General features: G+C 30.7%; 6 protein-coding genes and 1 long non-coding RNA gene across 8 annotated transcripts in view; 5 read left to right on the top strand and 2 right to left on the bottom strand.

Annotated features, from left to right (window-relative positions):
* The window catches only part of LOC108326406 (protein N-terminal glutamine amidohydrolase), an 11,806-nt gene extending 4,771 nt beyond the window's left edge, over positions 1-7,035 (top strand). The window contains exons 1-3 of one of the 2 annotated variants that reach the window (XR_001831953.2): positions 1-1,688; positions 6,185-6,309; positions 6,673-6,811. The exon at positions 1-1,688 is cut by the window's left edge and continues 3,167 nt beyond it. Coding sequence is in view for 1 of the 2 variants with exons in the window: in XM_017559899.2 (XP_017415388.1) it covers positions 6,185-6,309; positions 6,673-6,839 (292 nt within the window). In the remaining variant the exon portion in view is untranslated. Of the gene's footprint in view, positions 1,689-6,184; positions 6,310-6,672 lie in introns of both variants that reach the window. The other variant, XM_017559899.2, reaches the window with a different exon arrangement.
* A 7,245-nt stretch (positions 7,036-14,280) lies between these two features.
* LOC108326293 (probable glycosyltransferase STELLO1) lies at positions 14,281-18,218 on the bottom strand. Its single transcript, XM_052874245.1, has 3 exons — positions 16,230-18,218; positions 15,661-15,787; positions 14,281-15,014 (listed from the first exon to the last, which is right to left on the bottom strand). Exons 1-3 carry the CDS (start codon positions 17,912-17,914, stop codon positions 14,544-14,546), a joined length of 2,283 nt encoding a protein of 760 aa, XP_052730205.1. The 5' UTR covers positions 17,915-18,218; the 3' UTR covers positions 14,281-14,543.
* Positions 18,219-22,497: 4,279 nt separating this feature from the next.
* LOC128195877 (uncharacterized) lies at positions 22,498-23,985 on the top strand. Its single transcript, XM_052874580.1, has 4 exons — positions 22,498-23,109; positions 23,194-23,319; positions 23,402-23,884; positions 23,974-23,985. The coding sequence occupies exons 1-4, from the start codon at positions 22,498-22,500 to the stop codon at positions 23,983-23,985; spliced, it is 1,233 nt and encodes a 410-aa protein (XP_052730540.1).
* Positions 23,986-23,990: 5 nt separating this feature from the next.
* On the top strand, positions 23,991-24,410 carry LOC128196030 (uncharacterized). Its single transcript, XR_008248112.1, has 3 exons — positions 23,991-24,054; positions 24,128-24,209; positions 24,284-24,410. It is a non-coding gene; the product is annotated as an uncharacterized LOC128196030 (long non-coding RNA).
* Positions 24,411-25,180: 770 nt separating this feature from the next.
* On the bottom strand, positions 25,181-25,785 carry LOC108324430 (uncharacterized). Its single transcript, XM_017557377.2, has 2 exons — positions 25,662-25,785; positions 25,181-25,576 (listed from the first exon to the last, which is right to left on the bottom strand). The coding sequence occupies exons 1-2, from the start codon at positions 25,713-25,715 to the stop codon at positions 25,181-25,183; spliced, it is 450 nt and encodes a 149-aa protein (XP_017412866.2). The 5' UTR covers positions 25,716-25,785.
* Positions 25,786-27,494: 1,709 nt separating this feature from the next.
* LOC108324431 (uncharacterized) lies at positions 27,495-29,311 on the top strand. The gene is made up of 4 exons (XM_017557378.1): positions 27,495-27,589; positions 27,666-27,870; positions 28,195-28,574; positions 29,221-29,311. Exons 1-4 carry the CDS (start codon positions 27,495-27,497, stop codon positions 29,309-29,311), a joined length of 771 nt encoding a protein of 256 aa, XP_017412867.1.
* A 19,680-nt stretch (positions 29,312-48,991) lies between these two features.
* LOC108324232 (leucine-rich repeat receptor-like tyrosine-protein kinase PXC3) overlaps positions 48,992-52,047 on the top strand; it is a 3,616-nt gene continuing 560 nt past the window's right edge. Inside the window, exons 1-2 of the mRNA XM_017557108.2 lie at positions 48,992-51,848; positions 51,959-52,047. The exon at positions 51,959-52,047 is cut by the window's right edge and continues 560 nt beyond it. Of these exons, the coding sequence (XP_017412597.1) occupies positions 49,499-51,848; positions 51,959-52,047 (2,439 nt within the window). The 5' untranslated portion in view covers positions 48,992-49,498. The remainder of the gene's footprint in view (positions 51,849-51,958) is intronic.

Here is a 52,047-nt window from a genome sequence, read left to right on the forward strand (position 1 = left end):
AGGACGTCTCAGGTGTAACCATTGTGGCAAGGTAGGCCACACGATTGACAGGTGTTATGCATTACATGGTCGCCCACCTAGATTTCCTGCAATTGTTCAGACTGCTTCTTCGTCACAATCACCTACTGGGGATCCTCCTTCATCTGATATTACTGATGACTCTGTTATTTTCAATAAATTTCTCAAATGGTATAAGGATCAACAACCTTCTAGTTCCACTGCATTTGTAGCACACACAGGTACATCTTTTATTGGTCTGAGTCCATCTTCTTCTCTTAACTCTTGGGTTCTTGACTCGGGAGCCACGTATCACATTATTGGTAACAAATCTTTGTTTTCCTCTTTGTCCTCTCCAAATCCTTTGCCTTCTGTTACAATGGCTGATGGATCTAGAGTTTTAGCTCTTGGGACTGTTAACATTTTTCCTTTTTTATTCATTGATAATGTTCTTTATGTACCTGGGTCTCCTTTTAACTTATTATCTGTCAGTCGTCTTACTCGTTCTCTTGATTGTGATATTTCTTTTAACAAAGATTTTGTTTGTTTACATGATCGGAGTTTGAGACAGGTGATTGGCACTGGATGTGAGTCTCATGGTCTTTATCATCTTCGTCCCTATACACATATTGGTGCAGTTATGGAATCTCCATCTCTTCTTCATGCTCAGTTAGGTCATCCCAGTCTTGCCAAATTGCAACAACTTGTTCCTAACTTATCCAAGTTGTCCACTTTGGTCTGTGAGTCGTGTCAATTAGGAAAACATATTCGTAGTTCCTTTCCTCGTAGTGTCTCACAACGTTCTTCGTCCCCTTTTGCCTTAGTTCATTCTGACATTTGGGGACCTAGTCGTGTTCAGTCTAATTTAGATTTTCAATATTTCGTTACTTTTATTGATGATTATTCTAGATGCACTTGGCTGTTTTTAATGAAAAATCGTTATGAGTTATTGTATCTTTTTCAAACCTTTTATAATGAAATTAAAATTCAGTTTGATGTTTCTATTCAAACTTTGCGCAGTGATAATGGTTGTGAATATCTTTCCCATTCTTTTAAACAATTTATGGCTTCTCATGGTATTCTCCACCAAACTTCATGTGCTTATACACCTCAACAAAATGGGGTGGATGAGCGCAAAAATAGACATCTTATTGAAACAACTCGTACTTTTTTAATTCATGATAACATTCCTCGGGGTAATGCTGTTCTTACTGCATGTTATCTCATTAATCACATGTCTTCTTCTATTTTAGAAAATAAAATACCTCATTTTATCTTATTTTCTCATGAACCCCTTCACCCCTTACCTCTAAAAGTTTTTGGGTCTACATGTTTTGTTCATAATTTTGGTCTTGGTCTTGATAAGTTAGCTCCTCGATCACACAAATGTGTGTTTTTAGGCTTTACTAAATCAAAGAAAGGATACAAGTGTTTTTCCCCTTCTCTTGATCGTTGTTTTATATCTGCAGATGTCACATTCAATGAGTCTTCCTTTTATTTTAATGATCATTCTTCTTCTGATATGTCTCCTTCTAATACTATCAATATTCATGTTGTTTGTACTCCTCCAATTGTGCCTAGTTCACCAGGTGTTTCTCAACAACCACCAAGTGACTCAATTGAAGTACCAACTACCTTGTCTCCTTTGGCTCCAACAACTGAGTCTACCCTTCCAATTTCCCTTCGAAAAGGTATACGTTCTACCCGTAATCCCTCTCCACATTATCTTGCTTTAAGTTATCATAGACTGTCTTCATCCTTTTATACCTGCCTTTCGTCTATTTCTTTTGTGACCATCCCAAAATCTGTTACTGATGCCTTAGCCCATCCTGGTTGGCGTTAGGTCATGCTAGATGAACTAAGTGCTCTTCAGAGTAGTGGAACTTGGGAGCTTGTCCCATTACCGTTTGGGAAATCTATTGTTGGTTGCAGGTGGGTTTTTGCTATCAAAGGTGGTCCTGATGGAACTATTGATCGCCTCAAAGCTCGTCTTGTGGCCAAAGGTTACACTCAAATTTTTGGGTTGGATTATGGTGATACTTTTTCTCTAGTGGCAAAGATGACATCTGTTCGTTTATTTATAGCCATGGCGGCTCTTCAGTAATGGCCTCTTTATCAATTGAATGTCAAAAATGCATTCCTTAACGAAGATTTGTAAGAAGAGATTTATATGGAGCAACCTCCAGGATTTGTTGCTCAGGAGGAGTCTTCTGAGTTGGTATGTCGTCTTTGCAAATCCTTATATGGCCTAAAACAATCTCCTAGGGCCTGATTTGGAAAATTTAGTAATGTATTTCAACAATTTGGTATGACTCGGTGTGAGGCAGATCATTCAGTCTTTTACCGTCACTCGAGTGTTGGATCTGTCTACTTGATAGTATATGTTGATAACATTGTTCTTACAGGCAGTGATAGTCATGACATCTCTCATATGAAACAACATCGTTGCAACCATTTTCAGACCAAAGATCTTGGCAAACTTAGATATTTCTTGGGTATTGAGGTGGCACAATCCAACGATGTTATTGTTATATCTCAAAGGAAATATGCACGGGATATTTTGGAGGAAACTGGGTTAATGAATTCAAAACCTATGGACACACCCATGGATCCTAATACTAAACTTCTACCAAAACAGGGGGAGCCTATCTCAGATCCCGAGAAATATAGAAGACTAGTTGGAAAATTGAATTATCTTACAGTTACTCGTCTTGATATTTCCTTTGCAGTTAGTGTGGTAAGCCAATTCCTTAATTCCCCATGTGAAGATCATTGGAATGCAGTTATTCGTATATTAAAGTACATTAAAGGATCTCCTGGAAAAGGGTTGCTATATGATTCTAGTAACCATACAAGAGTGGTTTGTTATTCTGATGCTGATTGGGCAGGAGTTCCTTCTGATAGAAGATCTACATCCGGATATTGTGTCTCCATTGGTGGTAACTTGATCTCTTGGAAAAACAAGAAACAAGAGTGTTGTGGCAAGATCTAGTGCAGAAGTAGAATATAGAGCTATGACCTCAGTCACTTGTGAGCTTGTTTGGCTTAAGCAATTGCTTAAAGAGTTACAATTTGGAGATGTCACTCAAATGACGCTTATATGTGACAATCATGCTGCCCTTCATATTAGTTCTAATCTTGTCTTTCATGAGAGGACCAAACACATTGAAATTGTCTGTCATTTCATTCGAGAGAAGATTGTATTTGGAGATATCAAGACTGAGTTCGTCAATTCAAGTGATCAATTAGCAGATATTTTTACTAAGTCTTTATGGGGACCGAGAATTGATTATATTTGTAACAAGCTTAGTACATACGATTTGTATGCAGCAGCTTGAGGAGGAGTGTTAGATATATTATCTTTATTTTATATTTATCTTTTATCTTTAGTTAGTTTGTTATTATTTGTATTTTGGGTTTAGTCCATATTTCTTTTATTATAAATAAAGAACCCTATGTATATATTCAACACAAGGGAGATTAATCTCATATATAGTTTTTCATTATATTCAACAAGATCAATAACAATAGATGTTAACCTAGTTGCCATTACTTCTGAGTGTTAGCAGATACCCCATCTTCTGTATAGTCATTCCCAAAATACTTCAATCATCTCTACTCAATTGCCCCAAACACTATATTGTTCGAAATCTTTGGTTCAACCATTTTAGATTTGGAGATATTTGTTATCTTATCAGGAAAGTCATGCAAAGATTAAGAATTTTATTGATTGTGATCCATTCTCTTGCAATAAAAGCATCAAGGATGACTTCGACCAGCACATCCTCCTCTATTGCTATGACCTATCCTTCCACAAGCAGATACCATGGCAAAAGCTTTAGTAGATTCTTGAAGATTTCTGCCTTTAAGGGTTGGAACAGAGTTGTGTTGTTAGGCTTTCCATTTATGGTGCTTCTTGACTAGTTAAGATTTGATCCCAAATATGATCAAAATTTGCATTCATGGCACAAAGAATCATGACCATATATAACTTGTCTAACTTTTCCTTAATTTCTTCCCGTGAGTTAGTTTTTAAGAACATCTTTAACTCTTCAATAACAGATTGACCTTGATAGAAACCCAGAATTGAAAAGAGACAAAAAAGTAATATTCTTTATTGTATACACTGTATCACAAAGAATAGGAGACCACTCTCTCCTCCAAGGGTTTCCCCTTCACAAAGAGTCAAAGCTCAATCTATAAGATTATCCAAAAGTCCCCTGACACAAGACCTCCCTGCCTTCTTATAAAGGTCGCCCCAACCAAGTAACTAACTCACAACTAATTCCTAATCTATTTCCTTTTATTCTGCACACATTACCCATTATATCCTATCACCTTATATCCTATCATTACACCCCGCTGTAGAACAACCTTGTCCTCAAGGTTGGAACCGTAAAACTTTATCTCATGGCTCCTCTTCATCATCCTATTATCATATGAAGGGAACCCACTGCTTACTGCCCTCATATTCAGGTCTGGAGGCTTGGGTGGTGGCAAATCCTCCTCCAATGACTTCCACTCTTCTTGGGTTCTTTTAGCCTAATTTTGTGAAATCCTCAAAATCTTAACTTTGACTTCATCAGCTCTTGTAGCAACAACACTTTCGGCAGATGCTCCATCTACTTGCAAACTCTCATGTAAAATTTCCACACTTCCAACTCTCACATAGCATGCTTATCCTGTTCTCTTTAACTCTCTTTAGTAGATTTGTTGCCAGATTTTTCCAAGAAAGGTTCTTGGATTTTTGGTGCTAGGTCTTGAACCCTTGGACTACATTTTCTTTGCTGTTTGGGTGTACTTTTGTTGATCCTTTGGTGTTCTAAACTTCAGGAGCATTTGTTGCCCCTGTTGTTTGACCTTGGGTGTCAGTCCCTTTATTAGAGGTCAACTCTTCTCTTTTCACCCGCGGAAAGACTGGTTTTTCCTCACCCTTTCTATCTCCAATATTGTCAATGGCATCCTCTTTTCCTTTTTGCTCCCAATTGATTGAATTGTCTCCTTCACCTGAGTGTTTCTTTGCTTTCTTGATGTTTTGCAACATTTCTCTCATTTCTTGCATATTTCTTCTCCATTCTGCTAGCTCCCTTCTTTGTTTGCTGGTCCACCTCTTCACAAAATCCATCCTTCCCTCCAGGGCATTTATTCTTCCATCCATCCTTCTCTCCAAAGATCCGACACTCATCTCCTAAGGGTATCCAACAGTCCTCTCCCAAGTGGATCCGACAGGTCGGACCAATTGATAGAAACCCAGAATTGAAAAGAGAGAAAAGAGTAATATTTTTTATTATATAGACTGTATAGAACACAAAGAATAGGAGAGAACTCTCTCCTCCAAGGGATTCCCCTTCACAAAGAGCCAAAGCTCAAACTACAAGATTATCCAAAAGTCCCTGACACAAGACCTCCCTGCCTTCTTATAAAGGCCCCCAACCAACTAACCAACTCACAACTAATTCCTAATCTATTTTCTTTTATTCTGCACACATGACCCATTATATCCTATCAGACCTTCAAAAATGAAAGATTTCATATCATGATCTATGTGTTTAAGAGATGCCAATTTATGGGTAGAAGCATTAAGTCTCTGATTGTCATTTGCAAAGATGATCTAAGCCTTCTTCCCAAAGAATTTACATGTTTTGAATATTCGGAGGGTCTCCAATGTATAAGGTTCCTCCACTTCCATTGATGATATTTCACTACCATCTTTTTCCAAGTAATAATGAAAACCTAGGCAAAACAACCAAAGTTCGGCAGAAGTATATCAAGATAAATCATTTTTAACATTTAGTTTTTCCAAAGTAACTGTTGAGACCCATAAAGCGAGTAGGCAGGTCCAACATATATGTTAGAGTGAGACCCCAGAGAGATCAAAATTTCCCTAGGATTCTAGGTTACAGATCGATACAACAATTTTTTTTTCTCAGAATATATTATAGACTATTCTAACACAAATCTTGTTTAAAAAGATTTTCTAAGGATGTCAAAAACATTTCACATCATGTCAAAATTTGTTTGTTCATGATATCGCAACATATCACCTGTAAGTAACTTTATGTATAAACTTTGCTTCTTTAGGTGTGCTCTTCAATTTTATCGATAAAATAATGTATTGATCATCGATATTGATGTATAGTTGCTAATCAAAGTGAAGTATATGAAATTGTTTCTTATGATATCTCAGATTATTCCGAGTTGTGCATGCTCCACTATTTCTTCGTAGTTTTGCATCTGATAGAAGACATATGAAAGATTCTGGTGGAAAGTGGATTGAAGAACCTCCTTCACATGAGCCTATAGTTGCAGAAGGTAATGACTGGGAAGTTTGTATAGTAAATTGGACTAGTTTGACTTTGACATTAATAAGTGAAAAAAAAAAGTTGGAAATATTTTATCAAACCAAACATATCTTAGCTGGGTCATGTTAATGTGAATTTCACCAAGTCACGTCAGTTGTTCAATGAAGTGATTAACATACAAGATTTTTCTATTAACAGAAAAGTCTAGCAGTGCAAACTGGGGAAGAACTTTCAATATTGGATCACACAGCTATTCATTAGTTATTTTTGCTAAAGAATACTCTGTTATTAATAGTTCGAGCCACAGTTATACACTTAATATAAAGAATCTATTTCTCAGTTGCTTATTTTTAAAGTATGATCATCCATGCAGATGGAACATTGCACAACCTGAATGAATACATTAACATATCTGTCGCTGATGCTATCACTGATGTTACTATCAGTTCAGTCAAAGATGTAATTTTTACCCAGAAAAATGGTGTGGTGATAAAGGCTAATCAGCTTGTGGAATTCATCTGTCAGTTATCTTTAGAATAGCCCCATTCATATGGCTCCCCTGGTTTGTATATGTTCAGCTGCTATACAAGATACTGTCAAATATTGTCTCCCTTTTAATGGTTGTTGTAAAAATTCTTCTTTTGAAGGTATCTTTTTGAGAGTGGTGTGCAAGGAATGCAAGTTTAAGCTACATTTTTTACTGTAATTCTTCAATACTATCCGTGGTTTATTACTATATGGTATGAAGAATGTTTCGTAATCTGAACTTTCTCTTGTCGAAAGACCAATTTTACTAAGAAAATAATCTTAATTTTTTATATGAACTTTTTAACATGAACAAATAGTTTGGCCAGTGGTGATGTAAGTAATAAGCTATTATGTTCTATGAAGTCTCCATGTAAATATAAAATATTTATTGGTTTTAAATCTGTCTAAATTTGAATATTTTTAATTAATTTTTGTATTGAGTGTGCAAAAATGTTTTTTATTTTATTTTTCTAAATGTATTGTATAATTTTATTATTAATGACACGATGTGGTTGCTTTTTTTATATTTTATTTTTCTTGTCTTTAATTTATTGATAACTCGGTAAAAAAATTGATAAATTGAAGAAAAAAAAAGCAGAAATAATAATTATGTTATTTGTTGGTGGCAAAATTCAAACTACAACATTAAAGTAACATAATCTTGATTATGTTAGCTTTGATTAAATTTCCTTTATATTTTTAATCTCACTTGTACTCTCTCTCCTTCTCAATGTAAGGTGAACTATAAATTTTTTAAAATTCATTTTTTTAAAGTATTTATCATGTATGTAGTCCTTTGACATAAAATAATGTTATCGTCTCTTCTCTAACTTTTCTGCGTAGGGTTTTTAAAAGTTTTCCATATAAATTCTTTTCATTTGTCACTTTTTTTTTAAAAAAAAAATATAAGATGTAATCATCAATCACAACTAAAGTTAGCTAACCATCTATTTAGTACAAGTAGGTTATTTAGTAAAATAGGTCACTAATCAGGTTTGAAAGAAATTAAGTGACTGATCTAATAAAAAAATCATAAAAAGAAATTTATAAATACAAATTACAGATATAACACATTAATTACCCTTTTATTTATATTAAATGGGTTGGCTCACTAACTCACTTAATTATAAATTTTTTTAAAATAAAAAAAAAATTATAATTTTTTTAATTCAAATCTAAATAAATTTCACTCTAATTCCAAAGACAATTCAAAATAAAAAATATATATCATACAATACAAGCGTAATCCAAAAACAAGCACAAAAGACGGACAAATAAGTTTTTAATATTGATAATTTTTGTATAACTTTTTCATCTATAATATTAGAGTCTTGAATAGATAAATCTATAATATTTTTCCCCTTGAAATATCTTTTTGTTATCTCATCTACAATATAATAAAAAAATGATAACTAATAATATTGAAATACAAAATAATAAATAATTAAATTAAATTAAGTGGGTTGGTGAGCCAATCCGGCCCACCACGGGTTCAACTTGGATGCGCCGGATTCTAAGTGAGCTGGTTTGAAAACTAACCCGTATAAAAAAGTTACTTTTTTTTTTCAAATTCAACTCGGTTCAATATAATAAAAAAATTATAACTAATAATATTGAAACACAAAATAATAAATAATTAAATTAAATTAAGTGGGTTGATGAGCCGGGTTCTAAGTGAGCCGGGTTGAAAACTAACCCGTATAGAAAAGTTATTTTTTTTTCTCAAATCCAACTCGGTTCAAACCCATGATGGGTCGGGTTGGTTCGCGGTTACAACTCATTTTGACAACAACACTACTTTTATTATAATTGATTATTTTAATCAATTGAACCTCAACTAACTCATATTTTAATGATAACATTAATTACATAATTTTTAATTCGTAATAACAGTTATTATGAATTTGAATGAATATATGAAAAGGCAATGTCATTGGATATAAAGCCTCCATTATTTGTCAAGCGATTTAATTAACTTGATTGTTGTAAGTACGAGTTGTAGAACTTATTCACTTAATAATAAAAATACTCAACCATTATTCACCTTTGGTATGGATCTCACTCCCATTTTGTTATCTACTTGTTAAAAATAAGTCATGATAATTATATTATAAAGTTCTTAGGATGAATTTATGTTTATTTTTAAAGTTGCTATATTAAGAGTATTTGTTGTTCTTATCCATGTGTTTATGTTATTCATGCTTTTGTGTAAACAAAGTCAATCGAGATCTTATTTAATATTTGAACGATGGTAACGCAGATAGTAAGATATTGCAAAATTTATATAATTACACACAAAATTATTATAATTCACCGAAACTTATATAGTTGAGCTTCAATTTAGCATAACAAACAAAAACTACATAATTAAATATAAAAAGTTGTTTACGTTCAAATTAATGTTTCGTTATGCTTATATCGATGATCTTTTATAATCTACTCATTAATCGAGATTAAGAGTCATCAATTTGAACTAATTTTCATATTTTAGCTAATTTTTAACTAGTAAGAAAAAAATATCATTTACCATATATTTTGTATTAAACTTAAAAAAAAGGGGGGACTTTCTATCATGTGATATTCGAAAGAAACCAACCACATTGAAATTATCGAAGCAATCATATTTTTGTTTTTTTCTTGAACGGAAATATAAAAAACGAAATTTCCCTGTGATTTCAGACATTGTGTTTTGTGCTGAATCAAAGTGACAGAGGTAGGTTATACTGAAATTTGAAAATTCCAAAGTAGAAAAAACCTTGTAGCCTCGGTAACAGCAAAAATATACCTTAATCTATGTTCCCATATTATACAAAACAAAATGGTTCAGTGTTGTCTGCAATGGTTCAACAAGAAAGATGCTACACGGCTTTGCTCATTTCTTAAACCTCTTTCTTCCATTTTTCACTTTCTGGTTTTCGGTCCACTCTTATTGGCTTCAGTCTGTTCTTCTGTTTTTTCTTTTAACTTTTTGTTTTTAAATTCATTTTATCTTTTTTTTTTAGAAATTATCTGATTATCACACATGACATATTGTTATATATATTGATTGATTTTATTCCTTCCTCTGTTCTCATATGAAATGTTTATGTAAAACTTTTTAGACTCAAAACAAAATAATAAATAATACCCCGTGTTATATTTTAAAATATAAATATGTATTGCATTATAAATAATCAGATAATTCTATACATAAAAAGTGACATATTTTTATACACTAAACGAATAACATAAGTCTAGCCATCTTAAAAGTATACATTAAATATTTTATTCTATTATTATTTTATAGAATTTTTAGAAAATAATGTTTTATTCCTAATTCCTCATATGATATGATTATGGTCAATCATTCTTCGTATGAAGTATTGTCTTTTTTTTGAACGTAAAACTCTTTAAAAAATGAAAAAAATAAATATAACTATTTTAAATCTCAACTATGAAACATGTGAGATTATTAGATTCGATAAGAATAACACAATGTGAGAAAAATTTAAGTTTAAAAAAAGAAATTTATATTTTTCAAACCCATTGTTTTATCATATTTTGATAAACCATAGCAGAATCTATATACAGTATTTTATAATTTTATTTTATTTAAATATTTTAAATTTCAATTTAATATTTATAATTTAATTTTTATGTTTTGATCTAAAGAATTATAATTATCATTTTTATTAAATATCATTTTATTCTAAGGCTTATATATTTATTTTTTATTAATATGTTTACTTTAATTTTTATTTCTCTTATAATATTTACGTTTTTCTTTTAATTTCTTATCTTATTAAAATATAAATGCTTTAAATTCATTACCGTATACCCATTAGATATTAATATTTCATGTTATTGTAAATTGAAATTAAAAATTATTTAATATATCTTTATATTTGTAAATATAATAAACAAGTAAAATCTACTAGTCAATATAATAATACTTTTGTAATTATATATTTCATTTTTAATCATAAAAACATAAAATAAAATAATAATTTCAACTTTTTATAGCCATAGTTATGTAACAAATTATTGCTATTATTTTGAATTGAGAGTTAAGAAGTTATATAGTAGCATATAAATAAAAAAGCTGTATGTAAAAATATATATTATTTCATTATTTTAAAATGCATAAATGAATATTTTCAATTTATTCCTCGCATAAGAAAAATATCAACTTTGGAGAATATTCACTATCTTTTTTATTTAAATTAGTTTTTAATAAATCTTTCACTTTTAAAATATACTTTTTTAAATTAGTTTTTAATAAATTTTTCACTTTTAAAATATATTGCATGTCTCTCATATTTTCATAAATTCTAAAAATTCTCAAGAGTGGTATTAAGAGTCAATATTCTTACAAGACCTTTAGAATGAAAGGAAATTTTTCACAAGTCACTATTCACTCTTTAATGATGAAAGTTTTGATCTATGAGTATAAGATACAAACTTATTTAGATATACTAGATTTATGGAAAATCGAGGAGGAAGATGGTGATTCTCTGAAAATTTTCAAAGAAGAATGTGAAGAAAATAGAAAAATTTAATCCATGAAAGTTTTAAAACTAATAAAAGAGCTTGAAAGATGAAAGAGTTTAAAACAATTAAGGAATACTCAAACAAATTATTTGATATTACTAATAAGATAAAAATTAAAGAAAAGAAGTTTTTAGATTCCAAACTCTTTGAAAAAATTTTGGTAACAGTGTTAAAGGAAATGACGTTATTTTATAATTACTTTGACAAAAGTGATATATGTCTTGCAAGTACAAGAGCAACAAAAAATAAAATGGTTGAAGGAGTTTTACTTTATATGAGAGAGGATGTTTCATAGTCAAGAACGACAAAATGAACAAAATAAAACACACATCAATCCAATAAGTGTTGGTGGAGGCCAGATGTAAAATGTTATCAATGTACTCAATTGGAACATGTGAAAAAAGCATACAAGTTTTAAATTCCTCAAGAAGATATTAAGATAATAAAGTACGATAATGAATTACTTCTTACAACATCATGTGTCACAATAAACAGTCTACAAAATGTTAGATTATAGATAATAGTTATACAAACCACATAACTCATGATGGATAACTTTTTAAGAAACTCAACAAGTAAAATATTTCCAAATAAAAATTGAGAATGAAGAACAACTTACCGTGAAAGGAACAAGAACAATTCTATTTAAAATTAATTTAGGTATTAAATTGATTTTTATATCTTATATATTTCTAAGATTATTCAAATATTAAAAAAAGATTCTAAGATTTTCTTTGGAAACAACCTTTATGGGATCAAATATGCTAACAATAAGTATTCAAAATTCATATCAAAAGACAGAAAAATTTGCTTTCGATTTGATCAACGAGGAATTGGTGAAGAAAATATAAAAAAATAATCCAAATAAAAGAGAAGATGATATATATATATATATATTTAGGTAAAACCTAACAATAGTTAGGTAAAAGAAAATATATTTACATAAATGATATATATATATATATATATATATATATATATATATATATATATATATATTTATTTATTGAAACTAGAATTAGAATTTAATAGAATATTATTAAAATTTTAAGTATGAGTTCAAAGTTTGACATCTAGTAAAAAAAATAAAAATTGAGTGATATATTAAAAAACTCAAAAATATCAAATATTTAAGTTTTGGATTGAATACGGTGTTGTTTCTATATAAAGAATCTCCTTAATATATCAAAACAATTTTATCTACTATTTTAGAGAGTGTATTTCCTTTTTTCTCTATCATTTCTACACGGTATAATTTAAACCTATGTTTTGCAGAAATAGGGAAAATGAATTTGTCCTTCATCTCAAAGTCTATAAAGTTTTTTTCTTTTTTCTAAACAGGAATTGGGTTCGATACGAGCTAGAAGTAAGATTTCATATTTAAATTTTGTAAACAAAAAAATAATCAGAGAAATAAATTATGTTAAAAATTATTTCTGTTATTTATACAACAAAGTTAATAAATATTTTACGACTATAATATGTAACTCTAAAATATGCTACTATTTTTTTAATATTTTTGTATTAACTTCAGTAGGTTTTTTAATACAAGGCCGCATTTACTGCACACTCTGTGAATATTTTATATTTATGAAATGTATTTAATATTTTAAAATATAAATTTATGCGAGCAAAATAATGATACTAATATAATTTACCTACAAATATTAAATTATTTATTATTAGCATTATTATTATTATTATTACTATTATTATATTATGTATTAAATTTAAGCACAATTATTAACTAGTTGTTCTTTTTATTATATATTCCTTAAGCTCAACTTTAGTTTACATAAATATATAGATAGATTACAAGGACAATTAATAATATATTAATAATTTTTTTCATCAAAAATTTAAAAAATATTTGAAAACACTAAAAATTATACCTCGGTTTATTTATAATTTACTAATCCACAACTTTTAAAATATTTGATAATGTTTTTCTTTTATGAAATAAAAAGAATTAAATTCTGTTAGTACAAAAAATAGTATTTATTAAATTACTACTAGTCCAATCCTGGGATTCGTCAAGTGATAAAAAGTTTAGAGTTAAACTTCAAACCTGATTACTTGTAAAATATATATATATATATATATATATATATATATATATATATATATATATATATATATATATATATATTATACGTCTCCTTTATTTTAATTTATAAATCAATATTGGTATTCTTTATCTTTCGAATTTAGTTATATTCTTTATGCTAATTTAAAATTAATGTTATTACTAATTTTAGAATAATTAGGGTTAAAAATTGTCCCAATTTTTAATGACAAAAATAATAAATTTTTCTTTTTGAAGATCCTTAAATATCACATGCTTCATTTCTTTCGAACAGTTCCATAAATATTTAAATTGATTGAAAGCTTTTGGGGATTGATGCACCAAAAATCGTCACTTCTGTAAAACTCGTTAAATTTTTATCAATTTTAAGCACGAAATGAATCTTTTAATAATAAGTTGCTTACATGAAAGAAGCAATGTTAATCTCTCAAATCAATTGTAAAATATGTGGATTCAAAGTATAGACAAACAATTTCAATTCTGCAAATTTCCTGACATTAAAGTTTTCCATTTTCAAACATGTTTCAATGATATACGTATCTTATGGGACAACAAACATTGGCAGAAGAACAGATTCACGAAATTGCAAATGGGTTGGAACAAAGCAAGCATAGGTTCATCTGGGTTCTGTTTGATGAAAGTGAAGAAAAAAAGGCATGAACTTTCAGACCTATTTGCATATGTATGCTAAGCCATCTTGCAGAGTTCTTATCTAGATGTAGGAATAATAGTTCTTTTTTGCATAGGCATGCAAATTCCCAGAAACCACTGCATATCAGACACGCTTCAAGTTGGTATAAAAAAAGAATCTCTTAATGGAGAGATTGCAATGCAATATTGAATACAAATACATTTTCATTTCATTTTTCACAAAAAAGAAGGGAAGAAAAAAATAAGGAATGATACAATTTTCTGTGGAAGAAATCTACACAATAAAGGGTAGGGGGAAAGAGAAGGTTAAAAACCCACCCAAGAAACAAAAATACTGTGTAACACTGTTTTCGATTAAAAAGAGAGCGTGTAGGAGTGCTATTTAAGTGTTACATGTTTCTTGCGTCCTCTGTGGTCACCAAGTATCAAGAAGAAAGAGTTTTCTACTTTCAAACTAACTCCATCAGAAGTGGATCTCCTTCTGCCATTATTCTGATAAGCTTTATGAAGTCTTGCTCACTCGATACGCTCCATGGATGAACAGCAGGAACTTTGGCAGTATAAAGAGTGGTGGAATTAGCAGGAGGATTTTGCTTGTAGATCATTGAATCAAGAACAGGGTCAAAATTCTGAGTAGAATCTAGGGACACAAAGAACATAGGAATTGCAACCTTCTGATGAATCTCTAGATTGCCCACAAGGCTAACAAGCTCAACAAAATCACTGATCAATCGCTGAGGAACATAAAACACCTCAGAACTGCATAATACGAGGTTCTTGTCATTGTCACTTGTTTCTTTGTAGCTCACTTGAAAGTGTGCTGGCATCGTGCTAACAACCTTCTGTACCATGCTTGCTTGTTGTGATAACCAATCTGAACTGTCACCATTGGTTATTACAGAAGACCAAGATTCCGACACCTGAATCCCAGTAACTTTGTTAATGCTCAGAGAGAAAAGGGCTTGCACCATCTTTTAAGAGTTAAAGCCATGCTTCAAAGTAAATTGACTAAGAGTGGAAGAAATAGCATAAAATATTTTCACACTAACATTATCCTGAATGAATATGAATGTAATATCACCAACAGTATGATAGGATAATAGAGTGGAACTGTGAAAAACTTCACAGCAACAACAAATTAAAGAGTAACTAGTCCTTAACTGTAGGTGTTTGTCAGTTTAGTATTTGACTACACAAAATCCTCCCTTTCTAGTACTTGACTTAACAAAATGTCATTTGTTATGGACAAATCTAACTTTCTGCGGATTAGCTAATACATTAAGTTATGGACAATTTTATTTTGGTTTTTCTTCCCCTTTTCTTATCCTACAAGTGTTTGTTCAAAAGTTCCTCGAGTCAGACCAATGCTTACTACTGTTTTACAGATTGGAATGAGGTTTGCTACTCTAGATTAAAACTGTTTTCTTGCAATATTAGTGCATGCATTTGTAACAGGGGTCAATAAGCCCTTATAATATCAATTTGGGAGGATTTAGAATGGGTGGAGTTTCAATCATGAAGAAGTAAGAATCCACACTTGGGGTGAGAGGAACAAAATAACAATACCTTATTAGTGATCCACAGTTTAGTTTTATCTGCTTGTAGTAAGTTCCAGTAATTAAGAATGGTATTATCCTGTACGAACAAAAATCCTTCTGCACTGCTAAATTGCTCAAAAATCTTGGGTAGGTACCTGAAATCAGGCGATGGATAAAATTAAAATCATATGAAGAAGAAAACAGGATAACAAACCTCTACAATAAGTGATATTTCTAACTTTCCCCTTCCAAAAGCTTCCATTGTCAACACAGGCTACAAAACACCTCTCACACTACTACTAACATGTTTAAAGTGAAGGAAAGTTCTGTTTCTGCTGTGATATAAGCAATTTAACTGCATTTTACTTCACCAAACAGCCAATGACCCAAAGCAATTACTTGAGATGATTTCATATTTTTTTTTTAACAAACTTCAGTCTTTTATTGCCTCTCAATCCTTACTCTTACTGATAAAAGAGAACCATCTCAGGTAATCATCAAAGCCTAGTATTTAGATTCAGAAACAATTGCAAAAATTTACAAGTCACCAATTATAATTTAGCAATAGAAAGAAATGTAAAACATAACCAGACATACCTGTATGCATAGTCCAAATGACCCTCCTCTACAACAAGATCTACATCCTTCTTTTCTGACAAAATAACTACAGATCTGAATATCCTTCCATAAAGCAACCTCCATTCAAGAGCGGTTCGTTCCACCGGCCCATTGCAGTGCATTATAAGCACCACATTCCCGAAAGTTTTCCTCCACCGGATCAAATTAGCAATCTCATAATTCACTGTTCCTGTTTCTTCTACGCCAAGATGCACTGATGGCAACTTCTGTGGTACAAACTCTTTTCGATCACCATGACCAATATTTGGCCTAGGCCTTCCCAACTCCAACGACATCAACCTCGGCTGCTGATAGCCAACAGCCAACAAATCCTGCAGCCAAGCAGCAGTAAGCTTCACATCCGTCTCAGTCCAAAACCCCTCCTCTGCCATTGCAAAGCTCAAATCCAGAATCTTCTCAAACAACCTATGCTTATCAGACCGCCACAAAACCAAATAATCAATCAACCTTCCAACATTCACATGAAGATCCTTCTCTTCTGAAAAGGGGTACGCCTCAATCCTGTCATACCTATGGACCGTAGGTGGATAAACCGCAACATACCCACCAACCTCCCAAAGCAGCCTCTGCCCCCAGTAACCCCTCAACACATCAGACGCCATCGTGCTCACCGACACCGGCAGCATCAAGGCCCAGAACGCCGGCGAATGGTACAGCGTGTTAAAGGAATTCAACGGCACCATCACACCCTGCGGCAGCGCCACCTTCGGCGCATGCTCGTCGAACCTCACATCAAACGCCTCCAAACTGGACTTCCGGGTGAAGTAAAACACTGAATCTACATCCGGCAGGCCATTGGAAATCCCCTGCTGAATAAACTGCTTCCCTCCAAAAACCTGAGTGTAAAATTCCTCATGCCCAATTTCCCCTGCCCTCTCCAGAGGCAACCCTCTGGGCCAAACCGAACGCTGCCCAAAATGCACATAAGGGTTCACGACGGTTCGATTCGGGTTATCGTGACTATACTGCAACAAAACCTCTTGCCTGGCACCTTCCCCTACTAACTCCACATCAAAATGCTTGCCCAAATCATCATCTATCACCTCCCCTCTATCATCAGCGTCAAAAATCTTCTTGGCACCATGCTGAATCGCAAACAAATAACCCACACTCTTTCTAACATACGAATCGTAAGGAAGGTAATCCACAACCCTAAACCCCAAATTGGCCTGTTCCTCCAGGGACAAAAAGATCGCACCTTTCAGACTCCAATCCGACGGCGTTTTCGACCCACCAACCGCCACCACCTGCCATCCCTTTATCTTCACAAGCCGCCTAAGCGTGTCGCTGGGGTACCCCAACACTGAAACCACGATCCACTTCTCTGTCCGGAAGTTCGCAAACTTCGAGGTCTTGTCCGCGATCGGGGCGATCGCGCCCCACTCCACGCGCGGGTACGCGATCCGCTCGAGCTCCTGCGCCTGCTTCTCGAAGCAGAGCAGCGCCGCGGTGTCGCCGGCGTTTCGGAGGAAAAACACGGCGGCGACGGTCACGACGAGGAGCACCACGGTCACGATCCTGACGAGATTGTCAGAGACCCAGGCGGAGAAATCGAGGCTCTTGGTAGCTGCCAGCGCCGCCGTCCGCGTTTTGGGCTTCTGATTCACTGATTTTGGAAGTGAATGCTGCTCTTGGACCATCATTGAGTTTGGGTGACGAATTCAAACGAACCTTCCCCCAAATGTATCTTCCGATTGACTTGAGCTGAACACCTTTCAACTCTTTCTTTTTCCTCCTAATCGAAACATAGAATGTTGCTGGTAAGTTTCTTTTGGGGTTTGGGAGTTGAAGTTTTGGTTAAGGTTGTGGTTGCCGACAGGTATGTGTGTGTGTGTGTGTCGGTTCCTTAAGCTTCAATGCAAGTGCAGGTAGTTTGGTAGAGTGGAATCTTCTTCTGGTTCAGTTGTAACATCTTCTTTTTATTTTATTATCTTTAATCCTTTTTTTTTTTGGTTTGGTGTTGGAAAATGGACTCATTAGGTAAAACTTCACGTTAGGGTATTAATTGGATTTGGAACTTGCTATTATAATGCTTTTGATTTATGAGCTGCCATGTCAATACCTTTTCCAGATAATATCTTTTAAAACTTTCACTGATGTTAAAACTTTTATATTATCATTCATATTTTAACATATATCATATTGAAACTCGGGTACTCTCATGAGTTTTAGCAAATTTATAGTTAATAATGAATAATATATTTAAAAAGATGTGTTAGATTAGATAATGGGTTATTCTTCTTATACCAATTTAGCACATGTTTAGATTTCTCATTAAAGTACTAGTTTTAATAGGGATGGACATTGATTATCAACCACAGTTGTAATATGATATGATTCATAGATTTTTATTGGCTTGAAAAATCAGTTTGAGTTGAACCAAAAATGAAAAATGTTATCTTGATTTATTGGGGACAGAAGGAACCAGGGGGTTTTGTTTTGTGGGTTTGCTTGGTTCTCCTTGACTTGTTTTGTTAAATCAGCACTATTTTGTTTCCAAAGTGTAGGTGTGTTGGGATGAGAGTTAAACTGGAAACTTAGTTAACAAGTCTATTTCAAACCAATCAATGCTTTGCCATGTGCACTAACAAGTTTCCAATTAAGGGGTATATGGCTGTGACAAAACCAAAAACCTTTGATCTTGGATGTTTAGTTTGGAGATGACTAGAATGCTATCAAGACATTCCATTAAACATTTGTTTTTAATATTTTTGTATGTGTGAAGCATGCTTATTCATAGAAAAAATTATTAGTGATATTCAAAAATGAATTATTATTTTTGTGAATGCTAAGAAAATTTAGATCTTACAAAATGATTTCATTTCATTGAAATAAGAGTGATTTGATGGGACTCTTGCAATAGATGGAAATATAAAGGATTCCTAGAAAACTTTACCATTGTAATGTAACTTGTAAATAAGTTATTTGAGTGAACAGTACATATATTTTTTACATATTGGATAATTATTTTTTAAGTGTGATCCATGATTTATGATAAGATGGTGACCAAATATTCAAGAAGTGTGTGAAATTATGTTTTTTTTTAATATTATATGAAAAGTAGATCATATTAATTATGTTATAGACTGGATTGATTTTGGATAAAACCCGTTACAAAGTTGGATGATTGGGCCTCGGTGCGAGCCAGTGAGGCCGACTGATTATACGATACTCGGTCTGTAAGTTTCTATTTGTTTAAAAAGAATAAAAGTTATGAAATTTAATTATTTTTATTTAAATAAACAATTTGTACATATATAGACTTTATTTTTAATTTAAAAAATTATGCTATTTGGTAGTATAGAGAATTCAACTTTTGATTATATACATTTCTTTTCCAATTTTACACTTTAATAAGTAATTGTTTTTAAATTAAAACAATTATTTTATTAATTTTATTCTTAATATTTTTTCAATTTAATCATTTTTTTAGTTTGATTATTTTTCTTAAACTAAACCATTTTTATAACTAAAATAATTATTTATAAGAAAACAAAATTATCTATAAAATAAATAAAAAATTATCTATAATATTATAATAATCTAAATTTACTTTATAATTAAACTAAAATTTATTTATTTTTATTACAGAAAACGAACATAGATGCACGTCTAACTTGTTATCATCACCTTCTGTCCATTTCTTTTATAGGATAAAACACAAAATTCACTGGTTTCACCATTAAATTCTTTATAATACATTAAAATAATAATTATAATTATTTGACCTAATTAATGATATTCAAAATCAATTTTAATATCCAAATGTCCACTCAAAATATGTCACCTAAGCTAATAGAAATGTTACCTTAATTAAAAAAAAAAGGAAAACAACTTAAATATGGTTTTTTTCTTAAAACGTTTACAAATTTTATATTTGGTTCTTAATATATTTTTTTATTTTTAGTTCCTATTTTTTTTATATGATATTTTTCATTATATTACTTATATTAATATTAATATGATATTTTCATGTTAGAAGTATTTAAATTAGTATGATAAAAAATTTAGAAGTAAAAGAGAAATCTAAAAATATTTATGGAATTATTTTAAAAAAACAAGCCAATAAATACAAATAAATGTATGATCAGATACAAACCTACAAGTATTTCAAAGATCAAAAGTCAAGAAAAAAAGTTATTGGAGACTAAATACGAAAATGATTGTTTTTCCAGATCGAAAACAGATTTTAATATATATATATATATATATATATATATATATATATATATATATATATATATATTTATTGAGTAGACATTATATTCTAATATTGTCCCTCTCTTCACCTTCATTTTACCATCTAAGATAATTGAAATATGGTATAACAAAGAAAGATCTGATAGCTTTGAGTTTGAAAGAATAATTTATTGAAAATAAATTGAATATAATAGTAATTTGGTATTTTAAAAAAATCATTACCATTAAAAATATTGTATATCAAATCATCAAACTAAATATAAATGTTAGTAACAGTTACCATGCAGTAAACATCTAACTGACAAATTAAAAAATACAATTAAAACTCAAAATGAAGTTATATTTATTATACTAATACTAAACTATCATACAATAAATTAATATGTCATTAATATTTTTCTTTAGACCATGTTAACATTAGTATTTAATGGCATACTTAATATATGTAATTAGAATTCAAATAAAGGTATAGTTGTTTATGAATATCATTTATTTCTTTTATTGTTATACTACAAGATTTGGAATATATGCTGTATGAAGAATATATTTTAACCTATTTTTCTTTTAGCTGATTGTATTAGTAGAAAATTGAGTGACTTTGTGACATGGATTTTTCATTTACCATGCATGAAATCTTAAAAGCAGAGATGGAAAAAAAAAGAAAAATTTGAAGTAGATAGGTAAAAATCTTCTAAGTGGAGGTGTGTTACAAAATATGGGGAGTGTAAATAGAATTTGTTAATCAAACATAAAAGTCCAGGCCCAATAGAGATTATAGAAAATCACAAACATCCAATTAAACCATTTTACAATGTATTATTAACATAGATAAAATATATTATTAATCTAGAATTTTTATTGATATTAATTTTTCGCTCAGTAATAATAAAAATACTGATAATAATCATATAGCAAAAAATTATACTAAATAATACTCATACATACTTTTCTTTAATTCTAAAATAGATATCTACTTCCTTTTGTTTTTACATAATAATACGTACATTCTCTATACATTTTAAATAAACATAAACCTTTTTTATATTTTTAATAAATTACACATTTACTTATTTTATTTTATTTCAATAAAATTACAACCTAACATCTTATTTTATTTATAAAAATATAATCTTTTAATTTTTTATTTATCAAAAATATATTATTTTTATATTTTAAAATTATATTTAAGTTTTGGTGAAAATTATATGTGAAAATAAAATAAGATAAGTGGGTGTTTATTTAATGGTAAAAACAATTATGAATTATTTTATTGCAAATAAAAAATGTAAATGTAAATTTTTAAATTAAAAGTAGGAAAATGTTATTCCAACAACGCTTTTTTAACACAGTTTTGACAACGGCACGTGGCGTGTGTGCATTGGCTCAGTAATTTGAAAAGAAACCAGAGAAAGGGTTACGGTCATAGGGGTATTTTGGGTTTTCCAGATTAAATTTTAAAGATTTGGGTTTGGCGGTTTAGGGTGCGAAAGACGTTCGTTCAAGCCTTCCTTCTTCTCGTTCGTTCAAGGCTTCTCTCTCGTCCGTCTTCTCTCTCGCTGTGTCGTCCGTCTTCTCGTACGTTCAAGCCTTCGTTCTCTTTCCGTCTTCGAAGCTTCCATCCTCGGTTTCGTTCTCTCCTCCTTCTTCAAAACGTGCGTTGAAACCTTGGAGGATCTCTGTGGCTGTGTGTTCCATCTTTACCCTACCCACAGCGTTGAACCCTTCCATCCTTTGTGTGGGTCTGTCGTGGGGTTGTCGTCCACAGAGAAACCCTAACATTTTGGTGTAAGTAAAAATGGGCTAGCCCTGACATTGTGTTTTACACTGTATTTTTGGTTTTCATTAAGTTGAATGATATAACTGAGTGTGGAATGTTATCTTGTTAGGGCCGTTGCAATGGAAGGGAAAAAAGCAAGTGTAAGAAAAAAATTAAATTTTGTGTTTATATATTATTTAATTATCTTACGGATTGTAGTTAGTAATAAATTTTTATGATTTTTTTTTGTAGTGGCGACTTCTTATCTCGATGGATTCATCGATCATTATTGAAATGAATCGTTTACTCCGACAGTGTCATGTGGATCGGATTAGGATGACACCATTTATGTGGTGTTTGAATATTAATAACCCTGTGGAGGTGAATTTAAAATTATTGAAGGTTATGGTTTGCAGGTGGGTTGGACATGATAACAGTTTTAGAGTTAGTCAAAAGTTGGTGCCCTTTAGAGTTGTTGATGTGTTGATGAGCTTAGGTTTAGAAATAGGTGGTTTAGAGATTCCCTTTGATGAAGTAGTTGGTGGATTGGTTGGTCAAATGTTCAAATCAAAAACCATCAGTTTGAAGGACTTGACGGACATGTTTAATGTCATTGTTGATGATAAAAACATTGATGTTGATGTAGTGTGTCGGTTATATATATTAGTTTGTTTGGTTGTTTTCTATTTCCCTAGGAAATCAAGGCATGTTTGTAACATGCCTTTTGGAGTGTTAGATGACTTAGACCGTTTGTGTCTATATGATTGGTGCACCGGTGTACATAAACATATTGTAGAGAATTTAAATAAATGTAAGAAGAAAATTATGGGAGCAGGTATCCCCCAGTCAGTCACTCTCAGTGGCAATGTGGCAGTGTTGCAGGTAATATGATATGTAGTTGACTATTTTGATGTAGTGCAGAACATTGTGAATTATGTTTGATGAAATAATTTTATGATATTTTAGGCTTGGGCGGTTGAGAGACTTTCTTTGCATGGTCATCCTTCGCACCGGTTTTTCCCGCGCATAATGAGGTGGTTCCCGTTTAAATCAAGGACCGAAAAAATTGAACATATTTTTATGACCGGAGATGTAAGTGTTTTGTTTTTCGTTATTTTGTATGTTTAAATCGATTGTCTATTTTGTCTGAATTTGTTGTGTGGTATTGGTGTAGTTAAAAATGGAGTGGTATGTACGAAATGAAGATCGTCATAGGCCGGAAATCCGTGCAGCTTTCAACATGGATGACGGAGGAATGAGTGAAGGATCCTTGGGTGAAGGATCCAAGGTTGACAAAGATGATTATGATGACGAAAGCTCTGATGACGGGGCATGGGAAGCAGGTGCGGAGGAGAGATTGAGGAAAAACAATGAAGATATAAGAGCATTGAATGCCAAGATTGGAGTTCTGACTAGGGAGTTATTTGAAATTTATCAAACTCCAATCTTTCATGAAGCAGATGCATGTGGCACTGATGAAGAGGTTGGGGGTGGAGTTGATGAAGGACATGGAGTTGGAGGTGAGGAGAAGGCTGAAGTTGGGGGAGACGAAGAGGCTGAAGTTCGTCCCGATTGTGGGTTCGAAGAAGAAGGTGATGGAAATGAAGTTGATGACCCCCTAGGTGCACATACTGAAGTAAGAGGGGATGATGAAACTGTTGGTAACATTAATTTTATTGAAATAGATGATGATGCTGATGAAGAAGAACGGGAGGTCGTGCCATTGGCTATACCCCCATTGCGCAGTTTTGTTGGTGATCCCAGCACTAGTGTTGATGTAAACCAATTGTATACAGCAGTCAGCATCAGAGAGATGAACGTACACAGGTATATGGTATGAATTGTAGTTGTGGTTGAGGAATATGTATTGTTTGTGATTGACTAATATTTGTATGTTTAGGGTTGTAAGCGAGATAATTGGCCAAAGCTTGAGCACGACTTCAATTTACACTTTGGCCCCAATGAAATACGTTGATAACATGGTTAGTATTGTCACATTTGGTTGTGTTTCATGTTTTAGTTTATTTTAGTAATGTGAAAATTTTTTATTGTGTAGGTGGTGTTATTTGCTTGTACGGTCTTTATGTACTTTGAGAAAAGGTTGTGCGGTGTTGTTAAGAGGATTCATTTTAGTCCGTTATACTCGGTAAATAAAATTTGATATTGTATCATATTTATGATTGAAGAAAGTATTTTTGATCGATTTTTTATTGATGATTTTGAAATTGTCCACAGCACCATATTCTTACAGATTATAGGAAACGTCCACATAATCGCCATGTATTCACGCTTCATAACTATAACACTTATTTGTGTTCCGATCATTTTGGACTTGAAGAATTACCCAAGGCGGACTTTGTGAGTAACCTTGAATTTGCAAATCTTGTCGACTTTTGGTTGTAAATGTGTTACTGAAACACCTGCACCAGCCTCAGACAGGTGCAGAAGTGCCTAAAACTCACTTTTTTTTCCAATGGTGACCCATGTTCACCTGACTGAGTACCTGTGTTGGACTTTCTGTACAAATGGACATTTTCTCTCGGGTAATCGTTTACAGGGGTGCTGTAAACGATTACCAGGCCCATTTTTACAGCACTCTCACTCATTTCCTGCACAGGTTGCTCCTCCAACTCATGAGGGGCCTCCCCACCCTCCTTGGACTCACATCACATCACATGTTACTCAAAATGACCTCTCAAACACCAACATCTTACAAACAAGCCTGCAACTTAGGAGACAAAAAAGATTACGACATTCCGAAATCGACAAACCCACAACTCATAATAACAATGATATTGAATAGATAAAATATGACACCAATTCAAACCAAAACTCAAATTTTATTTCATTGAACTAAATTGGATACATAAAACATTGTTTTCTTAATCTATTTACAATTATTACAATTTTCATTACTTTCCAAATAACATTTTCAATCAACTAAATACACAGATCACTCATTTTTTATTCTAAGCACTACGGTCCCGGTGTATGGAGTCCTAAGTGCTCTTCCCTTGTAACGCCTTTGTGATCCAACCCTAACATACGTCTTCAAAGGTTGTTCATTTCGGTCAATGTCAGATGGTTCTGTACGAGGCACACTTTGTCCAACGTCATCTTTATTTTGCCTTCTTGCCTTCTCTTCAGCCAATTGTGCCTCCAAAGTTGCAACCCTCCTTTTAAGTTCTTCAATTAGAAATTCTTGTTCCTCTAAGGCACGCATAAAAGTTTCTTTGCGAATTCTTTTTTGATTCTTCTTTCCTCTTGGTTTAGCATCCTTTCTTTTAGGTGTTGGTCTGTATTCCTCCTTATCCTTCGTTGAAGGACCACCATAAACATCGTCAACAACCTGAAATTTAACAACACATTACAGATTACACAACTTTTGTCAATATATGAAAACATAACAAAACTTTCGATAACAAACAACTTACCAAACCTGTCTCCATACACCGTTTAACGAACTTGTCTCCAACACTTATATTCATCCAATGCAATATTCGTGGAAATTTATCAATAGGACCTTTTGGTGGAACAAAGAGCTCAAAAAACCATACCTAAGACAAATAAATCATCTTAACTTGTAACAAACTTAATTCAAAAAACAATTTAAGTAATTACATCAAATACTATTAATTACCTGCAGCATGTACACACAACCATCGACGTAAACGTTTGAAATACCTTTGCCTTTCTTCAAGCCTTCTGAAGCTTTGCACAAACTATGTAACAGAAAACGATAAACTACACTACCCCAACAATAACTACCCAAAGCACTTAAGTTGTCAACAAGATTAAACATTACGGGAAACACTTTCCCGCTACGTTTTGGAAATAAAATCTCACTTATCCCTACCACGAGGTAAAGGCTACAAAAATGAGAACAAGGGATCTTTTTCTTGTGTTTTCGCATTAGAATTTTGTATATTGAATTCAATTCCTTTGTTCCTTTGCCTATGTATTTCACACATTCAGTATTGCCCAGCTCTTCCGTTAAGTTAATATTTGCACCATCTGTACTCAATCCCAACCCTAAATAAATATCATTTTCATTTATATTGAAAACTTTATTCCCAACTAAAAAACCACTACTACAGTCCTCCCGCTTACCCAATAACTCACTCAGTATATTTCTACCTAGTTTAACATTGACATTGACATCTAAAAACCACGCAAATGGAGTCGTCGCAATCAATGATCGATGCTCCTCTGTCAAGCGTTCGTTCAAAGTACATATATACTTTGTCGAAAAAGAGTGACGAACACTCAACTGCATAAACCAAAATCAAATCATCAAAACAACGAAACCCAATAACCCAAGCACCACAACACAACGATACGAACCCCAAACATTAACCGAAATCAAATAACCATGCTACGAGATGCCCAAACCGAATAACCAAGGTACGACATGGAATGGAAAACCACTTACCTTCGTCGGCGGACAATCGTCACCGGAACTTGCCATTCCGCACGATAACAGGAGACGAAACTGGCCGGAGACAAAACCATGCAAATGGAACGAAGAACACGAAACGCGACCTTTGACCTCTCAAGAGAACGGACCTTCGTTTGAAATGGAACAGAGAAAGGGAAAGGGGTATTTTAGGTTTTTCACTCAAAATAATGGTTACGGTCATAGGTTTTGAAAAAAAAAAATTATTTAAATGAACTAATTAAGTGACGACACGTGGCGTTGTCAAAATAATGTTAAAAAATCGTTGTTGGAATATCGCGGTCCTTAAAAGTAATGGTTGGTGTCCAGTTTAACTTGACGTGCTGTTTCTTCTAAATTAAATAAATAAAATATTTCTGACTTCCTGACATAGGCATGTAAGAGAATTACCAGTAACTAAATATAATAAAATGCTAAAGTAAATACTTGTAGTTAGGCAATGAATTTACATATCTAAAAACAGAGAGTAATCATAAACCTTAACAAGGTTTTCTTAAAGTATTTTAAAACAGAGAAAATAAAAAAAAAGAAATTATAATTTATGATTAAAATTATTTTAGTTGTAAGAATTCATTTATATTGTTCTAATTTTTATATAAACTAATTTATGTTTTAAGAAAAACTTATTTTATTTTTTATTACTCCTGTTTTGTGTGATATAAATGACAGTATTATTCTTGTGTCTTAATAATAACAATAAACAAAAACTGTTAGACACACGCGGCAAACATGGACGAAGAGAGAGAAAATTTTGAAAACATTTCAATATACCCGGGAAATTTGAAAAACTGAGAAAACAGTGAAGGCAACGATGTCTTCATTTCCGAGTTCGGAAGAACGAACTGTTGCATCGTCTCTGCTTCTTCTCAACACCTCACCTCCGTCTCCCTTGCTTTCTACTCCAAAGTAACTGCAACAGTTTCAATTCTACTTTTCTTCGTTTCGATCTCCACTCTGTTTTCACAAATTTCTCACTCTGAAGGTTTCCCTCTGATTCAAGCGATGCAGTTCCAGAGAGGAGAAGCAACAACAGCACGCGTTCCGGACAAATATCGATTTTCTACTGTTCTAATAAATCCTCATCTTCCTCTCTCACCAATGACAGCGGTGATTCATCGGAGAAAGAGATCAAATCGCACAGTGTATCATTCTCTGCTATCTTGCGTTATAATCAGATGAAGCTTAAGGTTGATTATATATTTCTGTATACCATCTAGTTGCATCTTAGAGTTTATTTCTCTTCATTTTCTGTATGTGCTTGTGTTTGGAAGCATAACAAAACCAAACTGTGATATGAGAATTCGCTTCACTCATTCTTCTGATGAGATTATGCATCTTGTTGCTGTTGTTTCTAGTGATTTCCCGTTTTGTTCTGTTCTGTTGGATTTAATAATGTGCGATTGAGTCTAAGGGAGAGGATAAGAGATTTAATTATTTGATTGATAGTTGCTATTTATGTTACAAATTTCTGGATTGTTTTATGTAAACTGAGGATTTTAATTTTGTGAAAGATTGCAAGGAAGATAAGATCGAAGGTCACGTGGACCTCATCGTGCTCCGGCGACCGGAAACCGAACGCCGGCGAGGCTGCGAATATGCTCTCTCCTGTTTCGGCCTCCGGCGAGGTCTCTTCCTGCTTGTCGAGCAGCTCGAGCGGCATCTCCAGCGCGCGAAGCTTGCGCTACGCTAAAAGATGCAGAGGCGCGATTGTTGAGCGTGTGACCGGGATCGGACGTGAGACGGCCGAGCCGTCGAGTCGCCCAGCTGGTTCGCCGCACCTGCGTCGGCGTGGCGAAGCCATACTCAAGTTGCTCTCTTGCGGTGACTCCTCTGAAGTGAAGATCCGTCAAATGCTCGGTGACAGCCCCGACACCAGCAAAGCTCTAAGAATGTAATCTCTTTCACTCACCCAAACACGCATATTGTGCCATGCAACATAAACGTTTACGTGATTTAAATATAATAGGTTTAGTGTGGTTGATTTCAGCGGATTGAAATCATTAACCGTTTGATTTTGTTATTGTACCGAAAACAAGCACGAACCAACTGTTTGGATTTTTCATACACACAATAAGGTTAACAAATCACTCTCAGGATGTGTTTAATAGAGAGTAAGAAGAGGAATGCGTAAGATGAAAAGAAGCAATAAGAGAGAAAATATATGGAAAATGAAGTGAACTGAGAGAAAAAGTAAATGTGTTAAAGGAGAGAGACACTGGTATGAGTAGAAACACATTGGAAAAAGAATATAAAAGTACAAGTATGTCCTCATTGTTCCTAAGATTATTTTTTCCTTAAATCATCTCAACCAAACATTATCTCTTTCTTTTAATCATCCATCATAAAGTTATCCACCAAATAAATGCTTAAAATTTACCAAAAATTGAATCTCACTATTCTTTAATGAATGTTAATTACGACAATAATAAATTCTAATAATAGTAAACATGTTTAAAAGAACCTACTAAATATTGATATTTAATGCTCATATAAATGTGGTTATTTTTGTTGTCTGATGGAAAGAATACTGTCTCTAGGTTACTAAGGGTGGATGCTGTGAAAAGATCAGGCTCGGGAGGGCGTTATGATCCTTATGTTTACACGGTACACATCTTTATAATTCACTAATTAATTGAGTTTAATTTTTATCGCATGAAATTCGGTGTCATGTAATAGTGATTCATGCAAATAATGAATTACACTTATCCTATCTTTTCTCCTCACATCTTATTGCTTCACAAATACAGCTCTACTTAGATTATTTCATTTCCTTGTTTTCATGTTGTTGTTTTTTGGAAAACACATTTTTCTCACAGATAAGTGGATGAAGCTAGCTAGATTGTAGCGGATAAGTATACTCACGGATAGGTATATCATATTTCGGTGCAATTTCAGGTATATATATCCCTAAACTAGAATAGGGAAATTTTGCTGTAGCCCAATTATTATATAGTAATCTAGAGTTTTTTTATGCTTATGATGATGCACTATAGAAATCAATAACCATCATTGAGTACATAATGCTATCCGAATGTAGTATAGAAACCAATAATCATAGCTTAAAGTACAGATTTTTGTTTTTCTTCTTGCTATTTTCTGTCTTTTTATTTTCTTGTTTGGTTCTTGTTATTCTCCACATTTAAAATATGTCAGTTGTGCAATGAAAATATATATAAAACTCAAAAGTGGTAGAACAAGATTGAAATGTTAAGTTGATGATTTTTATGTGCTCTCCCCATACATTAAGTGATGACCACTGTATTATAAAATTCACATTTGAGCAAAATAACTCTTCAATGTATTTATTATACAATATGATGCATTTCCTCTCTCTCAATTGCATGAAATCTATTTTAAACAAGAATTGGGTCATTCCAGATTGAAAAATCAATTAAAAAAAGGTAGTAGTATTCAAACAATGAAAATGATTATAGACATTTTGATTGTCTACATTTATTACACACTTTATTTTTATTTTTTCTATCTCTCTTCTTGTCATATCACATAACCTATAAATTTATTACTTTTCTTCTCTCTTAACTGTATACTAGATGTTAATACACTACGTTCTTGAATTATTACTTTTCAAACTTGTGAATTTTAGAAAACATTAATCAGGCATTTCGAGTACACTTTTGATTCCTGAATTAAGCTCGATACCTAATTTTCGTAAAAAATATATTCTTTAACTTGGTTCAAGTTTGGAGTTTGAACCCATTGTTCAGATCAAATGTTTATAATATATATATATATATATATATATATATATATATATATATATATATATATATATATATATATATTTGTTCTTACAAATATGAATGTAAATTATCTAGCTTATTAAATAATATTGTATTTGTAACTTATTTTCAATTTATTAAATTTTTTATATTTTATCAATTCCAATTAAAATGAATAGCTTAATTTATTGTGTTTAAAAAAATTATAAGTACATTATTTTCTTTAAATTATAAAAGATTCTCGCAATTATTTACAAACAAATTTTGAGGAGAACGAGTTTTAAAATTCTAAATCTATTTTTTTAAAACTTGAATCCAAACTCACCCGTTTATTTTTATTTTTTCATCTCCCCTATAACCTATCTGAACCTCATGACATGAAATCTTTACATAAATGTTTAGAAACGGTTTGTGAGAGCGATGCGATATTATTCTTAACACAAAAAAAAAAGAGAAAGAGATGAATTATAAAATGGAAAAGGAGATGGAGAGTGATATAAAATTTATTTTGTAAGAATATTATAACTTTTAAAGATGTAGATAAAACAATTTTCAAGTATTAACATATTATAAAATATTGAGTTTTTCTGTAAAAGTATTTGTAGTTTTGTATATATTAAATGTTGTTATAATTCAAAATTAGATTATAAAATTACTTTACTGTATATTTTAAATAAATCAAATTATTGTAAACATAATATGATAATAGAAATTATTTATTATCTTAAGTAAAATAAAAATATAAAGTAAAATAAAAAAAGGGTTAATTGGTATCTAAAGTATATCAATTTTTTTATTTAATCTACTTTATAAGAATGCAAAGATTTGATTGATACAATTTATTATTTATATAAAAATATTAATACTCAAATTTAATATCGACTACATATATTAACTATTTTTTTATTTAGTATTGAGTATATATTGGTTGAACAAACATATATATATATATATATATATATATATGTATGTATATATATATATATATATATATATATATATATATGTATGTATATATATATATATAAGTATTAAAAAGTGTCATTAAAGAAAATAATAAAAATTAACCATAATTCAAATTAGTGGACATTAACTCTTTCCTATGTCATGATGATAAAAAATTAGAATAAGATTTAGATTGTGTGGAGATGAATAAATTTAAATATTTAAAATTTGAATTGTTTTAAATCTTTATTTTGATAAATCAAATTAAATATTTTAAATTTCAATTTGTTAGTTCTGATAACGTAATAATATTGTGTATACAAAATATTATGTAAACAAGTTAAAATTTCAACAAAATTAATGTTAGCTAAAATTAATATTAACCTCTTAACACTCGTATTCATAGAGAAAAGAGACTTCAAAGGAGAAAGAAAAAAAGTATGAAAAGAAGATAAATAAAACAAAGAAAAAGACGAAGAAAGAAAGAGAAAACAAAAAGAGAGAGGAAAATAAGATTAAGAAGGAAAAAAAGAAAGTAAAAAATGTGAAGAGAAAGACAAAAAGTCGGAAAAGACATACAAATGAGAAAATAAATACAAGGTTAAATTCTTAATATTTTGTGAAATTTGAGATTTTAAAATTTAAAGTAATCAAAATATTTCCATACATTTACATTCCAATTCCTTTTTCAAATATTTTATCCAAATATCTTTCAGTACAAGATATTTTAAATTCTCGAAATATATTTTTTTAAATTTCTAATACAAATACAGTAAAATAAAATAAAATAATTATAATTACCTTGAGTTGGTTCAATTTGTTAAGACCTTGTTTAGGATGATGTGATTTTTTTTATCAATTTCAAAATAAAATGTGTTAAAGAAAGATTAATATTATGATTTTAAGAGGTTTTTTACCTTTGTTTTCAAAATTAAAAAAAAAAGATGTTTTAATATATATATATTATTTTTGAAATAATATTTTCTATCACCATTATTACCATTACCGTGATAACTACTCCCATCATTAATATCATTAGCACATTTATTTCAGTTTTATATCTTATTTGTTTGTTAAAGTTTCTTAATAACAACATTGGTGTGTCTAACTGACATCATTTAATAAAAGTTGGTTATCTTTTGCTAACAATTGTAGCTAATCTATGTGTACTTGAGTTTAATATGCAAACTTTTATTTTCCTTAACTTTACAAAGTAGATACACACACACATGGAACAAGCATGTAACATATTTAAAACAATCTAAACATGAAAAGAAAGCCAAATCATGGAAAGCCAAATCATGGCATATGGTGTATATATCTATTATCCGTGGCACCTTTGGAGGAGAGGCGCATGATTTGAATTTCTTTCCTTTTATTAAATTCTCAAATATAAAAATAGGATCTTCTGGTAAATTCACTTTGTATTTTAATGAAAAAACTGACCATAGCGAAATTTTGATAGAAAGGTTCTCTTTTATAATTCAATCTCATCTTACATATATGGGAAAATAGCAAACTCCTCGTTACTTCTAAGAGGTGTGACTTAAGTTTCTTTGTTCATTTCATTTTTTAAATTTTACATATTTGTCTAAGTTGTCTTTGTCTTTTTATTTCACTTTTGTTTGTATTTTTATTTTTGTCGTATGATTTCATCGGACAATTTGATGAAAGTTTTTATAATATATATAAATGGATTAAATTTATGTTTTTTTTAACATAATAGAGTCTTCTTTTAAGCTAAAATTTAATAACTAAAATTCAACTTCATCGTCTCTCTAAAAAGTTAATTATTTGATCATTCTTGTTTTTGCAATTTTGGCTCTTACGAGTGAAGGTATGTTCCTCCAAACAAAAATGAAACTTTTAAAAACTAATTATTTGTTAATTCCTTAATTTTTGCCATTTTTGTTCTTATGGACAAAGGTATACTCCTAAAAACAAGAATAAAAGAAAAACAATAAAAAGAGTTAAAAATCAAAGGAGGAAGATGGTAAGAAGTTATTGAAGCTTCTACCTTTTCCAAGATAACATAAAATGGTTTGAACCACCTTTGCATCATTTCCTTGAGATAAGCAAGGAATTGAATCATCACCTAAAAACTCCACTTAAGATAATAACTCTTCTAAATGAAAGAAGACTAGATCACTTGCACAAAAAACTCTAAACTCAATTTTATCAAAGTTGCATTATGTGATGACACTTATCTCCTTATATATATGTACTAAGGTTGAATGCTTTACATTTCCAAACTAGGATGGTCATGAGTCTAAGTTATGTGTAAGATATACTCTTACTCCCGCAGAAAGGTTATTCACCTAAGCTAAGCTAAAATATGAATACAATATAGTCTCTTTCGTATTTACTTTATTACAAAAAAGTCTTTAAGGTTTTGTTAGCTTGGTATTTTTTCTTCTAGTTAGTGTTAGGTATATTGAGAAGGATGTTCATGGGTCTTCACCTTTATATGATGCTCTACTTTCACATTTTTACCCAATGTGAGACTTAGACTCACACTTAGATTCCAACAAACTCTCATTGAAGGGTGAGTCCCTTCCACAATGATACACTCCTCCTCCAACGAAACATTCCCAACCATGAGTACTCCTTTTCATATCGACGTTCATTTTAACGTGACATACTTACCTGAAAACTTTGCTAAGAACACTTTCGATATAAGGACTATATTGTACTTGTTATCTTGAATTATGTTATGTTTTTATATTATCTTAGTCATGCTTCTTGTTATAACTCCTCTTTGACTTGGTTACGCTTACTTGGAACCCTTTGCCAATAAGACTTTTGATATAATGATCATTATACTCGTTTGAACTGGTCACCAAGACTTTCGATACAAGGACCATTGTACTCATTTGAGCCTAAGCTGGCTCTGATACTACTTGTTACGTTTATAGAGGAGGGGGTTCATTGGAAAGACACAATACTAATGAGATCTGAGGCTAACCACATAAGAGATCGATATCACTCTCTATCTAAAACCTTAAGACAATGAGTTAATGAGTCTTTTTCACCTTTATATGCTACTCCACTTTCTCATTTTTATCCAATGTGAAACTTAAACTCACACTTGGATTCTCAACAATTCGTCCCCTCAAGGGTGAGTCCCTTTCATATTGGTACACTCCCCCTCTAACATTCGAGTATCCCTTTTTGTAATATCTTTCATCTTAATAGGACACACTTACCTAGAATCCTTTGATAGAAAGACTTTTGATACAAGGACCATTGTACTAATCTGAATCTAACTTGACTCAAAGAAAACAACTTCAAAAGGCCTAAGCTAAAAACAACTAAGGAACTCAGAACAAGAATAGTCAATAAATAAATTCACACTTCGTAACACTATATGTTATGTGACCAAATTAAAGAAAATGTGCAATATTCTATAACAATGAATTAAAGTATAATTACTACTCAATAATAGAAAAGACCAATATCTATTATCAATAAATATATTTGACTAAAAGAAAATAACATACAAAACATAGAGAATTTAGGAAAACTAAAATAGGTTTTGGAAAGATCACGAAAAATATATTGGAACCGTTAGTTGGTTAAAGAGACAAACCTCTAACCTTGAGCATAATCCAATGCTTTAAATGCCACTTTATGAAAACTATCATGTGAGTATTGAAGGATCTATCAACTCCAATCTTTTCAAACAAAGAAATAAATGGAACTCATGCATTAACAAACAATAGGAAAGAAGATTAAAATTATTACAACAATAAAAATGGAAGGAGAAACAAATGAGAGAAAATGACATATTTGAAAGGATAAGTATTCAAATATTCATTGCTTAAAATAAAAATCAAAGAAAGAAGATCAAACTCATTAGAGAAAATTTATAAAAATAAATAAAATTTATTTATGATTTACATGTTGATTACAAGGATACCTATTTATTGTCTAACCTAGGAGGTTTGTTACTATAGTTAGTTGTAAATTTAACTATAATAAACTTAACTGGTCTTAAAATTATCAATTAACTAGATACGCCAACTATATTGGATTACAAGACCATAAACTATAGGTAACATTTTGAAGAATCTTGTAGCTTTTAAGAAAAGTTTTACATGTTTGTGGGATAAACGTTAAGGTATTTAATAAAATAATGATTGCTTCATCAATGACTTTAACTTTTATGAATTAGAATCCTATACAAAAATTCATGCTACATGGGTATTATTCTCGTGTAGTCAAAATTACATTAAGAACACCACTCCTTAGCTTGGAGTTGTCTTATAATTTTACTCAACATATTTTAAAGGAAAGAAAGAATATTACCTTTACATGTAAGAATATTCTCTCTCTCTTTTTTTTTCCTAATTTACTTTAATTTTGGTCTTTATTAACCTTCTTTTTGTAACCCTTGTATTTTCTGAAATATTTCTTCTTCTTAGACCAAATGTTTAACACTCTTCCTTATCTCTTTTAATTTTTATTTAATTTCTTGAACTTTCTTCATCATTTACACTCTTCTTGTGTGTAAATAATTTAATTATGTTACATTAACATATATTATATATAAAATTGTTTTTCACCTCTAATTTTGACGTTGTTTTAAAATATGTTCTTGTTATACTTTTATTTATTTATTTATTTATTAAGATGCTTTGTTGTGCATGATTCAAGGCTTCGTTATGCACCATTACATGCAATGTACAAAAATTCACAAGTTCTTCGAGACAGGAGTAAGTGAAATAATTATTCTTACTCTAAATCTTTTATTTTATTTTAGATTAAAACTTCATATTAATTAGGTGTACTATACTTCTCTTTCATGAAAATAACACTCTTGGAATATGGCCCATAAAAGGACATACACATAATGCAATTCTCTCTCACCTTATTTAATATATATATATATATATATATATATATATATATATATATATATATATATATATATATATATATTGTTAGAAGAAAAATGTTGAGATATTAACATGTATATTACAATCTTTTGTCCTTTACAATCTATAGTTTTTTTTTCTTTTGTAGGCTTAGAAAAGTTATTTACCGATTTTATAGTGTCTTCTTATTTTCTTAACATAATTTATATGGAAGTGAAAACTTCTTTTAAAGAGATTATATATCATAATACAACAATTTCCTTAAGAAGAAGTTATGCCATCACGTCTTTCAAATGTTGGTAAAGATTTTAGTGTCTTGTAATATAACTACTTCATTTCAAATGTTAGTAAAGAATTTAATGTCTTGTAATATAACCATTTCATTTGAAGTTGTGCCACCACATTATTCAAATGTATATGTTGTTAAGGAATTTAATATTGAACCTTATGTTGGGATGAAATTTGAGAATATTGAAAAGATATTGAAATTTTACACTTAATTTGCCAATAAGAATGATTTTAGATTATGTGAATAAAAGACAACTGTTTTGGTATGTTACAGTGAAGGTAAGCACATGAAAATTTATGTGAAAGGTGAAAAAAAAAATTGTATTATTAAATGATTCAATAATGTGGGCTCAAAAGTATGTTATATGAGACATCATAAGAATATAAGAATATAAGTGTTGTAACAAAAACTTTTGGTGTAAAACTTTGAGAAAAAATATTACCTTTCATAAATGTGTATGCTATTTTAGATAATGATCACTCATCATTATTTAATAAAGATTGAAAGAATCATACGAAAAATATTTAAAAGAAAAATTCTTCTTTAACTTGGTTATTCGTAGTTATTCATCACACAAAAAATAAACATAAAAATTGAAGAAAACTAGAACTTAAAAAAAATATATAAAAAATAAGAAAAAAAGATTTATCAACCTATTTGATTATAAAAAAACACAAACAGAAAACGAAAAACACATAATTTAAAACAAATAAAATAGGTTTTGTAAAGTGCAAGATAGTCTATTAGAGTTACATAGTTGAATGCCTTCAAACTTGATTTAAATCCAATATTTATATACTACTTAATGAAACCTCATGCTTGTATTGTCTTGGAAAGATCTAACAACTCTAAGCTTTTCAAATAAAAAAAAAGAAATCAACAAAACCATGAATCCCATGAAAATAAGAACTCATTCAAACAAAGAAGAAAAAAACAATAGGAAAATGGATTAATAAACAAATGAAAAGAGAAATAAATGATATAACAGGTCATCTTTAAACGAATAAGTGTTAGAAAGATTCACTACATAAGCCTATTCAAAATAAGAACTATAAGGAGAAAATCAAACTTATAAGGAAAAATTGATAATAACAACATAAAATCTATTTATGATTTTTGTATTGATTACAATAGCTTAATTAACTTAAGAGGTTTGTTGAGAAACTAATTAAAACTCTAACTAGTTGTAAAAGTTTAACTATAATAAACTTGATTACTCTTATAATCATTAACTAGCTAGATATATTATCATTGATTATAAGACCACCAAATATAACTTCTTGCTTAACCTTATAATTTTTGAGAAAAGTTTTACATGTTTGTTAAATGGAGGTTAGTTTAATTAATAAAGTGTATGTTTCTTCACTAGTTTTATGTTAGGAATTTACTTCTTTATTTTCTCATTAATTAACATGGTTATTATTCAAATGTGGTCAATATCATATTTAGAAAATCAATCCATAACTTAGATTTGTCTTACAAATTCGATCAACTTGTTTTAAAATAGGAAAGAATTTAGCATACATAATTATACTCTTCTCTTATCATTTATTTTAATTTCTTAATCTCTTCAATTACTCTTCCATACAAGAATATATATATATATATATATATATATTTATAAGAAAAAATATAAGCTAGTCTAATTCATTAAAAATTAGTTGTATTCAAAGGAGATCTCGCTAAAAAATAGAAATTAACTATCATTAAAATTATTTTTCCATGTCAAGAAGATAAAAAGTTGGACTAAGATTGAGTTGAGGAAAACTTTTGCTTCAATATCTTTTAGCTTGCGTTGGGATGAATAAATTTAAATATTTAAAATTTGAATTGTTTTAATTTTTTTAATTGTTTCGATAAATCAATTTAAACCTTTTTATTTTTATTTTGTTAAAAGTAATTTAATTTTTTTATATACAAAAAATTTAATATATATATATATATATATATATATATATATATATATATATATATATATATATATATATATATATATATATATATATATATATATATATATATGCTGGTATAATTTTCTACGAGTTGTGGAAATGTTATCAATTTAACCTTAAATATCTAAGAATGTGATGATGTCTAGCTAAGGTGATGTTACCCGATCCTAAGAAAAGGAAAATAGTCTCTAAAACCTTTGATTGCATGTTCTTAGGCTATATTGAACATAGTGTTGCATATATGTTTTTGGTTCTTAAAAGTGATATACTTAAGAGTAATTTTATAGTTGAGATGAAAAGTGCTATGTCTTTTGAACATGTGTTTCCCTTAAAGGTTAATAAGACATCTAAACATGTGGATAATAACAATAGTGATGCCTTGTGTGAGGATTTAAGAAGAAGTAATAGACAAAGGAAGGAAACTTCCTTTGGTAATGATTTCTATACCTATCTAGTTGATAATGATCCAAGTAGCTTTGTAGCACTAATGCAAAATAATGGGATAAGGCCATTAGGATTGAAATTGAATCAATTCAGAAAAATAATACTTGAACCTTAGTAGATATGCCTAAAGGAGCAAAACTCATTGATTGTAAGTGGATTTTTAAGAAAAAACATCACCCGATGGATCTATAGAGAAGTTTAAGGCAAGATTAGTAGCAAAAGACTTTACTCAAAAATCCAACATAGATTATTTTAACACTTTTGCCCTTATGACTAGGATTTCCTCCATTCGAGTGTTGTTAGCTTTAGCAGTTATCCATAAGCTAGTGATACATCAAATGAATGTTAAAACTGCCTTTTTGAATGATGATTTGGAAGAGGAAATTTGTATGACTCAACCTGAAAGGGTGTGTTGTTCCTGGTCAAGAGAATAAAATATGCAAACTTTTAAAATCTTTGTATGCATTGAAAAAAGCACGAAAACAATGACATGAAAAACTTGATAATGTATTGCTATGTGATGATTTTTTACCAAATGATGTTGATAAATGTATGTACTCTAAATCTAAAAATAGTAATTGTATCATTATATGCTTGTATGTGGATGACATGTTAATTTTTGGTACATACAATGAGATTGTCTTTAGAACTAAATTATTTCTAGGATCAAACTTTCAAATGAAAGATATGGGTGAAGCCAATGTAATTTTAGGTATTAGAATCATAAGGAATGAAGATAATATATTATTATCCCAAGAACAATACATTAAGAAACTTCTTAAGAAGTTCAGGTATTACGACTTTAAACCTATGAATATCCCCTGTGATGTTAACTCTAAATTAATGAAAAGTAAAGGAGAATTTATATTTCAACCTCAGTATGCCAAGATAATTAAGAGCTTACTACATTTGATGAGATTTTCTAGACTTGATATTGCATATGTAGTAGATAGACTAAGTAGGTACACTCAATGTGCAAATTAGGAACATTGGGATGTATTTGCAAGGCTTATGAGATGCCTAAGAGGTTTAATAGATTCTCCCATTGAATATAGTGAATTTCCCGATATAGTAGAAGAGTACAATGATGCTAGCTGGATATCTGATTCAGATGAGACAAAATCCACTAGTGGTTATGTATTCACACTTAGGGTGGTACGATTACATGGAGATCAGTCAGGCAAACAATTATTGCAAGATCAACAATGTAACATGAGTTTATTACTCTTGAGATAGTTGGTAGTGAGACTGAGTTGAAAAACTTCTTAGTGAACATTCCACTAGGAATGAAACCAACCTCATTTGTGTTAATACAATGTGATAACCAATCAGTAATAACTATAGCTAAAAACAAGAATTACAATAGAAATAACAAACATATACAATTAGGACATGATTTGGTGAAGCACTTGTTAAAGAGTGAAATTATTTCCACTGATTATGTGAAGTCATAACAGAATCTAGCAGATCCTCTAACTAAACTTTTGGGAAGAAATATGATCTTAGAAACATTGAGGAGATCCCATGAATAACTTAAGCAACTTGCAAACAAACAAGTGATGGTAACCTAACCTTTGTGATTGGAGATCCCATGAATAACGTCATATGGGTAAAAAGAAGTCATTTGTTAGTTCTAATAGCACTAATTGATTTTAAATCAAATATGTCTATTCCTATGATGTGTGTGAAAGTGATAGAGACTGCATTATTCAGAGATTAAACTATGTAATTAAAATTCTATATGGTGAAAGAATTTTAGTTTAAACAATTTTTTTAATGTTTTTCATACCCCTTACAGGTGGTGTATGATTTGTAGCATGTACTTGATGAAATCACTTATATGAGTGTCAAGTGGGGTCGCTTGCATGTGATTTTGGCATGACCTCTAGAGCACTCATGAATATTGGACACTCACATGACCTAATAAGTGCAACACAACATTAACAACAAGGATTATGGGAGTGTATTATGATTGATAAATCTCTAACACACGTCAAGTGTGCTTGGTTCATATAGCTTCCTATGCCAACTACATTGTGTGTTGAGTTTTTAGTATCACAATGTGGGTGACAAAGTCTCAAAGTCGAACTAACGACCTCTTCAATCTGTGACCGTGACCAACTAGGGCTAATGTTGTCGAGTTTGTGCGGGAGGCACAACATTTTCTATAGTGGAGGTTTTCATAGGTGCTTCAATGATGTTTGATGGAGTTAGGGTTGAAATTGCAGTCATGCCATCAATAACCACAAGAAGAACTCATTAGTGATATTTATACCAAGACTGCTATTTTCCTCCAAAAATTTCTCTTCGACTAGGGTTGATTCATGACCCCCCGTCCATGATGCTAGGTGCTACACAATCACTAATGTGATGAAGGGTGTTAAGGTATTGATCAATGGATTCAAGAATTAGTCCAATATTAGAACCATCTATTGGAGAACAATTGGACCTGATTATCGAATTGGGAGACTCAACAAAGGGAAAAACACTTTCACGAAAATGAACATTGTGAGAGACAAAGCAAGTTTCTTTTTTCAAGATCAAACAACTTCCAATCTTTCTATCCACACAAATACCTAACAAACACACATCTTTGACTATGGCCGTTAAATTTGTCTTCCTTATTTTGATTGTGGGCATAACATAAGGATCCAAATATTCTAAAGTGATCATAGTTTAGTGCCTTCCCATGAATTTCATATGGTGACTTTCCATTTAATGCAAAAGAAAGTTTGAGATCGACCAAATATTTAGTCGATAATACACATTCTCCCCAAAATTTGATAGGAAGTTAATCTTGAAATCGTAGTGAGCGAGCAACATTAAGAATATGTAATGTTTGTGTTTCACTCTATCATTTTGCTCTAGTGTTCTAGTACAAGACGTTTGATGAATAATGTCATGTTATAGAAAATGTTATTTTAAGCACATAAGTTCCCATTGTTAGATCAGATAATTTCAGTGAGTAATGATACAGTGACACACATTTACATTCATTAAAAACACATTGCAAGGGTAAAATAGTCATAAAAAAGTGAACTTTTATCATTTCTCAAATGAATGCAAAAAAATGTTCTGTCAAAGTGTCATTTCTCAATTTCAATACAGTTATTGTATTGTCACTTAACAAATGTGATAAAAAAGTTCACCATATTTGCTACTTCTTTCTTTTCTTTTAATAAATACTCAAACTTTCCAAGAATAATCATCCATAATTGTTAAAAAAATAATATGCACTTCAAGATAATGGAGTTCTATACAGTCCCACAGGTCACAATGAATTAATTCAAAAATATTTGTAGCATGATGATCACTTGAAGGAAACAAATTTCACATATGTTTCAATTTTTCACAAACTTCACAAACTTTATTCAACTCATAACTCTTACACTTATCAAATATAATGAGAAGCATCTTTACAATTTTATCTAATGGATGTCCCATTCTATTTTGCCAAAGTTCTAGTTGGTTATGTATTCCCACATGATGTGTTTGAGTTTTGTACACCCCACGATATTAATAAAATTCATCATTCCATTTATCCACTCCAATCAGCATCCTCAAAATGAGATCCTACATAACATATAATTTGTTAATAAATTGTATCACACAATTTCCTTCACCAGTTACTTGAGAGACATATATCAAATTTCATTTCAATTTTGACATGTATAAAACATTTTTCAATATCAGTCCTCCCTCAAGGATCACAGTTCCCTGTTTGCAAGCTACCACTTGTTCACTGTTTGGTAATCCTATCAGGCATCCTAGAATTTCTTTCATATCATACAAAGTTTGTAACAAACCCATCATGTGGTTAGATGCACCATTATTAATAATCCACAAATCTCATATTTTCTTACCGGTCATTTTTTCTGTTTCATGTGGCTTTCTGGAGTTGATCATATCTACCAATACTTGCCATTGCTCATCAATCATATGTTTACTGGATTATCACTTATGTGAACATCATGTGTGAATGAATCTTCTTTAATATTCCTCTTCATGAGGACCCTGTTTTATATGCTATTACATGTTTGTTGGGTATCAGAGTCAATTATGTTTTAATACCATACTCAAATATTTTTTATTTTCTATCTTTCTAATAAGAATCAATACATATATATACAATAATTATATATATATATATATATATATATATATATATATATATATATATATTTCTTAGTATTTTATGTCTTTCATTCACTAGTGCAGTAAGAGGAAACGATACCGGTTAATTTCACTCATAGGCAGCGGTTCCTGAACCGAGGCATATTAAGGCGAGGCAAAAAGTGGTACACTCTTTGCCTCGGTTCCGAACCGAGTTATTTTGTCTGTCCCTACGGCCTCGGTTAAAACCTGAACCGAGGTAGTAAGATCTTTTTTTTTTCTTTAGCGTGCTTCGGTTCTTGATTTCAATTTCAGATTCTAATTTCAAACCCCAAACTGAAAAACGTTAAAAATGAACAAGACCCGCGCTTGGAGAGAATAATCCGAGGACATAACCACACTATTTCACAAACTCAACAAACTTAGATAACACAATTGGAACCCCAAAATTAGATGAATAGTTGAAACCCTAAGTTGCAAAAACAAGAACAAAAACCCCAAATCTGAAAATGAAAAACCTAATTCTCCAATTCTCAATTTCAGAAACCCTAAAATGCCAAATCGAAAAACGATTCACTCCGTTGCCGCCTTCCTCGCAACGCGCCACCGCCGTCCTTGCGCAATCGTCTCCATCGAAGAAGTTGGAGTTGGAACCTTCGCGGAAGCGCTGCCGCTATCAGACGCGACCTCGCCGCTATCAGACGCGACCTCGCCGCTATCAGACGCGACCTCGCCGCGTCTCTCCACGTCTTTGCTGGCCACTCACCTCCATCACAACACTCTCGTTGCTCGTCCGCGTTCAAGGGAAGAAGAGAAAGGGAAGAAGCTTCCGCCTATACTGCCTCGCTGCTGGTGCGCGTTCAAGGGAAAGAAGAGGATCTGGGCTTGCTCCGAAAGGGATCTGGTGCGCCTTCAAGGGAAAGGATCTGGGCCTATACGGCCTCGGTTCAAAATATAACAGAGGTAATATTACTATATTGTTTCTGTTTTGGTTCTTCAACCTAACCGGTGCCTATTAATATTGACTTGACTGACTTGACGTGTTGCAGGCGTGTTTCAGGTCTTTATGCTTCGGTTCTGCGTGCAACCGAAGCAGTATCACGTTTTCTGACCATTTCAAACGAAAAGCCTGGAAAGTTAGTATATGTTTAGGCACCGGTTGCCTTTGAAACCGAAGTGGTAGAGTTGTTCTGCACTAGTCTTCTTTGAACCGAGGCCTATATGGTCTCTTTAATTGCGAAACTGCCACCGCGTCTGGATAGACAACGGTTTGGTGTAAACAAAGGTCTAATGTGCGAGTTTAAAAGTACATTTTGTACTAGTGATTACGACAAATCACATATAAATCAAATTACATATAAATCAAATTAAAATTAGATAATCATATATCTTGATTTTGAGGCAATTGATTTCCAATCATATTGTTACCTTTACACTAATCATGGTTTGATAAAAAATTGACTATCTTATGTAACACAATTATATTTATAATCGTTATTAGATGATTTTTATATTTAGTTAGTTAGACTTTAGTAAAAATTTAATATTATTTGATTAATTGAAATTGACAATCCATAATTTGAATATATTTTCAAAATAAATGTATAATCAAAATTATAATTAAAGAAAAAATACTTGGGAAATTAAGCAAAAGAATGTATATAAAAAGAAAAAAGAAAAATTACAAAACTAATTATATATATATATATATATATATATATATATATATATATAAATAAACTATTATCTATATTTATATCTTAACTCAATCATTATGAATTTCTTCTTAAATTAAGACGAATTTTGATAATAACTATAGACATATTTGTCATTCCTTAAATATATATATATATATATATATATATATATATATATATATATATTAAATATATATCAATGTGTATGATATTTCTTTAGTTTTTCTCTTATTTTTTTTAATAATTTTGATCAATTAAATTGGTCAGTTAAAAATCTTAAACATATATACTTTTGTTAGAGATGTGAATTTAAATTTTAGTTTAACTTCTTGATACTTTATTTATAAGTGATTTGAGATTTTTAAATAAACTTCTGAAAGTTAAACTTAAATATAACTTACAAAACTGTTATGTAAGTTAAAACATATTTATTTTCTGTAAATATACAGGAAAATAAGGAAACTCCCATTTAATTAAAATAAAGGTCAAATATATAATATTCTTCTTAATCTAATTACAAAATCAGTTAACCAAACCCATAACACATTTATTTCATGAGGTAAAAGTTGAATGTCCAATAGTGTTTAATAACAATTTTTTTTTATTTTAAATACCTACCTATTATAGTTTGTCTTGATAAATTTATCAAACATAAATTTATCAAACATAAATACTTATACATACATAGAATTTCTTTATAAATACTAATAAAACAGAAAAATAAGGAGAAATTTACAAGATAAAATTATCTGAGGTATATGAAATAATTTGGAAACTCTTTTATATGTAACATTTTTAAAAATAATAATTTAAATTTTGTTCATGAACTAATTTGAATATGTATTTATTTCATTTTTTATATAAAAGTCTTCTATATTCAATTAAAAGTGAACATACAAAAGTATTTATAATAATAATTTACTGACATGTTATTATTATTAATATGCATTATTTTTTATTTTGGATAATTTAAAAAAAAAATTGGTATACGAGTGTAAGGTAAGAAGATTATCTAGGTTGAGATAATCTTTCATAGAAATTATATTTATCCTCTTCTAAAGTTCAAACCTGTTACATCTCATACACCATATTTTTATGTTATTTTTTTTTAGTTATACTAATGCAGAAGTTACTCTTTATAGTTAATATACCATATAGATGAGATATTAGGTATATTTACTTTTAAAAAAAAAATTGTTCATGAAGTGTTTGAAAAAAAGAATGTTCAAATAGTCCAAAATATAACACACTGTTGAATACTATGGGTAATGAAGTTTGTGAAAGTTGATTTAGTTTGACTATTTGTTTAGTTTTATTGTATGTAATTAGTATTCGGATTGGATTATGCTATTTAATTAAAAATGGTTCAATTTGACTTGACCAGTGCCCTTACTTTCTTTTTCACATTTTTATGAGTGTTTCATCATTTTAAAGAATAAATACATAGTGCAATATATACTTGTTCAATTTAGATTAATTGAATTGCTTTTTATTGATTTTATTTTCTCATAAAATATAACTCTAGTTCAAACTTATAATTTATAATTTTTTCAGTATGGTTAATTTGAGTGTGTTGAATGACTTGAATAGAATTAAATGCATTTCTAATGTAACTTATACAAGCAATGAGGAATCAGGTGACTGATTCACCATTGGTCAAACCAAAACAAACTTTGGTGTTAATACATTACATTTTTTTTTATGTTTTCCTTATTCTTATAATATATATTGGGTAAGAAATTATAATAGTTATTTTCTTAATTTAGATTAAGCTTAAATATATTTTCATTTTTCTAAAACTAATGAGTTTTAATTTTGATTTCTATAAAGTAATACTTTTGTATAAATTTTGAAAACACTTTTTTTAGTTCTTTTGAAATATTCTGAATTTTAATTTTTATCTATGATTTTTTCCCCAAAAATTTAAACAATATTTAATTTATATAAATAAACACTATTTATTATAAAAGTTTTAAGAATTTTTTATATTAATGTCAATATTATATTACACTATTGATATGCATTACTTAAAATATTATTTAATATTTTAAATGTAAAAATTAATATTATTAATTTACATAAGCTAAAAATATTTTTTTAAAAAAACTTATACTTGTTTTATATTATACAAGAATTGAAAATATAGTTAAATCTTTAAATATACTGTGAGTGTAGTTTATCTTACATCCATAACCGACAAAAAATCGCTTTTAGAAGAAAAGAAACTAGAGCGAGTGTTTTATGTACTTAGATTGAATGCATGAAAATATGTGAAACATCCGACAAACACTATGTAAATCATCCGACAAAGATTTTGTGAAGGATCTGACAAAAACTCTATCATTATCTAAATCAAGTGAATGTTCTATCAATCAGAAGAAGAATTTTATTTTTAAGTTTAATAATAGTTTTTCTTGCAAAATCTTGATTTAAAATCTAAATATTTTTAAAACACCAATATACTATCAAAGAAATAGTTTTAAACAAGCATATATTTCACTGTTTCAATGCAATGCCAGTAGAAGAAATTAAGACATGTTTGAATATCTTTTTTAAAAACTATTAAAAAAATATGAATAGTTTATAATTCATTGTAATGTAAAAATATGAATATGTTTGAATAGCTTTTTATACGTTAAAATTCATTGTATAGTTTATTTAATTTTTTTATTTATTAGTTATTATATAAAATAATTTTATTTTACAGATTAATTTTCTTTGTTTATTTTTCTTATTGTACAAGTTCTTAGAAAAAAAATCTAAATAAACTTTATATTTCGTATGATAATGTCACATGTAGGATTAAGTTGCTCACCAATGACTTTCAAAGGTTTTTTCTTTCAAATGATACTAAGTATTTAATAATTCATTTAATATATATTTTTTTAAACATGATCTATTGTTTTATTTTATTTACTAAATCTGATTTCACAATCTTATATAAGTAATTTAAAATCAGTTTTATTCATATTAATGTCCTATATGTAACTGTTATATTAATAGATAAAAAATACTATCCATCGATATTGATGTCAGAAACTTAAATATTACTATTTGTTTTTTCAAATTCAAATATTTAAGTTATATCTAAAGCATATAATTAGTTATAAATGGAAGATAGTATTTAAATAGTGTAAATAAGATGTTATTGTCAATTTTATTATAATTTTAATTTACATAGAGACTTAATTATATTTATGGATACTAGTGGAAACATATATGTTATATGCTAATATTCACTTTTATTTTATTATAATTTTTTTATTAAACTATAAATAATTTTTAATTATTAAAATAAAAAATATTAACATACTATACATAATTTAATAAAAAAGTAATCATAAAAATTAAATCTTTATTAAGTTTAAATATGTTTGGAATCCTTAAATTTAAAGGCTTGATCGCGTTTAAAAATTTGATATACTTTACTTTTAAAACTTAAAAACAATGTATTCTTCTTAATCCATTTGAGCTAATATTTTTTATGTGTTAAAAGATGTTACATAGTGTATTTGAACTATTTATACTTTTGAGCTAAGCTTTTTTATGTGTTAAAAGATGTTTCACAAGGTATTTGAACTATTTATATTGTTTAATAAAGTAAAAAACATTAATGTCCTTGGATTAAAAGTTCTATATCATTTAGTTTTAAAATTTAGGAAACAAAAGTTTAGAACATGGACCAATTCTAAATTTGTGTGTAAGTTTATCATGAGTAATTATTTGAATTTAAAAAATATTATTAAAAAGATAAAATTGGAAAATGAACTTTTAATTATAGTAATTATTTGAATTTAAAAAAAAAAGGGTATAGAGCAAAAAGATAAATCCTCTTTACCAATGATATATATCATACAGATACACAAATTATTTTAACTTGTGTTGGATGGAGCATAGCTTATTTGCAAAAGTAGATATTTTCAAATTATGTTTCGTATGATGAAATATTAATTTATACTAATAACACATAATGAAAATATTGATAAATATTATTTAAAATTGATTTTATTAAAGAAGTTGAAACAGAAATAATTTTGAAATCACACTGAAATGTGTGGCCCCTCATCTGTAATGATTTCAAGAGTCGAGAGATAGTAACAATTTTGTCACTTACAAGAGAAAGATTCTATTTTTTTAGATAATTAAGAATTAGAAGATGTTAATCTTATAAAAACTAAAGTTTTAGAATGATAGAATCACCACCACCCTGCTAACCACAGAGAGAGCTTTGTACAACTTGCATTCTTTCATATCACCCCTTGTTTCTTGTTTATCGTGAAGCCAAACATTTTCCTTCTTGCTCTGCCTACGAGACAGAGAAAACAACTAGCACCTGGTCCTGTGCCAACCTTGTATTATGTGATTTCAGTTCTCTCTTTCATTTTGTCACTTTTTTGCTTCTGCTGCTTTTCCATTCCTTTCTTCACATCTGCAACCAAAACATGCATTTTTGGTCTTGGTAATGTAACCACCTTTTGTTTCTTTCACCATTATCACTTTTCTTGCTAAGCCATTCCTTGGACTGGTTTGATTGACTTGTTACTCTCAAAATCCTTCCGCTCACATTTCCACCACATGCATATCAAGCCATCTTAAAAGGGTATCTCTAAAGCTTTTGATCATTCTGGGTTACTCAATTATCCAGTGAAAGCTTAGAAAATCACCACTTTTCACTTCAACCAAGTGTTGTGAATTGTATCTCTCTTTTCAATCTTCACATCTTCAACAAAAGCAAAAGATCTTTCTTTTTTTGTTCAGATGATGTTTTCAGTGATGAGAATTCTTTGCTTGTTGCCTTTTCTGCTCACTTTGTGTCTGTCAAAATCTCTGCTCGTGGGTGGTGAGTTGCAGGAACAAACTTTACTACCTTCCATCAACCAAAATCTCAGAGTTCCAGGCTGGAATGCCAGCACCTCAGATTACTGCTCCTGGAAAGGTGTCATCTGTGGCAACCTCTCACTGGTGGAGAAGCTCACTCTCTCTAATCAGAATCTTGGAGGCAATGTAAGTTCAATTTCCAGGCTCAAAGCTTTGAAGTGGCTTGACCTTTCAAACAATAACTTTCAAGGGATGATTCCAGCTGCTTTTGGAAATTTATCCCATCTTGAATATCTTGACTTGTCTTCAAACAAGTTTGAAGGTTCAATTCCACCACAATTGGGAGGTCTCAAAAGCCTCAAATCATTGAACTTTTCCAATAACATGCTGGTGGGAGAGATACCTAAGGAACTTCAAGGCCTTGAGACTTTACAGGATTTTCAAATTTTCAACAATCATCTGAGTGGTTCCATACCCAACTGGGTTGAGCACTGGACCAATCTGAGAGTTTTTGCTGCTTATGAGAATCATTTCAATGGAAGGATTCCAGATGCTCTGGGATTCCTTTCTGAGCTTACAACACTGAACCTGCATTCAAACCACCTTGAAGGTCCTATACCAGGAAGCCTCTTTTCTGCATGGAAGCTAGAAGTTCTGATTCTCAGTCAGAACAACTTGAGTGGTGAAATTCCGGAGGAAATCGGGAACTGTCGAACTCTTGTCAGTGTTCGAATTGGAAACAATAATCTACAAGGTAATATTCCTAAGAGTGTTGGAAACCTTACTAGCCTTGCTTACTTTGAAGCTGATGATAATAATCTTTCTGGTGAGTTAGTATCAGAGTTTTCTCTGTGTTATAATCTCACCTTCTTGAACTTGGCTTCAAATGGATTTACTGGAACAATTTCACCAGAATTTGGAAAGCTTATGAACCTGCAGGTGTTGATGCTTTCTGAAAATCTCCTTCGTGGTGATATTCCAGAATCGATTCTTCAGATCAGAAGTCTTGAGATTCTTGACTTAAGCAATAACAGGTTCAATGGAACAATACCAAACGGAATCTGTGACATCGCTCAGTTGCAGAAGCTGCTGTTGGACAGGAATTTCATAAGAGGAGTGATCCCTCAGGAAATTGGAAGGTGTAGAGAACTTCTTGAATTGAAATTGGGGAGTAACAATCTGACAGGAACTATTCCCTCTCAGATTGGTCACATGCATAACTTGGAGATAGCCTTAAATTTGAGCTACAACCATCTTCAAGGACAATTGCCCCCAGAATTAGGAAGACTAATCAAACTTGGTTCTCTGGATATTTCCAACAATAATCTCACAGGTAATATCCCTGATACATTTATCGGGATGGTGGGCTTGATTGTCATTAACATGTCAAATAATCAGCTCAGTGGTAAATTGCCAAAGTGTGCATCATTCCTGCATAATCCTGCTTCAAGTTATTTGGGCAACAGAGGGCTTTGCGGGGAGCCATTGAACATTACATGTGAAGATATTCCCTATCGTTACATAGCTGTGGAAAACAATAATAAATTTACTTACGAAACCATAATGTATATATTTGGACCGTCTCTTCTGGCTTTTATGTTATTTGCTGCAGTTGTCTTGGTAAACAGAGTGTGTCAGAGGAAAGTAGAAAATGTTCCTGAGATAGAATGTGGTGAAACCATTAAAGAACCATCTATAATATCAGGAAAAGTTTTCGCTGACAATCTAAGAGAAGAAGTAGACCTTGAAGCGGTTGCTAAAGCAACTCTTGAAGAATCTAATAAGCTTAGCAGTGGCACTTTCAGTGCACTTTACAAGGCATTGATGCCCTCTGGGGTAGTCTTACTTGTAAGGAAAATAATCCCTATGGACATGACAATAATGCAGCGCCAGAGCAAGATCATTTCAGAGCTTCACAGGCTTATAAAACTGTCCCATGAACATGTAATGAAACCCGTTGGATATGTGATTTGTAGCGATGCTGCTCTTCTCATATATCAGTACATATCCTGTGGAACATTGGCTCAACTTCTTCATGAACCTGCAATGCAACCTGAATATCAGCTCGATTGGCCTGCTAGGTTCTCTATTGCAATGGGAATAGCAAAAGGTTTGGTTTTCCTTCATCAGAAGGCAATTATCCACCTTGACATTTCTTCTAGCAATATTCTTCTAGATGCAAATTTAGGGCCACTGATTGGGGACATCGAAATATCAAAGTTCTTAGATCAAACTAAAGGAAGTGCTAGTATTGTCCCATATGTTGGTTCTTTTGGTTACGTTCCACCAGGTATACTACTTATATACTGTTAATTATACTCATTTCTAACAAGGATTTGCAACTGATTTGAACAGTTTTGGCATGATGGTAATAACTATGTTGGTTGTTGTTTGGTGCAGAATATGCATACACAATGCGAGTGACAGCAGCTGGAAATATTTATAGCTTTGGTGTGATACTGCTGGAGATGGTAACTTCCAGAGCAGCA

Source organism: Vigna angularis, chromosome 3, assembly GCF_016808095.1.
Source record: "Vigna angularis cultivar LongXiaoDou No.4 chromosome 3, ASM1680809v1, whole genome shotgun sequence".
NCBI classification, from domain to species: Eukaryota; Viridiplantae; Streptophyta; class Magnoliopsida; order Fabales; family Fabaceae; genus Vigna; species Vigna angularis.

Excerpts from the sequence above, each read along its gene's own strand:
- LOC108326293 (XM_052874245.1), bottom strand. The coding sequence starts at position 17,914 with ATGATGGTCCAAGAGCAGCATTCACTTCCAAAATCAGTGAATCAGAAG. Across the intron at positions 15,788-16,229 it reads CATTTGGACTATGCATACAG|GTACCTACCCAAGATTTTTG; the intron begins GTATGTCTGGTT and ends GCCTGATTTCAG. Across the intron at positions 15,015-15,660 it reads AACTGTGGATCACTAATAAG|GTGTCGGAATCTTGGTCTTC; the intron begins GTATTGTTATTT and ends ACTGGGATTCAG.
- LOC128195877 (XM_052874580.1), top strand. The coding sequence starts at position 22,498 with ATGGATTCATCGATCATTATTGAAATGAATCGTTTACTCCGACAGTGT. Across the intron at positions 23,110-23,193 it reads GCAATGTGGCAGTGTTGCAG|GCTTGGGCGGTTGAGAGACT; the intron begins GTAATATGATAT and ends ATGATATTTTAG. Across the intron at positions 23,320-23,401 it reads ATATTTTTATGACCGGAGAT|TTAAAAATGGAGTGGTATGT; the intron begins GTAAGTGTTTTG and ends GTATTGGTGTAG.
- LOC108324430 (XM_017557377.2), bottom strand. The coding sequence starts at position 25,715 with ATGAATATAAGTGTTGGAGACAAGTTCGTTAAACGGTGTATGGAGACA. Across the intron at positions 25,577-25,661 it reads GGTGTATGGAGACAGGTTTG|GTTGTTGACGATGTTTATGG; the intron begins GTAAGTTGTTTG and ends GTTAAATTTCAG.
- LOC108324431 (XM_017557378.1), top strand. The coding sequence starts at position 27,495 with ATGTCTTCATTTCCGAGTTCGGAAGAACGAACTGTTGCATCGTCTCTG. Across the intron at positions 27,871-28,194 it reads ATAATCAGATGAAGCTTAAG|ATTGCAAGGAAGATAAGATC; the intron begins GTTGATTATATA and ends ATTTTGTGAAAG. Across the intron at positions 28,575-29,220 it reads ACCAGCAAAGCTCTAAGAAT|GTTACTAAGGGTGGATGCTG; the intron begins GTAATCTCTTTC and ends TACTGTCTCTAG.